We start from the raw sequence: 72,089 nt of genomic DNA on the forward strand, positions 1-72,089 counted from the left end.
ATTTAGTTTAGAGCAGTAAAGCTTTGCATTGTGCAGGTTTTGGAGTGTTAGTGCTTTTGAACGATTTTCCTACAATGGCTATGTGAGGAATAAGAGGGGTTCCATGGTGCAATGGCTACCAAGCTGATCAAGGAGTGCCAATCTGAAGGAGTGAAGCACATTTGTCATGTTTTAGTTATGTAAGTCTATAGGGAGCTAAACCTTTTGTAAGGAAAAATGGACCCAAGGCCCATTTACTTTGGATTTTGGTGTTTGATGACCAACACAACCAAGTTGGACTAATGAATTTGCAAGTGATTGTTTTGTAGTTCAATAGGGTGCAAGACGTGACTTGGACGAAGGTGATGTGATGATTCGATGATCTACACCATAAGGAAGTCCTTAGAACCATAAGAGAAGACCCAAGATATCAAGCAAAGTCCAAGCACAAAGATAGGAACCAAGCCAGATGCAAGATCATGAAGAAATGAGCTCACAAAGGTGACCGAACGCTGGACCAGACGCTGGCTTATAGCGACTAGACGCTCTGATCAAAAGGCTCGACAACAAAAGGCATCAGCAGCAGTGACCGAACGCTGGCGGCAAATCAACTAGATGCAGAACAGCAGCGTCTGATCGAGTATAGAAAGGTTCTAGAGCGGCAAAATTGCAACCGGACATGTCTGGTGGCATGTGACCGGATGCTGGCAGCGTCCGATCAGTTGATCATGGCTCTAATGGTTGGGATGACCGGACACATCCGGTTAGAACATGATCAATGTCTGGTCAGTAGCAGAAAAGTAGGATTTCGTCCCCAACTGCTACTTTCTCAGTGGGGCTTATAAATAGACCCCTCAACCGGCCAAATGAAGTGAGTGGAGCTAAGGAAACATATCAAGGGTGTTGATACACCATTTTAGTGATCTCCACTTGCATAGTGCTTAGTGATTCATTAGGTGATTAGCGTAGGTGCTTCGCGTAGTGCTTAGGTTGATTAGACCACCGCTTATGCACTTGCTTTAGGTTTAGGCCTAGTGTTTAGTGAGGTTTGCATACCTCTTACCACTCGGTGCTTGCACGCACCATTGTTGTACATCAGAGGGGCTTGTAGTCTTGCAAGATCATACCAATCGAGTTTGTGGTGTGGCCGCCACCGTGTACCAGAGGGAACAAGGCCTGCAGTGTTTTGGCCAGAAGCTTGATAGTGAAGACGGCGAGGAGCATCCGGGAGAGGCTTAACGGAAGGCACGTCACAGACCCACTTGCGCGTGGGGGAAGGTCTGAGGCTATCCACGGAGTTATCCGACCAGGAGCTTGGCCCTTGCGAGGGATTCCTTGCGAGGGGCTCCAATAAGGACTATGGGGAAGCTTGCGTGCTTCTCGATACCTCGGTAAAAATATTAGAGTCGTCGATGGGATTTTCATATCTCTACCTTGCTCTTTAAGTTTCTACATTTATATTGATTGTGTTACTCTTTTTGCGGTAGAGATAGCAACACACTAGCAAAACCATAGGTGCACATTTAGATAGTTTATCTTTTGCATAAGTTTTGCTAAGGTTAGTAAAAGAGGCCATAATTTAGGATTAGATTTTTAAGTTGCCTAATTCATCCCACCTCTTAGGCGTCATGATCCCCTTCAAGTGGTATCGGAGCCAGGTTGGCTCAATTTGGACCTTTGGCTTAACCGCCGTTGAGCCGACGCTATTTAGAGTGGTTGGGATTGATACCTCTAGGCCTCTGCACTTTGAGAGCACTAACTTCCCTTACTATAAAGATAGAATGGCTTGTCACCTTAAAGTGGTTGATTTGGGTGTTTGGAGAGTCACTCGTGATGGGATGAAACCCATTAAGAATCCCGATAAATCCACAAAGAGTGAAGAAAATAAATGCATTTCAATGCTAGAGCTAAAAATTGCTTGTTTGAATCTTTTAGCATGGATGTGTTTAACCAAATTATTCACTTTAAATACGGCACATGAAATTTGATTAAAACTTCAAGAGCTCCATGATGGCACATCTAATGTTCGTGAGCAAAAACATTATCTAGCTAAACAAAATTATGATTCCTTTATAATTAATGATGATGAGCTTGTTCATGATATGTATTCTCGTTTGAATCTAATTATCAATGAGCTCCATTCAATAGGATTAACAAAGCTAGATGATGCGGACATCGTGAGGAAGATCATCTCCGTGCTTCCACAAAAGAAATATGCAAGCATCATCACCATCCTTCACAATATGGAGGACTTGAGCACCATGATCCCAACCATAGTCATTAGCAAGATAGTGGCATTTGAAATGTCACATAAGATGGGTCAAGAAGAAGCCTCTTTATCAAGCAAAGGCAAAGCTCTCGCATGCAGCGAGAAAAAAAAGATGAAGGGCAAGCAAGTTGAGACAAGCTCAAGCTCAAGCTCCTCTAGTGAAGATGAAGAAGAAGATGATGATGATGATGATGATGATGATGATGATTCAAGTGGTGATGATCAATCTTCATCCACATATGTTTTACTCCTTTTGCTGTAGAGATAGCAACACACTAGCAAAACCATAGGTGCACATTTAGATAGTTTATCTTTTGCATATGTTCTGCTAAGGTTAGTAAAAGAGGCCATAATTTAGAAGTAGATTTTTAAGTTGCCTAATTCACCCCCCCTCCTCTTAGGCATCACGGTCCCCTTCAAGTGGTATCGGAGCCAGGTTGGCTCAGTTTGGACCTTTGGCTTACCCGCCGTTGAGCTGACTCTATTTAGAGTGGTTAGGATTGATACCTCTAGGCCTCTGTACTTTGATGGCACTAACTTCCCTTACTATAAAGCTAGAATGGCTTGTCACCTTGAGGTGTTTAATTTGGGTGTTTGGAGAGTCACTCGTGATGGGATGAAACCCATTAAGAATCCCGATAAACCCAAAAAGAGTGAAGAAAAAGAAATGCATTTCAATGCTAGAGCTAAAAATTGCGTGTTTGAATCTTTTAGCATGGATGTGTTTAACCAAGTATTCACTTTAAATATAGCACATGAAATTTGGTTAAAATTTCAAGGGCTCCATGATGGCACATCTAATGTTCATGAGCAAAAACATTGTCAGCAAAAACATTGTCTAGCTAAACAAAATTATGATTTCTTTATAATTAATGATGATGAGCTTGTTCGCGATATGTATTCTTGTTTAAATCTAATTATCAATGAGCTCCATTCAATAGGATTAACAAAGCTAGATGATGCGTACATCGTGAGAAAGATCATCTCTGTGCTTCCACAAAAGAAATATGCAAGCGTCATCACCATCCTTCACAACATGGAGGACTTGAGCACCATGACCCCGGCCATAGTCATTGGCAAGATAGTGGCATTTGAAATGTCACACAAGATGGGTCAAGAAGAAGCCTCTTCATCAAGCAAAGGCAAAGCTCTTGCATGCAGTGAGAAAAAGAAGATGAAGGGCAAGCAAGTTGAGACAAGCTCAAGCTCAAGCTCCTCAAGTGAAGATGAAGAAGAAGAAGAAGAAGAAGATGATGATGATGATGATGAAGATTCAAGTGATGATGATCAATCTTCATCCTCCACCTCCGACCTTGATTAAGAATCAATCAAGCTTATCAATAAGGTGGAGAAGATGATCCAAAGGCTCAATGTCAAGGGTGTGCCCATCCAAATTTAAGATATCATCTTCACCAATCAAAGAAATGAGCAAAGAAAGAGAGGATGCTATAGATGCGATGAGTTGGAGCACTTTGTGGAAGTTTGTCCAAACAAGCCCACATCCAAGACAAAGAAGAAGGCATGCAAGAACCAAGCCCTCACATCAATAAGATTATGGGATGATTCTTCAAGTGAAGAAGAAGAAGATCATCACAAGAGGCGAGGGCACAAGCACTCATCATCAAGATCTTCTCGTGTGTGCCTTATGGCACGAGGTAACGAAAGCTCATCCTCTAGTGAGAGTGATAGTGATGATGAAATGCCTTCTTATGATGAAATTATGCAACAAAATCTTAATTATGCTAAAGTTTGCACTAGTCAACAAAAGAAGCTCGAAAAATTAAAAGAAAGGTAGATAGTTCACAAGAAGCATACAAAACTTTACTTGAACAATATGAGAACTTTGCTAATCTCAATGTTGAATTATCTACTAAAATTGAACAACTTGAGGCTAGTGCAACAACAAATGCATGCACAATCAATGATGAGCAACTTGTAAAGAAAAATGAAAAATTAAAAGAAAAGTTAGTTAGAGCACAAGATGCTTATAAAAATTTGCTTGCTAAAATGGAAACCATGTGTAAACATTGTGATGATCTAACTATTAAAGTTGCTAATCTTGAAGCCATTAGTACAACCCCCACCAAGGCATCTAAAAAGAAAAGTTCTATCTTTAACATGCCTAAAAAGGATGCTTCTACTTCTTGTAATGATTTATGTTTTGACTCACCCTTGTGCAACCAAGTTTGTGTTAAGAAAGTTGTTGTAGATGCATGCACACAAGAGGTTGCAAAGGAGAATAAGCAACTCAAGCAAGAAGTAGCTTGCCTCACCAAGGACCTGACTCAAGTGAAAGGCAAGGTGAAGTAAGCTCATCTTCATCAAGATAACACCATCAAGGGAGTGAAGAAGCTTGATGAAGGACAAACCATGGTTTGCTATGTGTGCCACAAGGAAGGTCACAAGTCCTATGAGTGCAAGGTGAAGAATGGGGGAGGAGCAAAGAAGAAAGAGAAAAAGCAAACAAGCAAGCTCTCTGACACCTACACAAATAAGGTGGACAAGAAGGCCTCCACACCATACTTGTTAAAGAAGAAGAAAAATGATAAGGTGGTGGCCATCAAGGTGAACTAGCAAGCCAACAATAGGATCAAATGCTAGCACCAAGAAGGTCTAGATCCCAAAAGGGAAGTGAGAAGTCCAATGATCATCGGGGAATTTGGAGACTTGGCAAAGTATGGGTGCATTATGATGGACAAAATCATTGCCAAGTGGGTTAGTGAATACTATGGACCCAAATTCCCCTTCCCATGTTAGGTAACTGGATTCAATTTGCTTCAAGTGGTACTAGATTTAATCTTCTACAAGTGGCATCTTTAAGCATCTAGTTACTTTTCATGCCTAGGTTTGCATTTGCATGCTTATATCTTTTATCATGCATACACTAGGTATATCTTATGGTAGGCTTGCTCGGTTTCATTCTTATTCCTTGGAGCAATCCTACATGGTTTAAAATTATTTAGGAGCACGACACATAGCTTGTCTTTCAATTGTTCATCTAATATGTGCCAAAGTCTAAATTGTAGATAATCTCTCCTGAATATCACCTTCAAAAATGACTCACACATTCATGTGATGTCATCTCTCAAGTGGTATTTTTTTATTCTAAAATAAATGTGCATGTTCCCTACAAGTATTCCATACTTGTGTGCACAAATTTAGGGGGAGGTTACTCTACAAGTTGGATGCTTTGAGACTAACATCTTTTCAAGCTTATCATGTGTGTAGTAGTTTCATTGCAAGGAAAATGGAGTCCTCGGAATTAAGCATCATACTTCAAATATCCACCACCTATTGCAAGTGGTAGAAATCAAATTGGTTTCCACATGTGGTATTTCTAAACTGATATAATCATGTTGATTTCATTTTGATATTTATATGCTTTCTTCATGCATTATATAGATTAAATTCCCTTGAGCAATAATTTGCCAATGATGCATATGCTTTGCTTTCTACCATATGTATGCATATATTTAGGGGGAGCTTAATCTATATAATGTGAGAGTCAAATTTTGTGACCTATTCCACTATACACACAAAGGATCACAAAGTTTGACCCACCCTTGTGCTACTAATGTCTTCCTTTTTGGTATTTGATTCCAAAGGGGGAGAATTTAGAGGACCAAAAGCAAGTATTAATTGGTAGGAACAAAAGCTAGATCATAATAATTTACAAGTGGTAATGGTCCGAGAAAGGGAGGATAGTGGATTATGGATTAGTCTATGTAATGGGGAGAATTTGTAGAAAGTAAGGCTTAAATCCATAATGCCACATGGGGACATTTGCAAAGGCAAGATAAGTTTTTATGTGGTATCTTTTAGCCTTACAAGTAGTATCTTTTAGCATCATATAACCTTGCCCCTTGCATTGCATCCTAGCAAGTAGGTAGTTTTCAAATTTCAAAATTCTATTATTTGCTTGCTTTGGTCGTGTTGTCATCAATCACCAAAAAGGGGGAGATTGTAAGGAAAATGGACCCAAGACCCATTTACTTTGGATTTTGGTGTTTGATGACCAACACAACCAAGTTGGACTAATGAATTTGCAAGTGATTATTTTGTAGTTCAATAGGGTGCAAGACGCGACTTGGACGAAGGTGATGTGATGATTCAATGATCTACACCATAAGCAAGTCCTTAGAAGCACAAGAGAAGACCCAAGATATCAAGCAAAGTCCAAGCACGAAGATAGGAACCAAGCTAGACGCAAGATCATGAAGAAATGAGCTCACAAAGGTGACTGGACGCTGGCGTATAGCTACCGGATGCTCTGATCAAAAGGCTCGACAATAGAAGGCATCAGCAGTAGTGACCGAACGCTGGTAGCAAATCTTCTAGACATAGAATAGCAGCGTCTAATTGAGTACAGAAAGGTTCCAGAGCGGCGAAATTGTGATTGAACGCGTCTGGTGGCATGTGACCGGATGTTGACAGCATCCGATCAGTTGATCACGGCTCTAACGGTCGGGACAACATAACACGTCCAGTCAGGACGTGATCAGTGTCCGGTCAGTAGCAGAAAAGCGAGATTTCATCTCTAATGGCTACTTTCTCAGTGGGGCTTATAAATAGACCCCTCAACCAGCCAAATGAAGTGAGTGGAGCTGAGGAAACATATGAGTGGAGCTAAGGAAACATATCAAGGGTGTTGATACACCATTTTAGTGATCTCCACTTGTATAGTGCTTAGTGATTCATTAGATGATTAGCGTAGGTGCTTCGTGAAGTGCTTAGGTTGATTAGACCACCGCTTATGCACTTGCTCTAGGTTTAGGCCTAGTGTTTAGTGAGGTTTGCATACCTCTTACCACTCAGTGCTTGCGTGCTCTATTGTTGTACATCGGAGGGCTTGTAGTCATGTGAGATCACACCAACCGCGTTTGTGGTGTGGCCGCTATGTACTGAAGGGAACAAGGCCCACGACGTTTCGGTCGAAAGCTTGATAGTGAAGATGGTGGGGAGCATCTAGGAAAGGCTTGCCAAAAGGCACGTCGGAGACCCACTTGCGCGTGGGGAAGGCCTGAGGCTATCCAAGGAGTTACCCGACCTAGAGCTTGACCCTTGTGTGGGATTCCTTGCGAGGGCTCCAACAAGGACTATGGGGAAGCTTGCGTGCTTCTCGATACCTCAGTAAAAATATCAGAGTCATCAACGGAAGTTTGCATATCTCTACCTTGCTCTTTAAGCTTCCACATTTACATTGATTGTATTACTCCTTTTGCAGTAGAGATAGCAACACACTAGCAAAACCATAGGTGCACATTTAGATAGTTTATCTTTTGCATAGGTTTTGCTAAGGTTAGTAAAAGAGGCCATAATTTAGGATTAGATTTTTAAGTTGCCTAATTCATCCCCCCTCTTAGGCGTCAAGATCCCCTTCAAGTGGTATCGGAGCCAGGTTGGCTCAATTTGGACCTTTGGCTTAACCGCCGTTGAGCCGACGCTATTTAGAGTGGTTGGGATTGATACCTCTAGGCCTCCGCACTTTGACGGCACTAACTTCCCTTACTATAAAGATAGAATGGCTTGTCACCTTAAGGCAGTTGATTTGGGTGTTTGGAGAGTCACTCATGACGGGATGAAACCCATCAAAAATCCCGATAAATCCACAAAGAGTGAAGAAAAATAAATGCATTTTAATGCTAGAGCTAAAAATTGCTTGTTTGAATCTTTTAGCATGGATGTGTTTAACCAAGTATTCACTTTAAATACGGCACATGAAATTTGATTAAAACTTCAAGAGCTCCATGATGTCACATCTAATGTTCATGAGCAAAAAGATTGTCTAGCTAAACAAAATTATGATTCCTTTACAATTAATGATGATGAGCTTGTTCATCATATGTATTCTCGTTTGAATCTAATTATCAATGAGATCCATTCAATAGGATTAACAAAGCTAGATGATGCGGACATCGTGAGGAAGATCATCTCCATGCTTCCACAAAAGAAATATGCAAGCATCATCATCATCCTTCACAACATGGAGGACTTGAGCACCATGATCCTGACCATAGTCATTGGCAAGATAGTAGCATTTGAAATGTCACATAAGATGGGTCAAGAAGAAGCCTCTTTATCAAGCAAAGGCAAAGCTCTCGCATGCATCAAGAAAAAAAAGATGAAGGGCAAGCAAGTTGAGACAAGCTCAAGCTCAAGCTCCTCTAGTGAAGATGAAGAAGAAGATGAGGATGATGATGATGATGAAGATTCAAGTGATGATGATCAATCTTCATCCGCATATGTTTTACTCCTTTTGCTGTAGAGATAGCAACACACTAGTAAAACCATAGGTGCACATTTAGATAGTTTATCTTTTGCATATGTTTTGCTAATGTTAGTAAAAGAAGCCATAATTTAGAAGTAGATTTTTAAGTTACCTAATTCACCCCCCTTTTAGGCGTCACGATCCCCTTCACCTTTATTATGCTATCTGAGTACCGCTTGTGTTAATTCATCAGTTGACATAGTTGTTATGTTAGTGTTGAGCATTGTTATTATAACAAGTACTCTTTGTTGTGGACATGATTAATGATATGTTATGATTATATCTGTATGGTGTGTGTTTAGTAAGTTATTAAGCCCTAGCTGAATTAGTAAATACATTGTGAAAATTGGATGTAATTCTATCATCGTTGGATGTAAGGGCCATTGGTTGTTTTGTCATCACCGCCGTACCATTCGTCGTTGGTGAAGCAGATAGCCATACCATCGCTATTCGTCTGATGCGGCATGGGTCAATAGTGTATCACCACTGACTAAAGGATCATCACGGGCAGATCATACTGCAACGCAACGGTGACCATGCCCTATGACTAGATGGTTCATACGCTGAAGCGGGGGTGATGTTCGCCTCGACATAGGCGGGTCATACTCCAATGCGATGGAATAAGGATCTAATCACAGACGGATCATAAGCCATGTGGCGGTGTTAGTGCATACCCACATAGGCGGGCTATGCTCCAATGCGATGGAAGTAAGGTTCTTATCACGGATGGATGATAAGCCAATACGGCGGTGTAGTGTACACCCCAGTCGGTCTTAGATACCGATGGTGATGGCTATGACTATCACTGTCGATAGCTTACTGTCGAGGCCAAAATTAGACTGCGATGGGGGCTACGATGCGGCTGTGAAAGGTCTGAGTGTAGTAGCGGTGGTTGCCGCCACCTAGATGGCTTGGTGTAGCGAGGATCATTGAGCGGAGGGTGGTGCTTGTCTTCGACTTCGATCGTGGTGATTGTGAGGGGTTCTGGAGCCTTCTCCATGGAAGGTCACGAAAGGCATCTTTAGTGGATTGCCCGTGGCTTGTGGATCTCCATCTTGTGTTGGTTGTGCGGCACCCGATATTGGCTTAGGCGTGTGATGCCTATTAGCGCGTGAACTTCCAAGTGGGTGAATCGCTACAACAGGAACTAGCTTGCCGGCAAGCAAGTGAACCTTGGTAAAAAATCATTGTGTCAATTGGTATTCATTGTGATTGATTTTTCACCTACCTGGCTCGGTATACATCCCTCTACCTCTCTTGTATTTACATTTGTAGAGATATTTTGTGTAGAGGTAGTCTAGCTAATTAGAGTAGTTTGTAACAGAACCAACCAAATCATAAGAACGTAGTACAAAAACAATCACCGAAGTGATCAAATTCCTATACTTAAGCTCTCATAATCCCGGTAGTCCGGAAATCACGAAGGATTTCAACCAACTCTTGACATACAAACCAAGATCATAGTGATTCAACACAACACATCATTCATTACAACATTTCACAAGTAGCATTCGGATTACATCCATCAGAGTTCAAATAAAATATTACAAACCAAGTTCAAATTTGTGGAAGCAACATAGTTTAGTACATAACTTCATAGTTTCAAATACATCGCCAGATCTTAGTCATGTCCCACAAAAGCATCTTCAGATATGAGAACTAGGAGAGACCACGCCCAATGGTCTAGTCTTCATCCCCAGCCAGGAGAAGGCAATACTTGCAGCAACCAAAGTAGAACTGGTCATCTACAATAGGTGGGAGATAAACCCTGAGTACGAGAAGGTACTCAGCTAGACTTACCCGTCAAAACCAAAAATAAAAGACACCAAGGGTCATGCAAGGCTTGTGAGGTGGGCTAGCTTGACACAGTTGCATAAAAGAGCTTATGAATATTGTGCCCAATTTAAACTTAGCATCAAGCTTATCATCATTTACCTGTCCACTAGATTTGCACCTATACTAGAGCACTCACTTATTAGGAGCAATCAATATTAACCATAGCTGGTATAATAAGGCTGTCATCATCATATCATCTTTTCTGAATCATTATGTTATTTAGTGTATCTACTTTGGAGATAAGCCCGTCAAGTTCTCACTAACCGGGAGAGACGGTGACTCGAATCGAATTACAACTCAGCTGAGGGGGTATTCCTAACTCTCACCCTGGCATACTTTGCAAGGGTAGCCGTGGGTCACCTTTGGAACAACTCAGGAACCAAATTTGCGGGTTCGATCAGCGCTAGCACTCTCAGAGATTACCCTTCTGCCAGGACAATCAAGACTTTTAAATCACCTGCCCTTGGACTCATGCCTGTGGCTCCCTTCCGAGGCGCACTTTATACTTATCGACTCCTGGCCTGAGGTGAGCTACTCGGCTTCGTGGTCGGTCTTCAGACACAGCTAACTAAGAGAGAGGCATGCGTTCAACATGAACAGGAAAGGCTCCAAGATTCAGTCCTTAAGCGACATAGACGGAGTCACTGCAAACCGGCAAGCCTCCGCCCGGTCTTCATTTCAAGTTAAGACAGGTTCTTTTCCACGATAGCAAATATAGCCAACCGTGCCATATGTATGTCCCCTATATCTCGCAGGTGACAGGAAATCACCTGACTTCTACCGTGTTTAAGCAGGGCTAAGCACTACATGAGCCTGAGCTACATAGGATTCAGGGTATCAATATCTGGACAAGGATTGGATAACCAATGCAGCAAGTGTTTGCATCCAACACCTAAACTTAATGCAACAATATATATATGTAACAATAATACTTTAACTGCATTTCAGAAATTAGGAGGCTTAATATGCTCTGGGGCTTGCCTTTCACAAAGTTGCACGGACGGTGATCCGGGCACTCAACGGCGACCTCGTCTAGCACTTCTTCTGAGGGCTGCACCTCCTGAACCTCCGGTGTTGGTTGCTGCTGCTCGCCCAGTTCCTCGAATTCCAGCAGTGTCACACCTTCCGGTACACCTATTGCATGCCGATGCATAAGATAAATATCATGGATGCATAAGGAATGACATGATGCTCATGATGAATGGATCACAGTAAGTGTTTAACGAAACGTCACTGGACACTCGTTTACCGATTAAGAATAGCTCTATTCAAATCACTTTAAAACATGTATCTAACTTAACTTGAAGAACAAGACCAACTTACCTAACTTGCATAACCTAAGATAAAGATGCTCATCTTCAATTAAAGGCCTAACACCTAGGAACATTACCACAAACTTAGAAATAGTAAAGGCATACTTAAATCAACGGTTAAGGTTTTACATGCAATGAGTAGTTCCTTAATTCAATCATAACCAGAGTTCTATAAATTCAAATGACTTGCATGAGGACATTCTGGAAAGCTTATGAAATTCTCTACAATTCATTTGTAAACATCAAAGCATGATTCTTACGTTAACCAAGTCGAATTAAGGTAAACATAGAATCTGTCCAGAAATGACAGGTTTACTAAATTAATTATTTAATGATGATGCAAAATCATAATTGGACCAAACCAAGTTTACCAACTTATTGCACATACCAGAGGAACATCAGAAAGTATAGTGCCAACTTCTAAATAAATTATTTAATGCCATTTTCTAATTTATTTAATTAATTAGGTTATTAAAGCAATATATAGTAAAACTATTCAGAAAAATCTACAAACATTGCAGTAGCTATCTCATGCTTCACATAGACTACCATAAAAATTTCAAAGCCATTGGGCAAGCATAACTTGCTGTATCAAAAATAACAGATGGCAGGGCTATTTCTAGCATAATTAGGAAATCCTAATGAAAAGTGTCAAGCAACAGATTTCACATTTTTTCTAGCATCATTCTAGCATAAGAATAGCACTCACCAAATTTAACCCTTACTGGATCTATAGAAAAATTATGAAAATTCACACAAGATCCATCCATGCAAACAAGAGAATTTTCTATCTCCTACATACAGTGTCCAAAATATATGAAAATTTAACTACAAGCTATTCATGATATGAGCAGTACACCATAAAAATTTCATGCCATTTGGAGCTACATAGAAAAAGATATAATTACTCCTATTTCCCTCAGGATTAAAAGAGATAATTAGCAACTCCATTTTTCATAACAGAACATGGCATAAATTATATTTTTAATATAAACTAGACATTATCATGAACCCAACAAAATTGGAACCACATCATTTGAATCTGCCAACTAGGAGATACATATTTTTGAAAATGTACACAAATCTATAAAAAAGAATAAACAAAACAAATTCGAAACCCTAACCATACTGTTGGGTCGGCCCGAAAGCACACGGTGGCCCGCAACGCGTGCGCCAGCAAACGCCAGCGCGGCCCAGAACTCAGCGCGGCCCACGCTGGCTCCCGCCTGAGTTCGACGAATGACGCGTGGGTCCCGCACAACAGAGAGACAGACAGGGGAGGAAGAAAAGACGGCGGCGTAGCTCGTCGCCGGTGGTAGCTCCGGCGAGGCCATCGGTGCTATGGTGTTCGCCTCAACAATGCGCATCTAGGGACACCCTCAATTGTAGCTATTACCGTGGCTAAAGGAAACGACGACGGCCATGGCGGCGCACGGCCACGGGTTGGCCGGCTCCGGTGAGGCGATGGCGTCACAGCCCTAGTGGGTGACCCTACGAGCATCAACATCACACCCAAGACCCATAGCAAGGAAAAGATGAGACAACAAGGGGCTCGAGCGGCACAACCATGTGCGAGCTCTACCGGCGGCGATCATGGCGACCCAGTGGAGCCGCGCTCATGGTGAGCTCTACCTGAGGCAAAAACGCGATGACGGTGTGGTCGCAGACGTGGAGGAACTCACAGTGGTGCTGTGGCTCTAATGAATCGGACCAAGGCGCTCGGTTGAGGTGGATTTTGGCTCGGCGGCTACCACGGCGTCCCGGTCACCGTGCTCGCGGAGGAAGGAGATGGCAGAGAGTGAACTAGCGAGTTGAAGAGCGAGTGGCGAGGCGCTGGCTTTCATCTAGAGCTCGGACACGCGATGTGGAGACGTTGGCAGAGCATGCGTGCCACGTGGTGTTCAGCTCCTGAGCTGGTTGGCCACGGTGGGCTCTGTCGGTTTTCTGAAATGGACTGAATCGACGCCTAATGACACGACTGACAGCATGAATTCGACGATCCGTAACTCCCAAACGGTGGTGATCTGGTTCATGGTATAGTTAACAAAATTGAAGACCTAAGTGAGTACTACAACTTCGTTAATTGGAGCTTGAGTTGGTTTGGCCTGGTTAGGGAGATACAAGGCTCCAAACATCGATACACGAAACTAAAAATCGTCTTAAGGACTTGGAAAAATTCTAAGTGTAGAATTCCACCCCAATTCTGACTTGTGGGCCATGTTTGAGGCTGTTCCACACATTTTCATGAGTTGATCATAAAACAACTTTTGTTCCTTAATAAATTGGCTACAACTTTGGTAAAGGGTGCACAGCCATGCAAGGTTTCTAGGTTTGTCTTTTGAATCAGTCAAACTATGGCACTCTATAGGTCACCCTAAGTCAAACCTTCACCTAGAGGGCAATTTAGTCATTTTGATCCACATGAACAGTGTCCCATCAATTACCCTAAGTGTAGTTAAGGTGTATTAGACCATAATTAACCACTCTACACAAGGGCTACACCAACTTCTAAGTATCACATGTGATGAAGCAACAAAACACTAAATTTTACTTTAATGTTGTAATTCTATGTTTCACATGTTTCATGACTTTGTTGTAATTTTTAAACTTGTCATATTACTACCATGTTGCCATGTTTCAAGGTATGAGAAACTCATGTTGCATTCACATGTGGCACTACTACCATTCACAAGCAATCAAGTATGAAACAAACATAATTGAGAATGTTGCATATACATGTTTTAGTACAATGGCATGATGAGGTAGATGATGCACATGTTTATGAAATGAAATGTAATTTTGTGGAAGCCAAACACCTAAGGTGTTACAGCCCTCCCCCTTAGAAAAATCTCATCCTGAGATTTAGAAAGTGTACCATTTAATATAGAAAGCCGGATAATTTTCCTTTAGATAATCTTCCCGCTCCCAGGTTGCATCCCGATCACTATGATTACTCCAAACTACCTTGTATAACTTAACTACTCATCTACGAGTCACTCTTTCTTGAGTATCCAGAACCTGCATGGGCTTCTCCTCATAAGAAAGATCAGATTTCAATTCGATTCTCCTCGTTGCTATTCTTTCCTCAGGAATACGGAGACACTTCTTCAGCTAAGACACATGGAATACTAGGAATATAGCTCCCATTTCACGTGGTAGATCGAGTTTATAGGCTACTCTTCCACTTTTCTCGATAATGCAGTAAGGTCCAACATATCAAGGCTCAAGCTTCCTTTTAATTCCAAAACATTTTACTCTTTTTATAGGGGATACCTTTAGATAAACATGGTCACCTACTTCAAACTCAATAGATTTTCTTCTCTTATCAGCATAGCTCTTTTGTCTAGCCTGCGCGGTAGTCATATTCTTCTGTATAGTTTGGACTTGCTCTTTGGCATCTTTTACAAAATCAATACCATAGAATCTTCTTTCCCCGGGTTCTACCCAGTTTAAAGGAGTCCTACACTTGCGGCCTTAAAGAGCTTCAAAAGGAGCCATTTTGATACTCTCTTGATAACTGTTGTTATAAGAGAATTCAGCGAGATGCAACCATTCCTCCCAAGAGCCTTTGCAAGAGATAAGACAAGCCCTAAGCATGTCTTCAAGAATTTGATTAACACGCTCAGTCTGTCCTGATATTTGCGGATGATAGGCAGAACTGTGGATTAGATGAGTGCCAAGGTTCTGATGTAATCACTCCCAAAAGTGAGCCATGAATTGCGGTCCTCTATCTAAAACAATGGATTTGGGTACACCATGGAGACATGCCACTTGTTAAAAATAAATCTCAGCATAATTGTGAGGGTGATATGTAGACTTGATCGGAATAAAGTGAGCGGATTTAGTTAGACGATCTACGATAACCCAGATGGAATCACAACCCTTTTTGGTAGTGGGTAACCCAACAATGAAATCCATAACAATTTCTTCCCACTTCCAGCCAGGAATAGAGAGTGGCTGCAATAATCCGAGCCTCATGTGAATAGCCTTGACTCTGCAATAGTTATTGCACCTTGCCACGTAGGCTGCGATTTCTTTCTTCATCTTGGTCCACCAATAATACAGCTTGAGATCTTGATACATTTTACTGCTACCAGGATGGATGGACAATCTAGAAGAATGGGTTTCAGCCATAATTTGATTTCTAAGTTCTTTATCTTTGGGTACTACAAGCCTATCATTAAACCAGAGAATTCCTTTGTCATCGACCCTAAAGTGCTTGGTCTCCTGATCTTTCATCTTACGCTTGATGTGAAACACACCCACATCAGTCTTCTGGAGTTCGATAATTCGACTTCTAAGAGAGCAATCCACAGTGATATTGTGGAGTACTACAGGATGAAGGAGGTGTGCCAGATGAAAGTCTTCACTAACTAAGGAATTGCAATGGGCCTTTCTGCTTAAGGCATCAGCAACCACATTTGCCTTACCAGGATGGTAGTACACTTGAAGGTTGTAGTCTTTGATTAATTCTAACCATCGTCGTTGACGCATGTTCAGCTCGGGTTGAGTAAAGATGTACTTGAGACTTTTATGGTCAATATAGATGTTGCACACATTACCTAGCAAGTAATGTCTCCAAATCTTCAGGGCATGAACAACCGCGGCTAGCTCTAAGTCATGGGTAGGATAATTGACTTCATGTTTTCAAAGCTGGCGCGAAGCATAAGCAATGACTTGGCCCTCCTGCATAAGAACACACCCCAAACCGGTGCCACATGCATCACAATAGACATCAAAGGGCTTCTCGATCTCAGGTTGTGCCAATACAGGAGCAGAAGTTAGTAAGGTTCGCAAAGTGTGGAAAGCCTCTTCACACTTCGGAGTCCACACAAACTTCTCATCCTTTTGAAGTAGTCGAGTCATGGGCTTGGCGATTTTTGAGAAATCTGGGATAAAGCGATGATAGTAGCCAGCCAAACCCAGGAAACTTCGGACTTCTATGACCGTAGTAGGTGCCTTCCACTCTAGGACTTCTTGCACCTTAGTAGGGTCAACCGAAATTCCATCTCCAGATAACATATGACCTAGAAAAGGTATCTTGTTCAACCAGAATTCGCACTTGCTGAACTTAGCATAGAGCTGGTTGTCACGTAATCGAGTTAAAACAATTCTCAGATGTTCAGCATGTTCTTCTTCATTCTGAGAATATACAAGGATATCATCAATGAACACGACTACAAACTTGTCTAATTCCGGCATGAATACTGAATTCATTAGGTACATAAAGTGTGCTGGAGCATTTGTCAACCCAAAGGACATGACAAGGTATTCGAACAAGCCATAACGAGTAGAGAAAGCTATCTTAGGTATATCTTTAGGACGGATTTTGATCTGATGGTAGCCAGACCTCAAATCGATCTTGGAGAATACCTTAGCTTTGGAGAGCTGATCAAACAGAATATCGATGTGAGGAAGAGGGTATTTGTTCTTGATAGTAACAGCATTAAGGGGGCAATAATCCACGCACATGCGCAGAGACTCGTCCTTCTTCTTCACAAAAATAGCCGAACAACCACAAGGAGAAGAACTAGGCCGAATCAAACCTTTCTTTAATAGCTCATTCAACTGAATCTTCAGCTCAGCCAACTCATTGGGCGGCATTCTATAGGGCCTTCGAGAAATAGGAGCCGTACCTAGAATGAGTTCTATCTTGAATTCTACATCACGGTCCGGAGGTAATCTAGGCAAGTCATCAAGGAAGACCTCTGGAAACTCACAAACAACCGGTATATCTTCAATGGCTTTGGCTAGGGTAGCATTAGCTGTATTGTGGATAGCGATATCACAAGGTAACTGCACTAGAAAACCCTTCTTATCCATAGGATCTCTCAACATTACCACACGGGTTGATGTATCGATCAACACTCCATTCCCGCTCATCCACTTTATCCCTAGGATTACATCGATTCCTACCCCCGGTAGAACTACAAGATCCATAAGGAACTCTCGATCCCCAATCTCAATCTTTACATCTTTAACTACTTGGTTAGTCATGATATTATTTCCAGTAGCACTAATACAATAACCACCCTTGACAATTGTAATCACATTCATCTTATGCTTAGATGCAAAAGTAGAACTCACAAAGGAATGCGAAGCACCCGAATCAAAGAGCACAACTGTAGGGTGATCATTAACAAGGAACTTACCAGCAGTGACCACTTCACCAGTAGGAATTTCCTCTATAGTAGTGTAGTGAACACGCCCCTGATGGACATTTCCTTGAGCATTCTTGGGAGGATAGGGACACATACTAGCCCAGTGACCAGGCTTGTTATAGTTCTAGCATGGCCTGTTTACTGGCGGGACATTGGAGCTGCCCTACCTAGAGATATTCTTTGGCAAGGAAATTGTGTACCCCTTGCGGAAACCAATTTTAGCTTGATTCTTCTTCTGAGGTGGGCGGTACCGGACATTAGCATTGGGTGGATGAGATTGGGTTTTGGATACCACTAGTGCCTTAGATTGAGAAGCACCTGCCTCAAAGTTTCTTTTATGGTTCTTAGAAGCAGCATATACCTTATCATTATTCTCCTGAGTCAGGGTGTCACTGATAAACTCATTGAAGGTGACACACTTGTAGTTGCCCATAGACCTCATCAGTTTAGGGGAAAGTCCCCTCTTGAAACTAGCTATCCTTTTGGTGTCAGTATCAACAAACTCGGGAGCATACCTCACCAGGTTGTTAAATGCCTGGAGATATTCAGTAAGACTCTTGTTGCCTTGAGTTAGCTTCATGAACTCGGTATGCTTAATGGCCATGAGACCAGAAGGGATAAAATGTCCCCTGAAAGCTTCCTAGAACTAGCCCCAAACCACCTCAATGTTTGCAGGGAAGGTGGTCCTATGATGGATCTACCAGATGCCTGTAGGGCCTTGGAGCTGGTGTCCTGCATACAAGGCCTTTATACCTTCTGTCAAATGGAGTAATCCAAACCTTTGCTCTATCGTACTCAACCATTCATCAGCTTGTAATGGTTCTTCTGCCTCTCTAAAGATAGGAGGCTTTGTGTCCATGAAGTCCTTAAAGCTATTGTACTGGTTTGACTTGGGTCCCTGGCGGACATGTCGATCCTCGTGGTTAGCCATTTGGCGCATAGCCTCAGCTAGCATGCGCTGACTTTCGACAATTGTCTGCATTAACTCAGCTGGTGTGGGCGGTGGAGGAGGTGGTTGTTCCTCATCTCCCATGCTACGACCGCGACGAAGGTTATAAGCCATCTGCAAAATGTATAGCCAATGAGCACTGACGATGTGGAAATTTTTGTAGATGAATTGTATAATTATGCCAAACTGATTCCATTAGAGAGAATGAATTTATATAATCAACAGAGGAACAATCATTCATCACAATCACACAACTCATCAAGTGCATCAATTGACACATTAATGCGATGAACTTAACCAACAACGAGATCTATAGACCGCAAAGACGGAATTTATCAAAGGCTCACATACGTGGAGCATAACATGTTTGATAGGTTACATCCAAGCCATAGAGGTTCCAAACTTACATCCAAGATAACATAGGGTTCAATATTACATCCCAACGATTAACTTATTACAAAGCTACTCATTCATGCATGAGGATCAACAAAAGACTAATTCTAGCGCATTAGCTAAGTAGTAAGCTAAACTACGCATCATCCTCGAAGTCAGTGTCGAAGATCTCTCCTCCATCTTCATCACTAGCAGGCTCTAACTCCTCATCTTCCTCCTCTTCAGGTGGAACGTCCTCAGGTCCATTGACCTCAATGTCATCATCACCTTCAGCCATGATGACACCAGAGCCCATCTCATCCTCATCATCAGGGGGCAGGAGAGGGTGAAGTTGATTGTGTAACAGGTGAACCTCCTCATGGAGATGGTCATTGTACTCTTCGGCAACTGCCAACTGCTGCTCCAGCTCTACTTGTCGTGCTCTCAACACATTCTCTTCATGCTAGGCTTCATTCCGCTGGTTCAGCACGTGAATCAACATATGTTCATAGTTGCGGTGAGCAACTGTCAACCTCTGAACCTCTAGGGTCTCTTGGTCCCGTTCCTGCGTTACTTGCTCCAAACGGTGCTGAGCCGCACTCCTCTCAGCAGTCATTTGGGCCAGCTCTGCCCTCAGCCTTTCCGCCTTAGTAGGCTCCAGACGGGGCCCACGAGGAGCTAACTGGTGATGAGGCACCCTGCCTCCGGCGGACTTGCGAGCAGTGCATTTCGTGCGCGCCATCTGTAGCAAAAAGTTGCAATGTAAGGGGAGAATCATTTAAGGGATACGAAATTTAATTAGTTGGGACCATCATATTTTAAAGGAGGGAGTAATGCAAGAAATGCCATGTATGCTTGAACATGATGCATGCATGATCCGTACGTCCTCACAAACCTAGAAAAATTTAAAGGCTAGCGAAATATATAGTGGCATACATACGTTCTCTCGTATACAGTAGCTAGTCGATCTACAACGATACGTTGTTAGTGTACTTGCAGAAAATTTCATTTCAGCCCAATAATTTCCCAAAATGCATGTAAAGTAAGCAGTAAACTAAATACTTTCATACATACATCCCCCGATGTATATATTCTAGTATCACAGCTACCCGACAGAGATACTCATATTTAAGTACTCTCATAGATACATGATCGAACATGTAAGTATGCGAGCAACCACAACTACTCTCCCCTAGACCGACGGTTGGATGGTCATGCTCTCACAACTCCCACTTACCAGAGCATAGAGGTATTTTGATCCATACATTACCACCCAAGCGGATGGCATCCATACAATAGCACGCCGTATGAACAACGAAACAGAAACAAGTAGGAACCCCCAAGTTAGTACTTTAATAAGCCACCTAAGAGTCCTTATTTGGGCATAAAGGATATGGCCACTGGCAATACTTAGTATTTAATTTAGAATTTTCACAAATACTTTTGTTTTAAATACACAAATGACATGTTTAGTGTCGAATCTTGCTCCGATGCCAACTGTAACAGAACCGATCAAATCATAAGAACGTAAGTACAAAAACAATCACCGAAGTGATCAAATTCCTGTACTTAAGCTCCCATAATCCCGGTAGTCCGAAAATCACAAAGGATTTCAACCAACTCTCGACATACAAACCAAGATCGTAGTGATTCAACACAACACATCATTCGTTACAACATTTCACAAGTAGCATTCGGATTACATCCATCAGAGTTCAAATAAAATATTACAAACCAAGTTCAAATTTGCGGAAGCAACATAGTTTAGTACATAACTTCATAGTTTCAAATACATCGCCAGATCTTAGTCATGTCCCACAAAAGCATCTTCAGATATGAGAACTAGGAGAGACCACGCCCAATAGTCTAGTCTTCATCCCCAGCCAGGAGAAGGCAATACTTGCAGCAACCAAAGTAGAACTGGTCATCTACAATAGGTGGGAGATAAACCCTGAGTACGAGAAGGTACTCAGCTAGACTTACCCGTCAAAACAAAAAATAAAAGACACCAAGGGTCATGCAAGGCTTGTGAGGTGGGCTAGCTTGACACAGTTGCATAAAAGAGCTTATGAATATTGTGCCCAATTTAAACTTAGCATCAAGCTTATCATCATTTACCTGTCCACTAGATTTGCACCTATACTAGAGCACTTACTTATTAGGAGCAATCAATATTAACCATAGCTGGTATAATAAGGCTGTCATCATCATATCATCTTTTCTAAACCATTATGTTATTTAGTGTATCTACTTTGGTGATGATGCAAAAGTAGAGACATGTTCTTTTCCTCGATAGCAAATATAGCCAACCATGCTATATGTATGTCCCTATATCTCGCAGGTGACAGGAAATCACCTGACTTCTACCGCGTTTAAGTAGGGCTAAGCACTATATGAGCCTAAGCTACATAGGATTCAGGGTATCAATATCTGGACAAGGATTGGATAACCAATGCAGCAAGTGTTTGCATCCAACACCTAAACTTAATGCAACAATATATATATGTAACAATAATACTTTAACTGTATTTCAGAAATTAGGAGGCTTAATATGCTCTAGGGCTTGCCTTTCACAAAGTTGCACGGACGGTGATCCGGGCACTCAACGGCGACCTCGTCTGGCACTTCTTCTGAGGGCTGCACCTCCTGAACCTCCGGTGTTTGCTGCTGCTGCTCGCCCGGTTCCTCGAATTCCAGCAGTGTCACACCTTCCGGTACACCTATTGCATGCCGATGCATAAGATAAATATCATGGATGCATAAGGAATGACATGATGCTCATGATGAATGGATCATAGTAAGTGTTTAACGAAACATCACTGGACACTCGTTTACCGATTAAGAATAGCTCTATTCAAATCACTTTAAAATATGTATCTAACTTAACTTGAAGAACAAGACCAACTTACCTAACTTACATAACCTAAGATAAAGATGCTCGTCTTCAATTAAAGGCCTAACACCTAGGAACATTACCACAAACTTAGAAATAGTAAAGGCATACTTAAATCAACAGTTAAGGTTTTATATGCAACGAGTAGTTCCTTAATTCAATCATAACCAGAGTTCTATAAATTCAAATGACTTGCATGAGGACATTCTGGAAAGCTTATGAAATTCTCTACAATTCATTTGTAAACATCAAAGCATGATTCTTAAGTTAACCAAGTTGAATTAAGGTAAACATAGAATCTGTCCAGAAATAACAGGTTTACTAAATTAATTATTTAGTGATGATGCAAAAGCATAATTGGACCAAACCAAGTTTACCAACTTGTTTCACATACCAGAGGAACATCAGAAAGTATAGTGCCAACTTCTAAATAAATTATTTAATGCCCTTTACTAATTTATTTAATTAATTAGGTGATTAAAGCAATATATAGTAAAACTGTTCAGAAAAATCTACAAAAATTACAGTAGCTATCTCATGCTTCACATAGACTATCATAAAAATTTTAAAGCCATTGAGCAAGCATAACTTGCTGTATCAAAAATAACAGATGGCAGGGCTATTTCTAGCATAATTAGGAAATCCTAATGAAAAGTGTCAAGCAATAGATTTCACATTTTTTTCTTAACATCATTCTAGCATAAGAATAGCACTCACCAAATTTTACCCTTACTGGATCTATAGAAAAATTATGAAAATTCACACAAGATCCATTCATGCAAACAAGAGAATTTTCTATCTCCTACATACAGTGTCCAAAATATATGAAAATTTAACTACAAGCTATTCATGATATGAGAAGTACACCATAAAAATTTCATGCCATTTGGAGCTACATAGAAAAAGATATAATTACTCCTATTTCTCTCAGGATTAAAAGAGATAATTAGCAACTCCATTTTTCATAACAGAACATGGCATAAATTATATTTTTAATATAAACTAGACATTATCATAAACCCAACAAAATTAGAACCACATCATTTGAATCTGCCAACTAGGAGATACATATTTTTGAAAATGTACACAAATCTGTGAAAAAGAATAAACAAAACAAATTTGAAACCCTAACCCTACTGCTGGGCCGGCCTGAAAGCACACGGCGGCCCGCAACGCGTGCGCCAGCAAACACCAGCGCGGCCCAGAACTCGGCGCAGCCCACGCTGGCTCCCGCCTGAGTTCGACGACTAACGCGCGGGTCCCGCACGATAGAGAGACAGACAGGGGAGGAAGAAAAGACGGCGGCGTAGCTCATCGCCGGTGGCAGCTCCGGCGAGGCCATCGGTGCTACGGTGTTCGCCTCACCCATGCGCATCTAGGGACACCCTCAATTGTAGCTATTATCGTGACTAAAGGAAACGACGACGGCCATGGCGGTGCACGACCATGGGTTGGCCGGCTCCAGCGAGGCGACGGCGTCACTGCCCTAGTGGGTGACCCTACGAGCATCAGCATCACACCCAGGACCCATAGCAAGGAAAAGATGAGACAGCAAGGGGCTCGAGCGACACAACCGCATGCGAGCTCTGCCGGCGGCGATCATGGCGACCCGGTGGAGCCACGCTCACGGTGAGCTCTACCTGAGGCAAAAACGCGATGACGGTGTGGTCGTGGATGTGGAGGAACTCACAGTGCTGCTGTGGCTCTAATGAATCGGACCAAGGCGCTCGGTTGAGGTGGATTTTGGCTCGGCGGCTGCCACAGCGTCCCGGTCTCCGTGCTCGCGGAGGAAGGAGATGGCAGAGAGTGAACTGGCGAGCTGAAGAGCGAGTGGCGAGGCGCTGGCTTTCATCTGGAGCTCGGACACGTGACGTGGAGACGTTGGCAGAGCATGCACGCCATGCGGTGTTCAGCTTATGAGCCGGTCGACCATGGCGGGCTCTGTCAGTTTTCTGAAACGGACTGAATCGACGCCTGATGACACGACTGACAACGTGAATTCGACGATCCGTAACTCCCAAATGGTGGCGATTTGGTTCATGGTATAGTTAACAAAATTGAAGACCTAAGTGAGTACTACAACTTCGTTAATTGGAGCTCGAGTTGGTTCGGCCTGGTTAGGGAGATACAAGGCTCCAAACATTGATACACGAAATTGAAAATCGTCTTAAGGACTTAGAAAAATTCTAAGTGTAGAATTCCACCCCAATTCTGACTTGTGGGTCATGTTTGAGGCTGTTCCACACATTTTCATGAGTTGATCATAAAACAACTTTTGTTCCTTGATCAATTGGCTACAACTTTGGTAAAGGGTGCACAGCCATGCAAGATTTCTAGGTTAGTCTTTTGAATCAGTCAAACTGTGGCACTCTATAGGTCACCCTAAGTCAAACCTTCACCTAGAGGGCAATTTAGTCATTTTGATCCACATGAACAATGTCCCATCAATTACCCTAAGTGTAGTTAAGGTGTATTAGACCATAATTAACCACTCTACACAAGGGCTACACTAACTTCTAAGTATCACATGTGATGAAGCAACAAAACACTAAATTTTACTTTAATGTTGTAATTCCATGTTTCACATATTTCATGACTTTGTTGTAATTTTTAAACTTGTCATATTACTACCATGTTGCCATGTTTCAAGGTATGAGAAACTCATGTTGCATTCACATATGGCACTACTACCATTCACAAGCAATCAAGTATGAAACAAACATAATTGAGAATGTTGCATATACATGTTTCAGTACAATGGCATGATGAGGTAGATGATGCACATGTTTATGAAATGAAATGCAATTTTGTGGAAGCCAAACACCTAAGGTGTTACATAGTTCTCTATTGTAGTATAGAAGTAATTAGTTGAATTGCTTGCTTAGTTAGCCCACTAGTGTAAAGTAGTGACATAGCCATTAATTGATACATAGAGATCATAATATACTAGACGTGTAGATAGGTGGCTTGCAACTCTTGTAATGCTAGCGCAACATTCGCTTCACCATTTAATTATTTAATCATTTATCTTAGTATTGTTCTAAAAAATTTTATAGACTATTCACTCTCCCTAGCCATTTATGATCTTTTTAGCCACCACGTGGGGAAAGAGGGAGAGGGAGAGGGAGAGGGAGTGAGAGAGAGAGAGAGAGAGGGGAAGGGGAGGCAGGAGCTGGGCGAACAACGTAGGCGGAGTTAGAGGGGTGGAGCCGTGGAAGTAGAGTTGGCGATGTTTTTTTGCTGAGGCTCGTGCAACGAAATGACAGAAAAGATATTTGTGGAGTCTTCGCAGAAGAATGAGAGACTCCGCAGACGATGTGAACCCGAACTCGATGAGCTTGCCCACGAGGGCACAGGTTGAAGAGCACTCGCTGGGAATGCATGCACATGGTCAATTAGTAAGAACAACAACGAATAGAAGAGTAACAGAATTGAGCAATATGAAAAGAAAGGAGTGTGACGAACACCGCGTACCAAGCCTGATGATGTACGAACGATGACGTTCTTGGAGTAGCTGAAGACTCCCAAGATGTTGTACGGCCTATTCGTTTCGACTAAAATGATCGTGGATTATTACTGCTGGCTGGTTTGGTGTAAAGAAAAATACTGTTCTGACTTATAATCCACGATTGTTTACGACCAAATGAACAAGCTGCTAATAAATGGGTACTAGAACTTTTGGTGTGATTAATTTTTATTTTTCTATCAATGGGCCCACATAGCCTCATCTACGTTAGGGCATTGTATGGACCCACGGTATAGGCATTTGTTGTTTTATATACGCTCATAGAAAGTTGAAGTTGATAATTTTTTTTGTAAATTGTAGATGAGAATGTCGATGTTCCTTTTTTTTTTTGGCAAAATTTATGTTTTTTTTTAATTTATGCCCATTTGCTTTTCTAACCCTATCGGCCTCCTACTCTTTCCGTAGTAGACGGCAAACCCCCATTGTTCCGCACCACGGAAGACGAAGCACACCAGCGCACGCCCCGAAAAAGGCAGAAGAAACGCGGTGCCTCGAGCCATCAGATGCCCCACCCCACCGTGTTAAGCTAGGAGTCGGACGGCGCTGGGAGTCGCCGAGTCGGGCATGGCATCCATAGCCATACATCTATCTCCTCGCGGAGCCTGGGGCGGGGCGGTCACCACCATGCCCAATCCTATCGCACCAAGGACGACTCCGCCTCGTGCTCCTCCTAGTCTTCCTACCCACCCCTCCACGCTCCCCTTTTCTTCCACGGTCCCCAATCCCTAGCGCTCCCCCTCTCCTCCGCTGCCGCCCGCCGGCTCTCTGCCCCCGCCGCGTCCGGAGATGCAGGTCGCCCGCCGCCGTTACCGCTGGGTGAAGGAGTGGTGAGTTGACCACTTGCCCGTCCGATGGCTCTGACAGTCCCCCTCCTCCCCTCGTTAGTCCCGCTCTTCGATTTCCATCTGACCTGTTGTCTCGTCAGGGTCCCGCAAGATCTGGTCGTCGCCGGAGGCCCCTGCACGCTCTACAAGTGGGTGCGAGGTACGCTGCGCCCGCTGATTGCTTGCTGCTGCTGCTGCTGTTGTCAAAACGCAGCCTTTTATTCTGTGACTGTACTGTCATGTCATAGTCATGTTTTGCACTGAGAACTGCCCTCTCTGGTGCTTTTCACCAGCGATTCATCCATATCCATGCGAATTCCCAATTACTTGAGAGGCCTGTACAAGACCGGTGGATCAAGCCAAGTCTTTTCATGTTTCTTGTACTGATTGCATCACATATTTCTAAATTGTAATACTTCTGCAGCGCACGGAAGGATGATTGTTTAGTTCCACTCAAAAAAATTGAGATTTCAGTAGAGGCAATACATATATATGCTTGATTGCTTGTTAGTCTCCAAGTAAGAGTGGTAAGTTCAGTTGAAACTAGAGGAAAACTTAGTACATTCTGTCACCAGCATACCAATGTGTTTTTTTTGGATTGCTGACTCCTAACTGGTTTGGACAATGTAACCCAACTTACTCTCCCCATTCTAAATTATAAGACGTTTTGGCTTTTATAGACAATGTTTTCTGATCGGCTTATCGTTCCTAATCGGTCTGGTACCGATTAGGACGATCAGGACGATTAATCGACCTCTGATCGGTCTAATCGTCCATATAATCGTCCAACATATAGCAGGAGTGCAGGACTATATAAGTATATATCATATATGATGGTATATATATAATATACCATATACTATATATTTATATAGTAGACATCGAGCATATTTCTAGTTAGTTGGTTACTTACCTATGAGATCTGACTCCATATTCTTGTCCTAGCCTCCATATGTTTGCTGATTTTCTGCAGGAATAATAGATAACTTGAGTAAGTAGATGCAAAAGAATAGTGTGATAGACTGACAGTATTACAGCAGCACATACTCAATCCAGATCCAGAAAAGTAGGAATTACGAAAACTAGCATAGTCCACAGCTTACTTAATATAGTACGAGTACTGAGTACATACTACAAACTAAATAATTAAACACTGCAAACAACATTCAGAGTTTTTAAGATAACACTAGCTGCCATTCAATCAGCATTCAGCAGCCATCTAAATCTAAATAAGCAAATCATCATCCAAATTGAAGCCTTCTCCTCCATCTCCACCCGAGTCTCCATCCACCTCCATTCCTACTTCAGCATTAGATGCATCTGGCTGAACTTGTGCTTCATGGTCATCATCTTCATCATCAATGCTATCTGGAGCTGCAGCTACAGCTGCAGCAGTCCTTGGACGCTTCGTGGTATACATCTGGCTGACAGAGGCTTGCTGCACGAGCAGCAGCAGCCCTAGGCAAGTTGCGGCCCTGTAGATTCTCAGATGCACCAATAGCTTCATCAACAACAGCCCAAGTCGATTCCTCACAATCCTCATCCACCCATTCATTATTCCACTGAAATTCATCTAGCGCTGAGAGGGTTGCTCTTCTGTCCTTTGCAACCAAGCTCTCTGATTTTTTGAAACCTGTTTGACATCTTTTTGTTGTAACTGACATAGACCAATTTATTTAACCTCTTGTGCTCTAATCTGTTCCTCTTTTTGGTGTGGAACTGCATAAAAAATAATGAACAACACATTGGTTTGCAAGCAATATCGCAAATACATAATTGATTTTACTTCGAACTAGTAGTGGTACTTGCATGGAAAAAACACTCCAATTACGCTCACAACCTGATGCAGAGCAGCAAAGACTAATAATTTTCTTTGCTTAGACTTTGGAGCTCAAATGAGTAGCCACCATAGGAATTCCACCAGCGAACTGAAACACAATTACCTAATAATCAGGTCATAACAAAACAAATATTGAGAAGGATTGAAGGTTTTAAAATATCCAAAACTTACTAGGGTTCTTTTTGTCTCTGTCCCTTATTGCTAATGGCATTGAGAAGCCTTCACCTTCAGACTGTTCATAATCATCAGCTTGACGAGAAATCTTGGATTGTTCACTGTCATCCGCCACCATTTTGTATAAAATTTCATTGAACATGATCCTTAGCCTTGCAGCTTTTCTCGTGTCTTTCTCTCTTAAGGCAAAGAACTTGCCTGGATTCAAGAATAGGGCTGCCCCATACAACTTCTGCTGCATTTGGTTTTCCCACCTATTATCATAGCGCTTCATTACTTCTTTAAGCAAGTCGGTTTTAGCTTTTAAAGAATCTTTGATGGTGGTCTTTGCATGATCCATGGCTGCCATGATCTTAGGAGCTGCTGGTGTCTCATCCCCATCTGCAATCCTTAGAGCGACGAGAAGGGGCTGTGAAGCTCTCAAGCAACACTCTACTCTATTCCAAAAAGGCATGGAAAGGACAATATCCTCAACTTGTTTGCCTTCACTACTGTTAGACAGACTGTTAGCCTGCCATTCTTCACTAACAACTAAAGCTCTCAAGCCATTCTTGTGCTTGTACATACTTGCCAATGTTAGGTAAGAAGTAGCAAATAGAGTCACAGCTGGTCTCACAAGATCTCCACCTATCTTCTGTCTCATTAGATCAAGTATCCTCCCATGCTTGTATAGAAATCTGCACACTTTCTTGCCCCAATTGATGGCATTGTTGAATTCCTTTATCTCACCAATGTCTTGCAAGCAACAAATTCAGACAATGGGCAGCACAAGGTGTCCAAAACAAATCTGGGATCCTCTCCATTAGAATCCTTTCCGCTGCCTTAAAGTTGGCCCCATTGTCTGTGACAACCTGCACCACATATTCCTTCCCAATCTTGTCAACTTGCTGCTCCAACAAATCAGCTAGCATTTGTGCATTTGCTATCTCACTTGAAGCATCCACTGAACCTAGGAAGAAGGTCCCTGCTGGACTGTTGGCAAGAAAATTGATTATATGGCGGTGGCTTGTATCCGTCCAACCATCGGACATGAGAGTGCAGCCATATTCTTTCCAGCTCTCCTCATGCTTCTTTCTTAGTTCTGCTGTCCTGTTGACAGCCCTTTCAAGCAATGATTCCCTAATGTCATGCATAGGTTGGTGAGCGGTACCCATGTCCATACTGCCCAATGGACTCAAGCATTATCTCCCAACTTCTCGAATTAATGACATTGAATGGTATACCATTTTCATAGAAGAAATCAGCAACATGATCATCAACAATTTGTTTAGCCTCTTTATCTTTCTTTGTGCACTGCTCTATAGTGGGCTGAGAAGTCTTGGATTTATGCCTTTCTGTAACTACTTCTGGTGTCCTGCGAAGCATGGCACTAACTGACTTGGTGTTGGTGTTCTTTTGAGTTGCTGCTTTAGTATGACCCGCAACCACAAAGGAAGTAATGGCAGCTTGAGCTATTTTCTTCTTTGCTTCTGATTGTGCTCGCTTGAGTCTTGTCCCAGAACTTGGTACTTTCGCTGGTTCAACTTCAGTAACTTCATCCTCTTCATTTGCTTCTTGTTCTTGTTCACCATCTCCAGGAAGTGCCACAATTGTAGTCCTTGTATTCTTCTTCAAGTAAACAGTCATCTCTCGCTGGACTATTGGAGGTGGTTTTGGGCACTTCACTGCATCCCCATAACCCCCAGCAAGGTGCATCTTGAACCGACCGATTCCTGCAGGCACTACCTTCTTACAGAAAATGCACTGAATAAATTCCTTCTTCGTAGGATCTGGCCACCACCCATACTTCCATCCTGGGTCTTGAGATCGAGCCTTCCTCTTGGGATCTTTAGCCTGCTGAGCAAGTTCTGGAAGCAGTGCTGCTATAGCCTTTTCTACAAGGGCTGAAACATCTGGAGCAGCTGAGGATACTGAACCAGCACCACCTGATGCAACTGATGAGCTTGCACCAGCACCTCCTTCAGGATTAGGCCCAGGCATGATGACTTCCACTGCAAGCTGCCGCCTTCGATTTTCATCTACGCAAGTTCAGCAAAGAGCCAAAGAAACAAAGCATCAAGATTTGAGCATAGTGCAGAGGAAAGGAGATGACAGAAATGACAGAACAAAGCCGATTTAATGACTCACCTTTAGAGGAGGAGCTCATCTTCGTGCTCCCTGGACCTGCAGCCTGCAGGTGGGGAAGAGAATAGGTGACCCTGCAGCAGAAGGGAGGAGGAAGCAGCAAGCAGCGGGGAAGATCCACGGATGGGCTGCTTGGATTGGAACTGGAAGGGAGGGAGGAGGGAGTGAGATGCACGCAGCAGGGAAGAGATGGAGCTCAGCTGCACGCAGCGGGAGTGAGGAGTACTGAGGACTGAGGAGAGAAAGAGTGGGGGTGAGGTATATAAGAGAAACCCTAATGGGCCTGGCCCAAATAAATATAGCCCAGTAAACTGAAGTAGCCCATCTGCCTATTTAGTGCTGATCGGCAAAGAGACCTAATCGGACGATTAATCGCGAGTAATCGACGATTAATCGGACGATCAGGTTTCTGATCGCTCTGATCGAATCGGAGGGCCTAATCAAGTGCTAAGTACCGATAAGGACGATTAATCGGACGATCAGAAAACATTGTTTATAGATACATTGCTTTTACTATGTATCTAGATATAATGTATAGCTAAATGCATAACAAAGGTTATGTATCTAGAAAAGATAAAACGTCTTAAAATTTAGAACGGATGGAGCATTTATGAAGAGTATAAAGTTCTCACTCAATTTGCCGACAAATACACACAAGAAGGCGGAATTCTTTGTTGGATATTCCGATTGTTTTATTACTGTTAATAACTATGAAGTAGTTGAATTCTTTCTTGTTCCTTCAGCTTAATCTTTTCATTCTTTTGTTAATATTATTACTGTATTTATTTATAGAGGATAGACTGGCCGCTTTGAAGGCTAAGGACAAGGAGCAGGGGGCAGAGTCGGCAACGCCTGAACTGAACTCTGAGGTTCTCTTTCTATGCAGCTACGAAGGATGTGGGAAAACATTTTTTGATGCAGGGGCTCTTAGGAAGCATGCTCATGTTCATGGGGAGAGGCAATATATCTGTCACTATGAGAACTGTGGCAAGGTACTGTTTATCATTCCTGCTCACATCCCAGACTCCCAGAGAGTAATCTTCAGTCTGCAAAGGCATGGTTCTATTTCAGTTGCTTGACTAATTTTTTTTTCTGCTAAATCTGATTTTGCAGAAATTCTTAGATAGCTCTAAGTTGAAAAGGCATTTTCTCATCCATACAGGAGAAAAGAATTTTGTGTGCCCACATGAAGGTTGTGGAAAGGTAATCACACTGGCCCTCCATTGTGCTTGTTATTAATTTCCTGACTGTAGTTTCTTCTAATCATAGGCAATTTGTACTTTTCTCTTTTCTAGCATGTTACTAGAAATACTTAGTTATGAAGTAGAAATTTGTACTGTACATAGAGATGTTTGATGCTTGATTTCTTTTTCGGTGTATCCATGTTTTGTTATAAAGGTTTGATCTTTTAATTTTGTTCCATTTGTTGCGTTAAGATTCAGTTATGGTCCCCTTTTCATACTCCACAAAGTTTTTGATATACATACTAAAGAGAAAGTTAATGTTTAGACAATGGTTGTGCTCATAATAGTTGTTTTGCAACTACCGTGGAGTAGATATGTAGTGTTGTCCTTGTGCAAAACAGCCTAAAATACTTGAAAATGCTCTGTTGTTGTCGGGGTAAGGAAAAATCTCAAGCAGAGTGGTGCCGACAAGACTCTTTGTTGGTGGTATGGTATCTTTGCATGGCTCGTTAGAAGCTTTCTAGAATGCATGTGATATGCCATATTTCTAATTGGTGAAATAAATGCAGCTTTTGGCATTTGTTATTATTAGTTTTTATCTGCCAATATGTGTTATTAATATCATGTGCCTTGATTATTGCAGGCTTTTTCGTTGGATTTTAATTTAAAGGCACACATGAAAACACATTCTGCGGATAACTATCATGTGTGCCAGTACCCAGAATGTGGCCGAAGATTTACACAAGAATCAAAATTAAGAGCTCATATCAGGCAACAACATGAGAAAGTAAGATCTCTTACCAGTTACTGTGTGTGCATTTCTGCTTGTGAAATAATTTTGTAATGAGACAAATATAGGCTGTTGGCCTGCAGAATCCAGGTGCGTCCACAATGAACCACAGTGCAATTGGAGATCCACACCAGCCCCCTAAGCCAGCAAAGGTCTCAGCAACGCCTCCAGCTCCCTCAGCTGAGCGCCCTTACGTCTGCCCCTACGATGGTTGCGACAAGGCATACATCCACGAGTACAAGCTGAACCTCCATTTGAAAAAAGAACACCCCAACCACTACCAGGATGGTGGCCCACAAGGCGCTGCCTCTTCAAAGCGCAGCATCTCAAAGAGTTCCCACAGGAGCAAGCCAGACATCACCACTAGGATGCCACCGGCCAAGATCCCCAAGCACAAAGGAGGGTACGCAGCGCCGTCGCCAGCTGTGAACCTCCCTGAGGAGCAGCAGTGGCCGAGGAAAGTGATGTATGAGGATGACAGCGAGGAGACCGAGGAAGAGGCAGGCAACAATGTCGAGGATAGATGGAACTACAACAGAGCTGCTAGCAGCGACGACGAGGAAACCGAAGACGAAGAATGAGCTGCTAGCAGGCATTCTTTGTCTGTATTTGTGCAATGTGCATATACCATAATTTTTAAACTTTGGGGGGTTATAGCTTTTGCATACATGTACAATTTTAAAATAAGGCTGGCTTAGTAGGCAACAGAGGTTGTAGCTGGCCTGCCCCTTAAGTAGACATGACATGAGTTGAGAAAAGATAATGGATCATTGTTCCGGTTCGCTTGTGTTTGTGTCTGCCTTTTTGGTTTGTTATCACAAATGAGTTATCAGTTATCGTAGCCCTGATTGGTGGTTGGCAATCAATCTTGTCAGCCTTACATTTGTAATATGAGCATGCCATGTTTGCTTTGAGAATGTAATGTATCCACGGGTTTCAGAGTAAGGAAGTGTGCGACAGTGTGTTCATGGATTTCAGAGTGAGCATGGATGCTGAACTTGTGAATAAGCAGAACGCGCCCCCGAGCTCTTTCATGAGTTGAGCGAGATCAGCGCCACACAATCTTGGTGACCATGGGCTCCCTGGTCCTATTGGTGCAGTAACTCCATGCCACCCAAGTTATACCTTGGGTCAGTGGAATAAGAGCATCGTGTGAAGACAAACAACGAGAGATTACCTATTCCATGTGATCAAACAAAGAAACAAAACTACTTACAAAAAAAAGTTTAAGTAAAAAAAAAAATCAAAATATTATTATGATAAAAAAGCTAGCTATATGCGCTATTGCATAATTTGACCATCGGTATCTAGTATTTTTATATAGATTGATACATACGATTAACATTACGAAATTCATTACAAATCTAAGTGGAGTTATATTTTGTGACCCAGAAAGTAAGAGAAAAGATGTCACTAGGCGTCACCGATGATTGGCGCCTGGTGGTGCCCAACCTCGGACAAATCCGCCAGATCAGGTTCACGTGGCCAAGAGATCATCCTGAGATCGAAAGAATCGGAACCTCTCCGAGGCAGCTGCAGCACGAGATCATAAGGACAACGTTGCCTGCCACCGATGTTTTGCGCAGGGTCCATCCTCCTAGCACTAGAATGGAAGTTGCGTAGGCAGCCACCTGCCCTACTTGATTATGTGTCTAGCTATACACAAGTCTTACGGTCGTCTTTGGCATGTTGATTGACCACTGTTTAAGGTAGTTCACCTGATTTCCTGCTTATACCTTCTATGTGTTATCTTTAGTGGTGAACTTATTCCTTAAAACTGCTTAAAACTAATCCAAATGTTTAAACATCACACTTTGTATCATAAAATCAGTTTGAGCATTTGCTAGCACACGGATCTATTGCTTTACTCATAGGACATCACCACTTAGAGCATCTTTTATTCTGGTTGCTATACCCCTGAAGCTCCTGTATTTTCTGCATCCCTTGCATACATAACATATTTTGAGGGGGAGTTGTAGTTTTGGGAGGCTCGCTGCTGAGTGCGTGTATCAACAAGGGGAAGAATTAGATATACACAGAATCCACCTTAAGGGGGAGAGCACCCTAGGAGGAAAACTTGTTGAGAGTGCATTCATTTGTGAGAGTTTGCATTTGTCCAGGGAGAGTTGCATATTTGAGCTGCTTTTGCTAGTTGTGTTGAGCCTTTGCCTCTTCTGGAGGGGCTAGCAGTGTTTCAGGAGTTTTCGAAGTTGCTCTGATTTCTTGCTAGTGGTGTTGAGCCCTTTCTGCCTCTTGTTGAGGACTAGGTATTTTTGCTTGGTTGCGTCGAGTCATTGCCCATGTCTTTGGGGATCAAGCTTTGCTCATTTCAAATAACCTCATTTTGGCTTTTCACTGGCTTTTGGTCATTTGAGCGAGTTCTCTATTTTTATTTTTTTTTTGTGTTTGGTGTTGACAATGGACTCATCAGGGGGAGATTGTAAACACATGGTTGATATGTGCCTATGTGGCTCGAGTTGTGATGAGTGATTGTCAATTAGAGTAGCGTCTTGGGTTGAGTTGTTGAACTAACTGAGGCATGAGTTGGGTTGTGAAAACATGTCTCTTGGCTTGTGGTGTGCAGGTGTGGAGCTCAGAGGCGATGGTTGACAGCGAAGGTGAAGGTCATGCGGGTTCATGGCGATGGACTGGAGCGGTGAAGAACGGACGTCGGGCTTGGACCGAGGGACCAGAGAACCTGGAGGACCGATCATGGTGGTTGACACCTGAGGCACCAATGAGCACAAGTGTACATGGAGGAGTGGACCGTATTGACCGGGTCAAGATGGCGGTTGAGCTAGTCAAGCGGAGGCACTGGAGGACTTGGCGATCAGGCGGTCGAGGACGACGGTGACACGTGTTGAGATCATGGGGCGAGCATATCCGCGAGCGGTTTGGTGGTTTGGGCCTCAAAACCACTGGTAGGACAGTTTCCGAGTTTTGGCCTCAAAACCCGAGTGCGGTTCCGGCAGGAATTGGGGGTGACACGTGGCATCATCGTGAAGGTTACGAAGCAAATATGTGAAGTGAGCATTGTTGGGGGGGGAGTGTTCCCATCTGCCTGACAAGCACAGGTGTCGTCCTCTTGACCAACCTATACCGGTCCCGACCGACACGAAGCCCCTAGCAGAGTGCCAGGCGCACCTCCTCTCCACGATATTTTTAATGGTTGAGTGACATATAACAATCCAATTATCAAACAATCACGTGAATTCATTTATCGTACACAAAAGTTACATTTAATTTCAAAACCGTCGTAATCATTATGATTCGAACACAGAGTTAATGAAGTTACAACTTATTAAATTAACTCATTCTATGGTTGATCTCTTCTAAGCACTCATGCACAAACATTAGAGTTAACTTACAGCTCACATTGGAATCGCCCATTCCAGAGTCTACTATTCTTCGGCTTATTGAGCTCGGCTCAATTGTCATCGAGCCGAAGTACCTGCAAATAACTTAACGACAGCACCATGAGTACATTTCGTACTCACATGAGACTTAATTCCAACATATAAATACTTGGTGGATGCAAGAGAGAATTATCAGGCATTTATACATTTACAGAAAAGCATGGCGTTTATTAAAGAATGACATGCTCATGACTCAAAATTAAATTAGGTAGCAATTACAAGTTCTTGACAAGGAGTAATGAGTAACCTAATTAAGGTGATTAGCATTATAAATCATCGCATAACAAGTATCATCGGCGAACACTACAATGGGTCTAGAAGTAAGAACAATCGAAGGTTCCATCCCGAGGGACATCAAGCTTTCAAATAAACTCTGTAGAGGTGTACAACTATATCCACACGGAGAACAGGATGAACCACCATACTCGTGCTCGAGTAAGAGTTGCCTCATGTCTCCAACCTTCCCTAATCTGACCAAGACTATCCATGAAAGGGTGTTGATAGCTTCCCAGGTAACGGCTCATTCCATCTACCCAGCGCCACCTTCATGCCAGTTTCACGGATAGACCAGTCACAATTAGTTACTTGGCTTGTCACCCCCATATGCGACATGTGATCTGTACGGGTGGTTACTCGGACTCACTATCCCAATGAATGGCCCTTAATTATTCCATGAGCTATATCACTTGAGATCCAACACTCACAGTGACCTTACCCCTCGTATGAGTAGAGATTACCAAAATTGATCATAAAATTAAGATATTAAGTTGGAGTGGGTCCTTAGTCAAATTGAGCAAATAGGTAAGTTGTCACCCTAGCAAGTTTTGATAATTAAATTAGCCTGGTGAAGCCTCCTACATGCGCGAGAGTGAGTTTCCTTCTCACACTCGACTTCTAACGAATATAAGGAACTAAGCATTAAATGAATCCCAACCCATTGGTTAAGTGAAGGCTAGGGTTACTTAGGTGAGTACATCTAATTTAGTAGAACAATTTTAATTATTGATCATTTTCAAATGAAATGCATAACTCTTAATGAGACAAGTAGTAAGTAACCAAAATAGGGTTCATAGTAGTGGGGTGCCTGCCTAATATGTCATCCCGATGACTAAGGATGACGATGATGACTTATACATGGTCCTCATAAGCTAACTAAACCTGAAAGAGAGGATACAAGGATTGGAGATAGCCACATGATCCGATAAAGAGATAAAGGTAGAGATTGTGATTTGGAACTTGGGAAGAGACATCTAACTAGACCATACTATTGCACTAATTGTTACCTAGTGTGGTTAAGGTTTGTTGACCTCATGAGTATTGTTCTAAACAACACAACATCTTTTGTCATTTGGTGGACACTCCGTTATAAGTGGCGGACACTCCGCTGAATTGATTCCCGAGACTAACTGGCTCTATTTTAGCTTTGGAAAGGTTGACGGACTTTCTGTCACAGATGATAGACACTTCATGATTTGCGGATTGTTCCGTGGAACACTGTTGGTTCGGGACTTGGTTTTTCCTGGTGAACAGTTCTTGACAGAAACTCTATGCCAGTTGATGGACTCTCTGATAAGAACTGGGAGCTCTCGGGTTCTTTGGAAATCTATTCTTATAAATTGGCGGACTCTCCGTGAGTTACCACGGACACTTCGCTGGAAACTGGTTGCTACGGGTTTTTAAGGAACTAATTTTATAATTTGGCGGATTCTCCGCTATGCTCTCCGAACACTCTGCCACTTTACTCTGAGAGGGTGTAAAGGTTCTGACTGTAGGATTTGGTTAAGTTTTGGGATTACCGGACTCTCCGTGGGTTTGATGGACACTCCATCAAACTGTCAATAGAACCTAAGTTCCATGACTCTTCGAGTGAGGTTTGGTGATTTGAACCTAGATGTAGGAATAGGTGTTTCATGCATGTGCAAGATATTCCTAGGATGGTTTAGGTAGCTTGCTAGCTCAAGATAGCTAGGGTTTGAGCTATGGTTAGCAAGTGCAACTAGTGATTCAAGGATTAATCTTGAAATCCATAAAAGAGAGATTGAGATTGGGCATGACAACTTTAGCTTGGGATTTTGGTGAGTTCCTTGTCACCAAGATTGAAGATTGAGCACTTGGCATCCTTTCTTCCAAGCTAAAGAGATGGATTCCAAGATTTCTTGCAAAAATTCCATAAATTCATATGAGAGAGAAACTAGGGAAAACTTGAGAGGTTTGAGTTGTAGCAACTCTTGATCTTACTCTTTGGATGATGAAGCACCTTGCAATCCTCATGATCCATCCATGCAAGGAGAGAAACTTGAGTTAGGGTTTGAGGATTGAGCTCAAGATAACAAGAATAGGGAGTTCTTGAGTTAACCATGAGATATGGATATGGTGAAGCTCAAGTTCTTGATCTAGGGCTGATCTTGCTGCCCTTTTCATGCTTGATCTCTCTTCCCTTCTTCTCCTTTTTCCACTTTCTCACTCTAGTTCATCCTTTCCTTTCTCTTGTTCTTCATTCTAGAGAGAGAGAGAGGGAGTGAGTGAAATGAGAGGGGAGAAGCGTGGAGCTGAGGTTCAGCTATTGGGAAATACCTCCAATTCGTGCTGACATGTGGGCCACACCACATGAGTGGAAATCAGCTCACTCTCCACTCAATTTGTTGTCTCTGTGTTTTTGGCGGACTGTCCGCTGAAATGGTCGAACACTTCGTCAATTCACTATCTTGGAAAAATTAAGCTAGGGATTAGGCAACTTGGCATTGGGGCCAATCTTGTGATCCAATAGACAATATGTTACTCCGAGAAGGATAAGGAATCTTGATTACATCTTTTGAGAGTGGACTTCTCGGTATAAGTTCCTAGTTGACTGCCATTGACCATGAGTTGACTTGATGAGCTTAGCTAGATTGAGTCATGAATTGAAGCACTAATTCTGATAGATGAATCCATAAACCGATGAAACACCACTCAAGGTCCTTGGGGAATTAAATTAGGAATTTCTCAGAGGGTCGTTGTTCAAGAGCTGAAATTGGAACGACTTGGGTCGTTACAAGCGTGGCCATCAGATCGATAGAGAAAGAGTTAGACCATAATGCCCCTAGGGGTTGGATTGTTCACTCAAAATATCTATGGGCATTTTAGGGATGTGTAGTAGGTCCTATAAATAAGAGGATGGCTGCCCCTAAACAGCTTATCACTCCGGTTGTCATTTCTCCTAGAGTTTCCCACTCTCTAGTTTTGCTATAGTGATCCGTAGATGTTCTAGACTCAATCATTCATCTGAATTTGTGTATGATGATACCAAAATCTATCCGTGCAAGGAACAACAACCATGGCGCCCAAAACCATATAATCAACATCAATATCTACAACAATATATATGGCATGTTAATTAGAGCAAAACATATATAGATTTGAGCAAATGACTAAATACATGGTAGTAGGCAAGAATAAACATGAATTGTGCAATAAATAAATTGGGTTAGCTTTTCATAATGATATTGGTGCTATGTTAGGTTCAATTTATATGAGTAATTGCAGTTAGCGATAGCAATCATATATATACTTACGTGTCAGTTCTTCATAGTCTGAGTAAGTATAGGGTCTCCGCCCTGCTTTCGGGTCACATATGTGTAGAGCCCAATCAGAAGAATCATCGAGCCACATACTTCAGCGACGATCAAATCCAACTCATCTAGGAAATTATCACAACCAAATAGATAGAATGCCACTTGGAAAAAAGGATGACACCACGTCGAACCAAATTGAGGTGTGGTGAAAAGCATCATAAAACCTATTGGTGGTAGAGTGGTATGCCATCCTACAATTATATGAGCATGGACACATCATTAGTAAAAGTTAAACAAAATTGCACTGGAGCTTTCAAACACATCAATCAAGCATAGGAAATTGCAATCCCTGGAGTATTTCGAAGTAGTAAACCACGACTAGGCCATGGCGTTGTCTGCAGCGCTAGTTTGATCAGCCTCAGCGCCGGCTAGCAGTAGCAGCAAACAACACCTTCGCCTTCTCCTACCGTTGGATGCCTAACCATCGGCCCAGCCATGGCACCACGCCGCACCACCCCTGGCCAGTCATGAGCTCCAAGAGCATGATGATCTGTTTCGTCGCATCGATGAAGCAACCAAACCAAGGTTGCCCTGCCCCCACATGCGCTGCATGTCCTCTGACGAAAATGAATGAGCCTGCTGGGCCAGGCGGAGCAGCTCGCGCATGTTGGTGTCCCGCATCCCCAATCCGAAAGTGACATGGCGCTAGCGGTAGCTCGCAAAGCTGCAAACACCTCGCAGGCCTATGGCCGCGGCCACCGGCCTCGCCGACACGTTTTCCACACCCACATGGGTTGTGGGGTTCGAGCAGCGTGGAACCAAACGAAGCAAAAAGTTTAACACTCTACCCTACCGAGTCCTAGAAGATCAAAGAAAAGGAACAACAAATTTACATCAAGCTGCTAGATCTTTGAGCTAGAAGAAACCACTCCGTAGTTGATGAGTTGCAAGTACATGGCTGGTGAGTTGCTCTTGGTTTGTTCCTCTCCTTGGATCAGCTTGGATCTACCCGTGAGCAGCTGCATCCTCTTCCACTTTAGATAACGTTGTCGACTAGATCGAGCCTACATGACACTCCATCGTAGTCCTCGTTGTTCTTGGGCATCTTTCTATAGGCAATTGGGGCCATCAATAGGAGCGTCCACGAACAAAAGCGAGAAGGCAAGAGAAAAAAGAAGAAGGTGCATTGCGGCGGCCATGGTGATATGGCAACGAAGGAAAGGAGGAGGAGGCGACAGACTCAGTGGACGGGGATTGAAGCCAGTGGGATGCCGTAGGGAGGGGCGGGGTGCATTGGCGGCACCGAGGGAACAATGGATATGGCAACGAAGGAAAGGAGGAGGTGGCAGGCTTAGAGGAGGGGGTCGAAGCCAGTGGGATGCTGTATGGAGGGGCGGCGTGCATCGGCGGCACTGAGGGAACGGCAGCAAGGTAGCTAACCTACACACATGGTGTTCAGGGGAGTGGTGGAAGTGTCAGATGGGATGGGGTGATATGAAGTGTGAGATGGGATGTTGTGATAGAATGCAGCATTCGTTTTGTTGTACTACTCGAGTATCTCTACCAGCTTTTTCAGTGTGATAGTAGCAGTGTAGATGGTCTGCAAGAAGATACGTTTGATATGCACACAATAGACTAAAAGGCCGTTGTTCACCTACTAATATAAGGGGAGGTTGGATTTGATCTCCATTACCTGCGAAAATTTAAATTTCAAATTTAGTTTTGAAGTTTGTTTTACGGGGGATATTTGCTTTACATCGTATATATATAAAGTTTTATCTACATTATTTTTTAGCGGTTGATAAGTCACCACAACTTATAATCAACTGTAGGCGAAATGATAATGTTGTTTATTGGCTTTGGGCACAAGAAGTCCGCGGAGAAGACAGAGAGTTGAGCTCGTTGGTGAAGGTACCACGAGATCATAGGCACATGAACATTCTTGGTTATCTTTGTCCTCAACCTATTGGGATTTGTCCTTCCAAGTTGTTATATACCGGCTTCTACAGCAGAATTTGAAGTTCAAGGTCTGCTATATTTGGACGAAGAAAGTAGAGTCTAACAACTTTGTGTTTCTGCACTCAAAAGACACAAAAGAGAGCATAAAATATGACATGGGTTTCTATCCACCACTATTGTTCATCATGCGGACCAAATAGTTGCACAATAATTTGAAAAAAAATGACAACGTAGACTAGTTACAATAATATAAGTCAATACACAGATTAGCACAACCAAATTTGATGTATACCTGGAGAAAAAATACTAGTACTTCGTATACTAACAAAGTTCGCTGCAATGAGAGGACTACCTTCATTTTTGTTGCACTCGAATGTCTCACCTACAGCTACCTTTTCACTTGTGTCTCATTGGATTGGTAAGTGTGGCAGTAGAACTGGAGTCTACGTGGCTTGTCGGATATATGGGCCAGGGGTACCCACACCGCTCGTATATTCAACCACGTCCAACTTTCGGGCCAGTGGCCATGGCGAAGGAGGCCCATGAGGACCAGACGGATCGACCGACTTGAAGATCAAGGCATACCAAGAATATCTAGCTAGAACCGTCGTATCTAGACGATAGCATAAATCTGTTAGCCGATCATATATAAGGGGGAGTAGGGGCCTCGCGATCGGGATCCAACTCATTCTCTTTCATCCCATCTACTACGTAGCTAGGAGCAACAACCCCTGTAACCGAGCAAACGAATACAAGAAGAGCAGCATCACCCCCGACTGGACTAGGGCAGTATAAATCTTGTCTCATGTCCTACCATCTGATTTACCTTACGCGATTAGTTGCTAGATATTGCCGAAGCTAAATCTTCCGAGCATGTCAGGTAGGGGCCTTTTGCATACAGATTCATATTGTGTTTCAGATGGATATTGTCTTTAACTTTGGCGATGATGCGGAGAAGATGCAGCCAGGCGAAAAGATCTCCTTTGGCAAGCTCGACATCATCGCCCATCAGCTTGGCATCTTGCACCTACAGGAACCTGAGACGCTCGAGCAAAAGGAGGAACAGTCCCCTCCGGTCTATGCTTACGCCGCTAGAATGGAGGAGGCTGTGGATGCAAGGTCGCTTGCCCTTGCCCGCCATCTGACCCTCCATGCCTATGTGTTCACTGAAGTCGGTCGAGAGCATGAGCTTGACATTTCTTTCTAGATCTAGATGGATGAGGATCCTACCCCTAAAATAGATCCGACATCGCTACCTGATCGCGCTCCCTCTCAATTTCCAATTGGGTTAAGGAACACGACGATGATCTACTCGACTCAGCTTCCTCTAGCTACGGTGGTACTCACTGAACCTCGCACCGAGGGACCTGGAGGTCACAATTCAGATCAATCTCATTGGGAGTGCAACAACGATGACTTCGACCCACATTTTGTCGGGGTTGTCATCCACAACCTCAGCCAGGGAGGTACCGTCTAGGAGGAGTCAGACGTCTCTGATCGTAGCGCCAACTGGCGTGGCACGGATACCTCTGGACTCACCACCCTATAGGGCTTCTTCAGTTCCTCGACACCTGTGACCTACTTCTCGAGAACATCGACTCGGTTGGTTGTGGGGAACTGATGATGATGGTTCCCGATCATCTCAATGGTTGTGGGGAAAATGGGTGGCGCACCCCCGATCAGTCCCCTCGCAACCACTTTGACTTCGACCACGAGGTACCCTACGAGACCCGCTAGGGTGCTTAGGATCTCGTACTCAACCACAAAGACATGTTGGTGGAATAAAATAGGCGGCTCCAGCACCAACTCAAGGAGCAGATCGCGACATGAGGCCACCAGGGTTTACAATGATATCTTGCGGGCAGCCCTGCCGCCGTCGAGAGCCAAGCCAAACCTAGCCGAGGCTCTATGGGAGGTGGCAGAGATGCCGCAACCATCAACCGAAGAAGGACACCAAGCACTCCGAAGAATTCAAGAGCTGATGGTGGCTACAGTAGATCGGATCCCAGCACCGAGTCATGCGTCCGTCTAGCTTAGCCAAGCACCACGACGCTCGGAGGCTCGACAGCTACCCCAAACTATTCGATCCGTATGTCAACCTCCTAAAACTACTAGAAATATCCACTTCTATGATAAATCCGAAACCGTCATAAAAATTGCTTTTTATCACAAAAATTTCGGTTTTTGTCATAGATCATCGGTGACGAACCTCAAACCCTCCTTATCTATGACAAATTGGGTATCGCCACAAAAAAACATCACAGAACAGCACAACATTTTGTCACAGATCACTCGCATGACTGTTCCTGCTCATCTATGACGATCTTATTCAAAATTGTGACGAATAGGGCTTCATCATTGAACTAATTACTGATCTGTGATGAACAATATTCGATCTGTAACGATGGTGCTTTGTCATAGATCTCTACATTGTACCTTCTCCATCCGATATGTACATGTGGGACCTATAGTTACTCATCCGTGATGCTTGTAATTTGTCATAAAAGTTTCTGCTTGATCCTTTCTCCATGCGACGTGTACCTGTGGGACCCTTCTCCATCCAACCTGTGGGACCTGAACCTGTGGGACCTTTCCCCATCTTAATCCGACATGTGGGACCTGATGGCTTGCATGTCACTTGTGCTTGTGGACCCTTCTCCATTTGACTTGTGGGACCCAACGACACCTTTCTCCATCTCCATCCGACCTATGGGACCCGACGATGCCTTTCTCCATCCCCATACGACCTATGGGACCCGACGGTTTACATGTCATGTGTACCTATGGGACCATCTGACCTTTGGAACCCGACGGCTTATGTGTCACTTGTACCTATGGGACCTTTCTCCATCTCCATTCAACCTGTGGGACCCGATAGCTTGCGTGTCACTTGTTGCCGCTGGGGTTTAATAAATTTAAACTCAAAAAAACCATGAGACCTGAGAGTCAAACCCAGGACCCAGAACAAGGAATAGACCGTCTTCACCATTGCGCTAGATGCCTGGTTGTGTTGACATGTCTTTGGAGTAGTATGTGTTCTCTGTGTGGACAGGTTGACTTATATATTGGATATATCCCCTGCAAGTGGAAATAAATATGTGCCCGTTGGACTTGTGATGGTGACGGCGGCGGCGACAATGGAGGATCCTAGGTATGCTGTGGTGGTCAGGCGTCCTTTTGGAGGCTAGGCGGTGGGTCTTCCCTATGGAGCGCTGTGGCATTGGCGGCCGTGTCCGTTGTGTGCCACGGTAGAGGCGACAAATCCGATTCATAGGTCTCCTTTCTCGCCTTTTCATGTTCGCTTCACTATTTTGGTCCTTGCTTGAACATGAGGTATACAAGAAACATTGTTGCATTTTAGATCTGGTTAGGCCAATGATGATGAAAAGAACTAGGAGGTGGCACTGGTTGGTTTTCTACCGGCATGTGTCACTTGTAGATCTGTCTAGGCAAACAAACAGACCCTTCACTTCTACCTTAAACTTTTTTTTTCTGTCTAGTGCTTGCTTGATTCTACATTTTTGTTTCATATGCTCCAGTGCCACCAGTGAGTCCTTATGGTATTTTGAACTTGTAACATATCTGAGGCCACATTTCTATGCCAATGATGTCTACATGGCTATTGGATGTATTAGGATGCAACTCATATGTTTGCTTTCTATTTCTTCTCCTTATTGACAACTAAGTTATCCATTTGGTTCCAAACAAGATGAAGGAATTGAAAGCAAATTAATGCTTTGTATCCATCAATCACATGACTGAGGCCACTAATTAATGTCTAAGCTGCACATGTTGCTACTGATGCCAATGATGATCACTACCACTTGTTCACTAACATTCTAGTTGTAAAAACTAAGGCAGCCTATTTGGGTTGTGCAGATTTGAGATGAGTCATCCCTGCTATGTTGTGTTCAATGGCCATGAGCCAAGAGTTTACTACAACAGGCCTGACTGCCATAGAAAAGTTCATAGGTTTCGTGGTGCTTGTTATAAAAAGTACAACTCCTATGAAGAAGGAATTGCTGCTTTCAAGTCAAGAACCAACTCAAATCCAACCTTAGCTCATGATGATGACTTCTATCTTCAAAACCCAACAACTGCTCAACCCTCTTTGTCCTTCCAAACTATTGTAATTGTAGTCCTCTTAATCATTGTCTATCTCCTATGAAGAAGCTCTGAGCTCGTGTACTGATTGTAAGTGTGATGCTTAGACTTGATTTAGCTAGAATTGTAATGGTTACAACTCCATTAACTGCTACTCTAGTTTGAGTTATATATCTATGTGGTGCTACTCTAAATTTAGATGAGGTCGTACCATGAAAATTGTTAATGGTTGTTAAAGTTGCACTTTGGTATGAGTTGTGGACTTCACTGATGGATCTTTATTGGATTATTTTCCTCCTCAGTGATCTCATTACTGAGCAAGCTCTCATCCTACTGCATGCACACTAACAAAATGGAGGAAGCCCCCAACAAGAGGAACACACTGGCCAACCTCATGGATGATGTCTTTGCCAAGATCCTCCGCCGCCTCCCCGCCTGCTCCTTGTTCAGCTGCAAATATGTCTGTCACTCCTAGAAATGCCTCATCTCAGACAACCATAAGTTGATGCCCCAGACTATGGCTGGCTTCTTCTATGGTGGAATCTACGACCAAAGAAACTTCACTAGCATCACCGATGTTTACCTCTTCTTATCATTCTTGCCCTTCACCATGAACAATGTAGCTGTCTCAGATTGCTGCAATGGCCTCATCCTATGCTGGTGCCTTGGTGCTAATGGATACTGCTATGTCATCTGTAATCCACCAACCCAAGAGTTGAAGGTACTGCCGCCTAGAATCCATTTTGTTGGTGAGGCTCAATTGGGGTTCGATCCAACAGCCTCCTCGCACTTCCATGTGTTTGAATATATGGATGTAAGGAAAATGGACCCTAGGCCCATTTACTTTGGTTTTTGGTGTTTGATGACCAACACAACCAAATTGGACTGATGAATTTGCAAGTAAGTGTTTTGTAGTTCAATAGGTGCAAGACATGACTTGGATGAAGGTGACATGATGATCCCATGATCAACACCATAAGCAAGACCCTAGAAGCACAAAAGAAGACCCAATATATTAAGCAAAGTCCAAGCACAAAGATGGGAACCAAGCCAGATGCAAGATCGCGAAGAAACAAGCTCAGACGAGGTGACCGGACGCGGCCCTATGAGGACCAGACATGTCCGATCAGTTGCTTGGCAACAGCAGGCATCAGTAGCAGTGATCGGATGCTGAGCAAGACAGTGGCCGGATGCACTGACTTCACTGTTTATCGTCACGGCAACAACTCAGTGAGGACCGAACGTAGCGGCACTAGATGACCGGATGCACAAAGTGCAGCGTCCGATCATGTTTAGAGAGGTTCCAAAGTGGCGCAAATGCGACCGGACGCGTTCGGTCGATGATGACCAGACTCAGCGGTGCATCCGATCACTATGCATGCGCTCAACGGTTGAGATGACCGGACGTGTCCAGTCAGGACGACAGCAGCGTCCGGTCAGTAGTAGAAAGCTAGGTTTCACCCCCAACAACTACTTTCTCTATGTAGCTTATAAATAGACCCCCTAACCGGCCATTTGAGATGTGGAGAGTTGAGGATACATACCAAGGGTGTGGATACACCACTTTAGTGATCTCCACTTGTATAGTGCTTAATGATACATTCGGTGATTAGCGTAGGTGCTTTGCGAAGTGCTTAGGTTAGTTAGAACATCGCTTATGCGCTTGCTCTAGGTTTAGGTCTAGTATTTAGTGAGGTTTGCACACCTCTTACCACTCGGTGCTTGCGTGCACTATTGTTATACATCGGAGGGCTTGTAGTCTTGTGAGATCACACCAACCGCGTTTGTGGTGTGGCCGCCACCATGTACCAAAGGAACAAGGTCTGCGGCGGTTCAGCCGGAAGCTTGATAGTGAAGACGGCGGGGAGCGGTCCGGGAGAGGCTTGCCGGAAGGCACACCGGAGACCCACTTGTGCGTGGGGAAGGCCTAGGGCTATCCATGGAGTTACCCGACCGGGAGCTTGGCTCTTGCGAGGGGCTCCAACACGGACTAGGGGAAGCTTGCGCGCTTCTTGATACCTTGGTAAAAATATCGGAGTCGTCGATGGGAGTTTGCATATCTCTACCTTACTCTTTAGCTTCCACATTTACATTGCAATCTTGGTTTGTGCTTTACTTACCTAGCTTAGTGATAGACTAGTTGATAGGTTTGGAACCTATGTTGCATAACTCCTTTTTGCGGTAGAGATAGCAACACACTAGCAAAACCGTAGTTGCACATTTAGATAGTTTATCTTTTGCATAGGTTTTTGCTAAGGATAGACAAAGAGGCCATAGTTTAGAGTTAGAGTTTTAAGTTGCCTAATTCATCCCCCCTCTTAGGCATCACGGTCCCTTACAAGTGGTATCAGAACCGATTGGCTCAATTTGGACCTTTGGCTTCACCGCCGTTGAGCCGATGCTATTTAGAGTGGTTGTGATGGATACCTCTAGGCCTCCGCACTTTGACGGCACTAACTTCCCCTACTATAAAGCTAGAATGGCATGTCACCTTGAGGCGGTAAATTTGGGTGTTTGGAAAGTCACTCGATGGGATAAACCCCATTAAGAATCCTAATAAACCCACAAAGATTGAAGAAAAAGAAATTCATTGCAATGCTAGAGCTAAAAATTGCTTGTTTGAATCTTTTAGCATCGATGTGTTTAACCAAGTGTTCACTTTAAATATGGCACATGAAATTTGGTTCAAACTCCAAGAGCTCCATGACGGCACAACTAATGTCCCTAAGCAAAAACATTATCTAGCTAAACAAAATTATGATTCCTTTAAAATGAATGATGATGAGCTTGCTCGTGATATGTATTTTCATTTGAATCTAATTATCAATGAGCTCCATTCAATAGGATTAATGAAGCTAGATGATGCAGACATCGTGAGGAAGATCATCTCTGTGCTACCCTAAAAGAAATATGCAAGCATCATCACCATCCTTCACAACATGGAGGACTTGAGCACCATGACCCCGGCTATAGTCATTGGCAAGATAGTGGCATTTGAAATGTCATGGAAGATGGGTCAAGAAGAAGCCTCATCATCAAGCAAAGGCAAAGCTCTTGCATGTAGTGAGAAAAACAAGATGAAGGGCAAGCAAGTTGAGACAAACTCAAGCTCCTTAAGTGAAGATGAAGAAGAAGATGAGGATGATAATGATGATGATGATGATGATGACGACGACGATGATGATGATGATGATTCAAGTGATAATGATCAATCTTCCTCCTCCACCTCAGACCTTGATGAAGAATCAATCAAACTTATCAACAAGGTAGATAAGATGATCCAAAGGCTCAATGTCAAGGGTGTGCCCATCCAAATTAAAGATTTCATCTTCACCAATTAAAGAAATGAGCAACGAAAGAAAGGATGCAATGGATGCGGTGAGTTGGGGCACTTTGTGGAAGTTTGTCCAAACATGCCCACACCCAAGAGAAAGAAGAAGGTGTGCAAGGACAAAGCCCTCACATCAATAAGGTCATGGGATGATTCTTCAAGTGAAGAAGAAGACCATCATAAGAGGCGAGGCCACAAGCACTCATCATCAAGCTCTTCTCGTGTGTGCCTTATGGCACGAGGTAACGAAAGTTCATCCTCTAGTGAGAGTGATAGTGATGATGAAATGTCTTCTTTTAATGAACTTGTGCAAGAAATCTTAAATATGCTAAGGCTTGCACTAGCCAACAAAAGAAGCTAAAAATGTTGCAAGAAAAAGCTAGATAGTTCACAAGAAGAATTTAAAACCTTGCTTGAACAATATGAGACATTTGCTAATCCCAATATTGAACTATCTACTAAAATTGAGCAACTTGAGGCTAGTGCAACAACAAATGCATGCACAATCAATAATGAGCAACTTGTAAAGAAAAATAAAAAATTAAAAGAAAAGTTAGCTAGCTCACAAGATGCTTATAAAAGTTTGCTTGCTAAAATGGAAACCATGTGCAAAATTGTGATGAGCTAACTAATAAAGTTACAAATCTTTAAGCCGTCGGTACAACCCCTATCGAGGCACCTAAAAAGAAAGGTTCAATTTTTGACATGCCTAAAAAGGTTGCCTCTCTTCTTGTAATGATTTATGTTTAGACTCACCCTTGTGCAACCAAGTTTGTGTTGAGAAAGTTGTTGTAGAAACATGCACACAAGAGGTCACAATGGAGAATGAGCAACTCAAGCAAGAAGTGGCTCGCCTCACCAAGGACTTGACTCAAGTGAAAGGCAAGATGGAGCAAGCCCAACTTCATCAAGATAACACTGTCAAGGGAGTGAAGAAGCTTTATGAAGGATAAACCATGGTTTGCTATGTATGCCACAAGGAAGGCCACAAGTCCTATGAGTGCAAGGTAAAGAATGGGGGAGGAGAAAAAAAGAAAGAAAAAAACAAAAAGCAAACAAGCAAGCTCACCAACACCTACACCAACAAGGTGGACAAAAAGGCCTTTGCACCTTATCTCTTGAAGAAGAACAAAAATGACAAGGTGGTGGCCATCTAGGTGAACAAGCAAGCCAACAATGGGGCCAAATGCATTTGGGTGCCAAAGGAGATCATTTCCAACATGAAGAGCACCAAAAAGGTCTAGATCCCAAAAGGAAAGTGAGAAGTCTGATGGACTTCAGGGAATTTGGAGACTTGGCAAAGTATGGGTGCATTTCATGGGGTGCATCATTATGGAAAAGGTAATTACCAAGTGGGTTAGTGAATATGGACCCAAATTCCCCTTCCCATGTTATGTAACTACATTTAATTTCTTTCAATTTCAATTAGCATCTAATTCCTTTTCACGCCTAGGTTTGCATTTGCATGTTTAATCTTTTGTCTTGCATACACTAGGTATATCTTATGGTAGGCTTGCTCGGTTTCACTCTTAACCCTTGGAGCAAACCTACATGGTTTAAATTGTTTAGGAGCACGGCACATAGCTTGTTTTACAATTGTTCATCTAATATGTTCCAAAGTCCAAATTGTAGATAATTTCTCCCGAATATCACTTTCGAAAATGATTCTCACATTCATGTGATGTCATCTTTCAAGTGGTATTTTTTATTCTAAAATCAATGTGCATGTCTCCTACAAGTATTCCATACTTGTGTGCACAAATTTAGGGGGAGGTTACTCTACAAGTTGGATGCTTTCAGACTAAGACCTTTTCAAGCTTATCATGTGTGTAGTAGTCTCATTGCAAGGAAAATGGAGTCTCCAGAGTTAATCATCATACTTCAAATATCCACCACCTATTGCAAGTGGTATAAATCAAATTGGTTTCCACATGTGGTATTTCTAAACTGATATCATCATGTTGATTTCACTTTGGTATTTATATGCTTTCTCCATGCATTATATAGATTAAACTCCCTGAAGGGTCGAGATGGCGACTAGAGGGGGGGTGAATAGTCTTTTCTAAAACTTAATCGCGTCGGCTAACCGAAACAAATGCAGAATTATAACTATCGATCTAGCCAAGACTACACCCCTCTATTTATGTTCACAAGCACCTTTCAATGATACTAATTAAGCAACAAAGGTGCCGGGCTAGCAAGAGCTCACCTAACCAAATCTAGGAGCAAGGTCACACAAACATATGCCACTAGTACTTTAAGCAACAAGGGAGCTCCTACACATGCTAGTAAGCAAAAGCACAAAGCCAACTAAGCTCACTAGCAATGCTCAATAACAAGGCAACCAATGCCAAATTAGAGAGCACAATTACTTAGCTACACAAACTAAGTAATGTGACTAACAAGGTTACACAAACCAAATTAGCCACGCAAGGGAGCTACTTCTATGCTACATAAGCAAGAAGGTAACTAGTAAGCTACACAAGCTAACTAATTACAAAAGCAACAACACAAGCTAAATGTATATGAAAGTAATCGCAAGCTTATGTAATGGGGATGCAAACCAACGGGAAGAACAAGGTTGACACGATGATTTTTCTCCTGAGGTTCATGTGTTTGCCAACACGCTAGTCCCCATTGTGTCGACCGCTCACTTGGTGGTTCGGCGGCTAATTGGCATCACCCGCCAAGCCTGCACATCGGACGCCGCAAGAACCTACCCCTTGAGTGAGGGTAGCTCAATGACACGCTTTACTAAAGTTGCTCTTCACGACTCCCGCGGGGCGAGCATAATGCCCCTCACAAGCTCTTCTCCGGAGCGCCGCACAAGCTTCTTGCGGGCTTCGATGGAGACCACCACCAAGTTGTCTAGGAGGTGGCAACCTCCAAGAGTAACAAGCACCACCGGCTTGCAACTCGATCACCTAGTGCCACTCGATGCAACCTCATGATGCAATCGCACTAGAATCGCTCACTCACACAATCGGATGATCACTATCAAGTATGTGTGAGATGGAGGGCTCCTAAGCACTCTCAAGCATGGACACAAAGTCCCCCGAAGTGCTCCACACTAGCCATGGCCGAAGGCCACTTCTATTTATAGCCCCAAGGGCTAAACTAGCTGTTACCCCTTTTACTGGGCAACTGTCGGGTCGACCGGATGCTCCGGTCGTGTTGACTGGATGCTGGTCCTCAGCGTCCGGTCGCCCAATGATAGCCATGTGTCACCTGCATTCAACGGCATTCTTTTGATCTCAACCAATCATCTTTGACCGGACACAGCAGCTTCAAACTGACCGGACGCTAGGACCTCAGCGTCCGGTCGCACGTGATCGGATGCAGCCCAGCGTCCGATCACACTCCAGCTCCTGCGTCACCATACATCAGCCTGACGGACGTGCCCTGCTAGCGTCCGGTCACTTCCAGTGCCAGCATCCGATGCACTCTGTGAGACCCTGTCTTTTCTGTGTAGGGCGCCGGTGGAGTTTTTTCACCAAGTTGATCCACATCAACTCCAACTCCATCTCCTTTGTAAATGTGCCAACACCACCAAGTGTACATCACCATGTGTATGTGTGTTAGCTTTTCATAAACATTTCCTAAAGGATGTTAGCCACTCAACTTGCCACACCACTCGATCCTAGCGACGATGCAAAGTTAGATCACTCGAGTGGCACTAGATGACAGATATGCAAATAAGTTTGCTCCTCTTGATAGTACGGCCATCTATCCTAAACCCGGTCATAAACTTCTCTACACACCTATGACCGGTGAAATGAAATGCCCTAGGTTATACCTTTTCCTTGCGCATTCCATTCCATCTCCTCCAATGTTGATGCAACACATGCACCAACATGATCAACAATGATATGATCCACTTCATATCATCACGTGATCATATTGGTTCATCTATCTTGACTTTACTTGCTCTTCACCGTTGCCATCGTCCATCGGTGCCAAGTCTTGCTCAAGCTTCACCGCCACGTGGTTCATCACTCCAAAGCCTTCGACTTGCCCTTCACGCTTGCAACCGGTCCATCAAGCCAAGTCTTGTCTTGATCTTCTCCACCTTGATCACATGACTCAATGTCATGTCTCATGTGCATTTAAGCTCCTTCATCATCACATGTGTGAGCTTTGCAACATCTCCAAGCCATTTTCACCTTCATGGCATATGTTGCTCACACACATGTACCTATGGACTAATCACCTGTGTATCTCATATAAACATAATTAGTCCACCTAGGTTGTCACTCAATTACCAAAACCACACAAGGACATTTCAATCTCCCCCTTTTTGGTAATTGATGACAACTCTACAAAGATATGGAAATTAAGCTCTTTTGGATTCATGTTGCTTGCCCAAGCAATTTTACCATGTGAAAATGATTTTGGACAAGTACCACAAACCCGAAATAGTAGTATTAGCTCCCCCTACATATGTGCTAGAGTGTTTGATTTGAAGCTCGCACATATGCATAGATTAAAATGTGGGAGAGTAAATACTACAAAATTGATGCTAAGGTGTATAGAATAAACCTTTGAAGCGTGTATCAATCAGAGTTGCACCTTTAAGTTCATCCTTAGCACCATGGTTAGCTAGACATCACTTGGCAATAAAAGCACTAGATACCTTGTGAGATCAACATTAAAAGTAAGGTACTAGCATTACTTGAAAACATACCAAGTGTCTAGCTATCATCCTATGCATGCTAGTTATCAAATCATCATTCAAGTTCTACAACTAGCATACACCACACAAGCATGCATATTGAATTTGAAAGCTTATGCAATGCAAGCAAGCACATGAATATGCACATATCAAATGCAATCAATCAAAGTTCATGAGCTTGCTCCCCCTACTTGTGTGCTTCTCTTGTCCAAAAATTTTGATCCATCTCTTTTCTCCAATGTTGCTCCCTCTTTGTCCATGTCCAACCTCTATTTTTATATCTCATCTCTCCCATTGTACAATCTCTCCCCCATTCAATCAAGCTTTCATATCTTTGTACAATCTCTCCCCCTTTGTCATCAATTTCCATAAAAGGTGTGCTTCTCATTGATGCAAAGGTATGCATTTGGGGTAGATGGTTGAGGCTTGAATCTTGCATTTTTGATGGACATCACTTGATTGTTGGAATGACACCACTTGTAGATACCACTTGTAACTCATACCACTTGTATTTTGTGTAAGGCTTCTTGAGATACCACACATAGGATCTTTGATCTTGATACCAATTTGTGTGACACCTCCCTCTATGTGATAGCATGAGTCATCCATTTTATACACTTGAGCTCTTATAGGTGAGGGATGCATTCTTCATTTGATGATCACTTAAAGTTGAGGATCACTTGTGGGAACCATCATCTTGCATGATTGATACTATGTATAGATACCACTTGTAGGAAGTGAATAGCCATTTGAAAGAATCTTCTAGTATGGAACCACTTGTTTGATTAATCAATAAAGACCATTTCTTGAACATTTGCTATCTTCATGAGTACCACTTATAGGATATCACTTGTGAGTTGATCTAGACATCACTTATGAAATTCTTGATGAAATACTTGAGTCTAGATACCACTTGAAACATACAAACTAGATATCCATTTGCATTGTTGTCTTGTGCTTGTACTCTTATCACTATCATGAGCTTCTATGATTGACTTGAACTAAATTGATTTGCCTAAGCTTCCAAGTCTGGTTTGAACCAATGACAAGCTTCTTCACACCTCTTGCAAGGGTTATCTTGCCAATGTTGTACTTGTCACTTGTTAGCAATCCAAATTGAGTCAAGTACTTGGGTTACTAGCTCATGAACAAATTCATATACTAACCACTAGATCAAGTAATCATTCAAACAATAGTGGTAGGCTATGAATTTAAACATTTCATTTGTTATGCATGATCCTATGAAGCATGTACTATATGCACTAACCGCATACTAGTAAGGGATGAAATGATCATGCACATTACAATGATACCTTTGCTATGTTGGAGTAGAGGATAGTCACATAGATTCCTAATTCATTACTCCAATAGCAATGTGAAGTCCAATTATAAGCTTGGTGAAGACCAATAGATACCATGTTGAATTTCATTCTTCACCCATATGAAATGAATACCACTTATGATCAAGTGCACTTTCTTGTTGTGGTTGACTTGCTTTATCTTTTGATCTTTGCTTGCATGAGAGTATCAATTTGAGAATACCACTTGAAATATCATGATTAAGCTCTCTTTTGGGTGTTGCTTGCTTTTATTGATCAACCCTTTTGATTGCTTCAACTAAGCATCTCAAATGTTCCTTGGATCACCACTTCCATGTTAGCCTTCCAAGTACCACACTTGGTTTACCTACACATAGGCGGCAAGCCCCTACACTAGGGAGAAGTGACCTCTCTCCAAGAACCATTCTTGACACTCACTTGAAATAACTTGATTGATTGATCCAAGTGATGGACTTAACTTGATGAGTAACCTTGATTCCTTCTTTAAGTCCTTTTCTTTCTACCAAATGATTTCCAATAGTCACTAGAACTTAACCTTCAACTTCATCTTGAGTTTGATCTTGATCTTTCAATTTGAGTACCAAATATATGCAAAGTACACTCCACAATCAAATGGCCTTGTACTCTTTTCTTGTCATGCTTTTAGATCATCTCAAAACCAAACTTAGGTACCTCAAACACTTGTAAACATGTTTCCAACTTGAGGACCTTTCAATCAAAGTGACTCTAGATCAATCCAACATTTGTCACTTTTCTAACAGATTTTGTACCCTTCAAAGAAATAAGCATATCTCCCAAAGTACAAATCCAAATACCACTAAATTTGGTGGAGGTGTTCTTTACTAAGTTATCTAGCAGCTGTAAAAATTTGAGCTTCATTTGACTTCTAGATTGCTGCCATATATCAATTCTTCCACCACTGCTACATGCTGAAAACAGCTGCACTATAGCTGACAAGATCTACTCCAAAACCGAAGCATTTCTTATCCAATTCTCATGAAAATTGTACAGCATCTTATACCATAAGTCTAGAGCATGTACACCAATTTTTATGCCAATCCAATAAGTTTTGATCACTCAAACATGGCTAAGTTCACAGCTAGCTCAGATTTTGCAATATAGGACAGATTTCAACACTTGAGCTATACTTCATCAAATATGAATCAAACTTGAAGCTAACTTGTTTGAATACTTCCATAAGACATATATCCATTCAAATCACTTACTAAATGTCATCTCATGAATTTATCCAACACAAATCAATCCAAACTTGACTTACTAAGCAATTATCCATTCAATCATCTTATAGCAAGCAACATTGCATATTTATCCAATTCAATCAACTCATATGCACCCAAATGAAATGATCAACAAGAGATATACCTTGGTTAGCTCATGATCATCCAACTAGCAAGCTTCAACTCAATTATTTGCAAGTCCATCAAATATATCCAATAATCACCACAACTTGAATATAGACACTTGTATGTTGATAGCACATTTGGACTTCACTTCAATTTGTCATGGCATTGGGATAATGATGTGCACTAAGCTTCATAACTTGATTCAACATATGATGAACAATGTGAGATCAATTGAATCAAGTCTCCAATGCCGATGGTACCTACAATCAATCATCCACTTTTTGATGGTACCCAAACAAGTTTGGGTCCTCTCAAGTTAGGAGCAACATACTTAGGCATAGCCTTAGTATGAATAGCGGGATGTTTTGCAATTGCAACCAATGAGGTACCATTGCCATCCTTCCTAAGCATATTATTATCAACAATTGAAATAGGCTTAGAAATATCACCTAGGGGACATGAATGTGCCATGTGTCCCCTTTCCCGGCATGAGTAGCACTTTCTCTTTGATTGAGCCTTCTCTTCTTTGCTCATGTGGTGCTTCTCATTGCCTTGCCTCTCATGGATTGCTTGAGCCTTCTTCTCAAGCTTGGTAGGACACTTAGAGGCAAAGTGTCCCATACTTCCACACTTGAAAGCACTTGATGTGAGCATAATCTTTCTTCTCATCTTCATTCTTGCTCATCATCTTGGCATCTTGAGTTTGCATTGGATGCCTTGCCTTTCCACCCCTTCTTGTTTTCTTCTTCTTTATCATCAAGTCACCACCATCTTCATGGTTGATCTTGATTTGAACTTGGGGTGTCTTCTCTTGCTCAACTTGTGGCTTTGGTTGAGGCTTCACTTGTTGCTTCACCAATTGCTTGGTTGGGCACATTGAGGTAAGATGACCCCAAGTGCGGCACTTGAAGCACTTCACATGCCTTAGCCTCTCTTCTTCTTTCTTCAACTTGAGCTTTTCTTCATTGGGGCAACCATTTGCAAGATGTCCCACTTCATGGCACTTGAAGCACATGAAATGAGAGAGCTTCTCTTGTTCTTGCTTCTTCATCTCTCTTTCATATCTTCTCTTGCCCCATCTTTTGCCCTTGATCTTGCTCTTGTTGAAGCCAATGCCACTTATGTCATTGCGGCTTTCTTGATGATTGACTTTGCTAGTCTTGAAGCCTGACTCCACTCTTGTCACCAAAGTTTCTTTGAGTCTTCAACATATGCTCAAAGGTGACTTGAGAGTTGTAGCACCTCTCTAACTTGTTGCTCAATTTCTTCACTTCACTTTTGAGCTCAATGTTCTCCTTCAAAATGTTAGTCTCACAAGACATAGAAGTAGAACAAGCATCTATATGTGAAGAGCATGGCATATCTAATAAATCATCACAAGAGGTGGATACATGCTTCTTGCCTACATCACAAGGGTTAGCCATAATATGTGATTGATCAATTGATCCCATGTGATGAGCTCTCATTATTTTTAAGTTTCTTTGTAAACTACTTTAATGAGAGAAGCATGTTGTTCTAATAATTCATCATGAGATGCAAGTAGTGTCTCATGATTCAATTTTAGCTCATCAAGTGAAGATTTATAAGCATCAAGTAATTTCTTATGTTCTTCACAAGAGTTCTTTAGAAATGAGTTTTCATTTTCTAATTTCAATGTTTTAGCTTTCTCATTTTCTAAAGACATGGTCATGCTAGCAAGTCTACTAACAAGCTCATCATATGAATCAATATGATCAACCACATTATCATTTGATACCTTGGTGTCACCTTGTGACATGAAGCAATGTGGTGATGTAGTTGGAGAGCTTGTAGTAGCATCTTCATCATGGCTTGAGCATGAACCATCATTACCATCAAGTGTGCATGGGGTAGCATCATCACTTGCAACACTTGTGGCATCATCATCAACCTTGTCAAGTGAACTTGTAGTGGATCGATCATCATCATCACTTGACCATGAGGTGGAGCAATCTTCCACAATCACCAAATTGTGGTTATGCTCAACACACTCATGCACCTCCTTCTTGGGCTCATCCTCCTTCTTGAATTTGCCATCATCCCATGTGGAGGAATCACCGAAGGTTTCCTTGATGGACTCCCATATCTCACGAGCGGTCCCCTTGTAGTTTACTTGCTTCATCAAATCAAAATGTAAAGCATCCAATAGAAAACAACAAGCATGTGCATCAAATTCATAGAGGACTCTTTGAGCTTTGGTTAGAGTTCTATGATCCAAGACATGGGTGAGACCACTAGTGACAACCCACCAAAATTTAGGTCCCTTTGCACGAAAATGATCAAGCATGTGATTTTTCCAAAGTGCAAAGTTTGTGCCATAAAAAATGTGTGTCCTCACAAACATCTAGCCCATTAGACGCCATCCTCTCGGGTCGGTGAAGACCACAAATGAGAGACCGGGCTCTGATACCACTTGAAGGGTCGAGATGGCGACTAGAGGGGGGGTGAATAGTCTTTTCTAAAACTTAATCGCGTCGGCTAACCGAAACAAGTGCGGAATTAAGACTATCGGTCTAGCCAAGACTACACCCCTCTATTTATGTTCACTAGCACCTTTCAAAGATACTAATCAAGCAACAAAGGTGCCGGGCTAGCTAGAGCTCACCTAACCAATTCTAGGAGCAAGGTCACACAAACCTATGCCACTAGTACTTTAAGCAACAAGGGAGCTCCTACACATGCTAGTAAGCAAAAGCACAAAGCCAACTAAGCTCACTAGCAATGCTCAATAACAAGGCAACCAATGCCAAATTAGAGAGCGCAATTACTTAGCTACACAAACTAAGTAATGTGACTAACAAGGTTACACAAACCAAATTAGCCACGCAAGGGAGCTACTTCTATGCTACACAAGCAAGAAGGTAACTAGTAAGCTACACAAGCTAACTAATTACAAGAGCAACAACACAAGCTTAAATGTATATGAAAGTAATCGCAAGCTTGTGTAACGGGGATGCAAACCAACAGGAAGAACGAGGTTGACATGATGATTTTTCTCTCGAGGTTCACGTGTTTGCCAACACGCTAGTCCCCGTTGTGTCGACCACTCACTTGGTGGTTCGGTGGCTAATTGGCATCACCCGCCAAGCCCGCACGTCGAGCGCCGCAAGAACCTACCCCTTGAGTGAGGGTAGCTCAATGACACGCTTTACTAAAGTTGCTCTTCACGACTCCCGCGGGGCGAGCACAATGCCCCTCACAAGCTCTTCTCTGGAGCGCCGCACAAGCTTCTTGCGGGCTTCGACAGGAGACCACCACCAAGCTATCTAGGAGGTGGCAACCTCCAAGAGTAACAAGCACCACCGGCTTGCAACTCGATCACCTAGTGCCACTCGATGCAACCTCATGATGCAATCGCACTAGAATCGCTCACTCACACAATCAGATGATCACTATCAAGTATGTGTGAGATGGAGGGCTCCTAAGCACTCTCAAGCATGGACACAAAGTCCCCCGGAAGTGCTCCGCACCAGCCATGGCCGAAGGCCACTTCTATTTATAGCTCCAAGGGCTAAACTAGCCGTTACCCCCTTTTACTGGGCAACTATCGGGTCAACCGGACGCTCCGGTCGTGTTGACCGGACGCTGGTCCTCAGCGTCCGGTCACCCGATGACAGCCACGTGTCACCTGCGTTCAATGGCATTCTTCCAATCTCAACGGTCATCTTCTGACTAGACGTAGCAGCTTCAACTGACCGGACGCTGGACCTCAGCATCTAGTCATTTATAGTAAGGTACCGACCTTGAGCGAACGTGTCCAATCGCACGTGATCGGACGTAGCCCAGCGTCTGGTCACACTCCAGCTCCTATGTCACCATACGTCAGCCTGACCGGACATGCCCTGCCAGCATCCGGTCATTTCCAGTGCCAGCGTCCGATGCACTCTGTGAGACCCTATCTTTTCTGTGTAGGGCGCCGGTGGAGTTTTTTCACCAAGTTGATCCACATCAACTCCAACTCCATCTCCTTTGTAAATGTGCCAACACCACCAAGTGTACACCACCATGTGTATGTGTGTTAGCTTTTCATAAACATTTCCCAAAGGATGTTAGCCACTCAACTTGCCACGCCACTCGATCCTAGCGATGATGCAAAGTTAGATCACTCGAGTGGCACTAGATGACCGATATGCAAACAAGTTTGCTCCTCTTGATAGTACGGCCATCTATCCTAAACCCGGTCATAAACTTCTCTACACACCTATGACCGGTGAAATGAAATGCCCTAGGTTATACCTTTGCCTTGCACATTCCATTCCATCTCCTCCAATGTTGATGCAACACATGCACCAACACTGATCAACAATGATATGATCCACTTCATATCATCACGTGATCATATTGGTTCATCGATCTTGACTTTACTTGCTCTTCACCGTTGCCATCGTCCATCGGCGCCAAGTCTTGCTCAAGCTTCACCGCCACGTGGTCCATCACTCCAAAGCCTTCGACTTGCCCTTCACGCTTGCAACCGGTCCATCAAGCCAAGTCTTGTCTTGATCTTCTCCACCTTGATCACATGACTCAATGTCATGTCTCATGTGCATTTAAGCTCCTTCATCATCACATGTGTGAGCTTTGCAACATCTCCAAGCCATTTTCACCTTCATGGCATATGTTGCTCACACACATGTACCTGTGGACTAATCACCTATGTATCTCATATAAACACAATTAGTCCACCTAGGTTGTCACTCAATTACCAAAACCACACAAGGACCTTTCAATCTCTCCCTTTTTGGTAATTGATGACAACTCTACAAAGATATGGAAATTAAGCTCTTTTGGATTCATGTTGCTTGCCCAAGCAATTTTACCATGTGAAATTGATTTTGGACAAGTACCACAAACCTGAAATAGTAGTATTAGCTCCCCCTACATATGTGCTAGAGTGTTTGATTCGAAGCTCGCACATATGCATAGATTAAAAATGTGGGAGAGTAAATACTACAAAATTGATGCTAAGGTGTATAGAATAAACCTTTGAAGCATGTACCAATTGGAGTTGCACCTTTAAGTTCATCCTTAGCACCATGGTTAGCTAGACATCACTTGGTAAATAGTTTTTAAATTCCAAAATTTTATTATTTGCTTGCTTTGGTCGTGTTGTCATCAATCACCAAAAAGGAGGAGATTGTAAGGAAAATGGACCCTAGGCCCATTTACTTTGGTTTTTGGTGTTTGATGACCAACACAACCAAATTGGACTAATGAATTTGCAAGTAAGTATTTTGTAGTTCAATAGGGTGCAAGACGTGACTTGGACAAAGGCGACATGATGATCCCACGATCAACACCATAAGCAAGACCCTAGAAGCACAAGAGAAGACCTAAGATATCAAGCAAAGTCCAAGCACGAAGATGGGAACCAAGTCAGACGCAAGATCATGAAGAAACGAGCTCGGTAGAGGTGACCGGACATGGCCCTATGAGGACCAAACATGTCTGATCAGTTGTTCAGCAGCAGTGATCGGATGCTGAGCAAGGTAGTGACCGGATGCACAGACTTCACTGTTCATCATCGCAGCAACAACTCAGTGAGGACTGGATGCAACGACACTAGATGACCAGACGCACAAAGTGCAGCGTCCGATCATGTCCAGAGAGGTTCCAAAGCGGCGCAAATGCGACCGGACAAGTCCGGTCGATGATGGCCGGACTCAGTTGTGCGTCCGATCACTATGCACGCGCTCAATGGTCGAGATGACTAGACGCATCCGGTCAGGATGACAGTAGTGTCCGGTCAGTAGCAGAAAGCTGGGTTTCGCCCCCAACGGCTACTTTCTCTATGTGGCTTATAAATAGACCCCCAACCGGCCATTTGAGATGTGGAGAGTTGAGGAAACATACCAAGGGTGTTGATACACCACTTTAGTGATATCCACTTGCATAGTGCTTAGCGACACATTTGGTGATTAGCGTAGGTGCTTTGTGAAGTGCTTAGGTTAGTTAGACCATCGCTTATGCACTTGCTTTAGGTTTAGGCCTAGTGTTTAGTGATGTTTGCACACCTCTTACCACTCGGTGCTTGCATGAACCATTGTTGTACATCAGAGGGGCTTGTAGTCTTGCGAGATCATACCAACCACGTTTGTGGTGTGGCCACCACCGTGTACCGAAGGGAACAAGGCCCATGGCAGTCTGGGCGGAAGCTTGATAGTGAAGACGATGGGGAGTGGTCCAGGAGAGGCTTGTCGGAAGGAACACTAGAGACCCACTTGATCGTGGGGAAGGCCCAGGGCTATCCACAGAGTTACACAACCAGGAGCTTGGCCCTTGCGAGGGGCTTCAATGAGGACTAGGGGAAAGCTTGCGCGCTTCTTGATACCTTGGTAAAAATCCCAGAGTCATCAACGGGAGTTTGCATATCTCTACCTTACTCTTTAGCTTCTGCATTTACATTGCAATCTTTGTTTGTGCTTTACTTTCCTAGCTTAGTTATAGGCTAGTTAATAGGTTTAGAACCTAGGTTGCATAACTCCTTTTTGCGGTAGAGATAGCAACACACTAGCAAAACCATAGTTGCACATTTAGATAGTTTATCTTTTGCATAGGTTTTTGCTAAGGATAGACAAAGAGGCCATAGTTTAGAGTTAGAGTTTTAAGTTGCCTAATTCACCCCCCCTCTTAGGCGTCATAGTCCCCTACAATGGAGGAGGATGGTCAGTGCATGGGTATGGACATCTACTCATCTAAAACTGCAACATGGACCTTTAAGGAATCTAAATGGGGCGAGGAGGATGAGTGGACATTTTCAAAATTAGCAAATGTGTTTCTTAATGATTGTCTGCACTATATTGGGTTCTACAAGGGTTACCATCGTATACTTGCTGTGGATACAGAGGGAAAGGCATGGAGGAAAATTCCTAATGGGCCATGGTTTTTCACACTCCATCCATCAAGCTCAGGGTCACTTGTGTCAATGTATTATTTGTGGTCGCAATATATCCAAGCTTTCAATCTGGATCCTTGAAGACTATGGCACTAATAATAAATGGACATTGAAGCATACTATCAGCCTGCATAAGTTGTTTGGAAAGACTAAGAAACAAATGGGTTACTTTGATTTTGAGTTGTGCTACACAGCGGTTATAGTTCACCCAGAATGGAATTTGGTTTTCTTTATTGGGGTTAGGGTGGAAAGAGCCATCATCGCACATAACATGGACAACATAAAAGTTCATGTCATCCCTACACATTACATTCTATATGGTAGATGTGACATCCTGCCAGAAATCATCGACATGCCTTACTATCTTCCCTATGTTCCCTTGTTCTCGGAGTTGGAGTCATTAGCAAAGTAGTAAATAAAGTTGCATTTGATGTATCTCTCTGTCATGACATGTTTAAATGGATCAATGTTGTTTGATTGTATACGGACATGTTAATTTCCTATTGGATGGATGTTGTCATTATTTTGCAGCAACTTTAACTTGTTGGTAATGTAAGCTAAGGTCTGTGCAGTGTGTTAGACGTGTTCAAACCTACAGAGGTTGGACTTTCTTGCGTGTTGAAAGGTCCTAATGGCTAGAGGGTGGGGTGAATAGCCTATTAAAAATTTCTACAACAACACTTAACAAACTGGTTAGACAATTATGAGACGAAGCAAGTGTTGTGCTAGCCTACTAAAATAGCAAGCCACCTACCACAATTCTAGTTTATATAGTTTCTATCCACACAATAGTTATGACACTACACTAAGTTAGTGTGCTCTCAAAAGCTAACTAAAGAGCCACACTAACCAAACTAACAAGCTCTCACAACTAGCTACACTAAAGAGCTTGACAACTAGTTTGCGGTAAAGTAAAGAGAGTAAGCAATTTGTTTATACCGCCGTGTCGAGGAAGGAGCCAATCAATCACAAGAATGAATACCAATGAAGACCAATCACCTCGGAATCAAATGATGAACACAATGATTTTTTACCGAGGTTCACTTGCTTGCTGGCAAGCTACTCCTCAGTGTGGCGATTCACTCACTTGGAGGTTCACATGCTAATTGGCATCACATGCCAAACCCTCGATAGGGTGCCGCACAACCAACACAAGACGAGGATCATACAAGCCATGAGCAATCCACTAGAGTACCTTTTGGCTCTCCGTCGGGGAAAGGTCAAGAACCCCTCACAATCACCACGATCGGAGCCGGAGACAATCACCACTCTCCACTCAACGATCCTCGCTGCTCCAAGCCATCTAGGTGGCAGCAACCACCAAGAGTAACAAGTGAATCCCGCAGTGAAACACGAACACCAAGTGCCTCTAGATGCAAACACTCAAGCAATGCACTTGGATTCACTCCCAATCTCACAAAGATGATGAATCAATGATGGAGATGAGTGGGAGGGCTTTGGCTAAGCTCACAAGGTTGCTATGTCAATGCAAATGGCCAAGAGAATGAGCTTGAGCCGGCCATGGGGCTTAAATAGAAGCCCCCATGAAATAGAGCCATTGTACCCCTTCACTGGGCACAACACGGGGTGACCGGATGCTCCGGTCATATTGACCGGACACTGGACCTCAGCGTCCGGTCACGCGATGCATGCCACGTGTCCCTTCTCTTCAAATATTGAGTGCTCGATCTCAACGCTCATGTGATGACTGGACGTAGCAGCTCAAAATGACCGGACGCTGAACCCCAGTGTTCGGTCGTTTCCAGTAAGCATCCAGAGATGACTTTTCATGATCAGATGTGTCCGGTCATGCTCGACCGGACTCACCCAGCGTCCGGTCACTTGGCATTTCCCCTGTGCATGACCATGTCAGTGTGACCAGACGTAGCCAGCCAGCGTCCGGTCATTTCAGCGCCAGCATTCGGTCGATGACCGATGCTGCGCTTCTTCTACTGCTACTGACCGGATGCGCTGGTCCTTTAGAGACCAGCGTCTGGTCACTTACAGTGACCATGTTCACCTTAGTTTAGGGCACCGGTGGCACCATCGGACACTCCGCCGGTGAAGTTTCTAACCCTTGCTCAAATGTGCCAACCACCAAGTGTATTGCCTTGTGCACATGTGTTAGCATATTTTCACAAACATTTCAAGGGTGTTAGCACTCCACTAGATCCTAAATGCATATGTAATGAGTTAGAGCATTTAGTGGCACTTTGATAACCGCATTCCGATACGAGTTTCACCCCTCTTAATAGTATGGCTATTGATCCTAAATGTGATCACACTCACTAAGTGTCTCGATCACCAAAACAAAATGGCTCCTACAATTTATACCTTTGCCTTGAGCCTTTTATTTTTCTCTTTCTTCTTTTCAAGTCCAAGCGCTTGATCATCACCATGGCATCACCATCATCATGTCATGATCTTCATTTGCTTCACCACTTGGAAATGTGCTACCTATCTCATAATTACTTTGATAAACTAGGTTAGCACTTAGGGTTTCATCAATTCACCAAAACCAAACTAGAGCTTTCAATCTCCCCCTTTTTGGTAATTGATGACAACCCTTTCACAAAGATATGAATTGAAATTTAATTGAATCCATGTTACTTGCCCAAGCATATTTACCATATGTAAAAGGATATGGGCAAGTTTCATGAACCCCAAATGGTAGCAATTGCTCCCTCTACATATGTGCTAAGAGTTTAGATTGAAGCTTGCACATATGCTTAAATAGGAAATATAGGAGACATTGTCTACCAAATGATGCTAAGGTATAAAAGATGGACCTTTGAAGCATGATACCAATCAGAGTGCACCATTATACCATCCTTAGCACCATGGTTAGCTCGATACCACTTGGAAACACTTGGAAATGAAATCACTAGATAACCTATGCATGCTAGATTTTCATTTCATCATTCAAACCTACAACTAGCATACACCACACAAGCATGAATATTGAAATTTAAAACTTGTGCCATGCAAGCAAACATATGAAATGCACCATACAAGCTCATGAGCTTGCTCCCCCTACTTGTGTGCTCAAAATTTTAATTGATCATTTTCCTTTGTCATATCTCTCCCCCTATGTCAAGTTCTCCCCCTTTATTGTCTTTTCATAAACTTAGTACACTACTAACTTTGTTTTTCTCCCCATGTACTAATATCTTTGTTTTTCTCCCCCTTTGTCATCAATGACCACAAAGGTTCAAAATGTAGATAGGTTGAGATTATCAATGTCAATCAATGGGGTGAGGATCATTTTCCCAAATTTGGTTCAATCTAGAATACTTGCCAAAGACATTTAACTCAGTTTGATCCAAGGACAATCTTCTTCACACCTCCAAATAAGGGTTATCTTGTACCATGTTGAGTTAAACACTTAGAGCTCATTTTCTAGATCAAACACTAGGTTTACAAGCCCACAAACATGTCATATGCTACCACTAGATCAAAATAAGCATAGAAGCAATAGTGGTACCATACAATCATCAAATTCATTTGATTTTCATGAATGAGCCTATTAAATGTGAAAGATGTCTAGATGCACTAAACAAGTCCTTAGCAAGAATGTATGCTATGCCAATCAACTTTTACCTTGGATTGCTTGAAGGAGAGGCATGTCATATGAGTGGGGGGGGTGCATCAACACATATTTGAGAAATCCAATATGTTCAACTCATTCCTTAGCTTGCAAAACCTTTTCTCATCCAATGCCTTGGTGAAGATATCGGCAAGTTGATCTTCGATGCCTACACTCTCAATGCAAATGTCCCCTTTTTGTTGGTGATCTCTTATGAAATGGTGGCAGACATCAATGTGCTTTGTTCTTGCATGTTGAACCAGATTGTTAGTCATCTTGATTGCACTCTCATTGTCACATAGCAATGGCACTTTCTTGAACTTGATTCCAAAATCACTCAAAGTGGCTTTCATCCAAAGTACTTATGCACAACAACTACCAGCAGATATGTATTCGGCTTCAGCGGTTGATAATGCCACACTATTTTGCTTCTTTGATGACCATGAAACAAGTGATCTTCCCAACAATTGACATGTGCCCAAGGTGCTCTTCCTTTCAACCTTGCATCCCGCATAATCCGAGTTGGAGTAACCAACTAGCTTAAACTTTGCTCCTTTGGGATACCACAAACCAACATTTTGTGTATGCTTCAAGTACCTCAATATTCTCTTGGTAGCCTTCAAATAACTTTCTCTTGGTGAGGCTTGAAATCTTGCACACATGCATACACTAAACATGACATCCGGCATTGATGCAGTCACATAGAGTAGGCTTCCAATCATAGACCGATACACTTTTTGATCCACCATATTACCACTTGCATCACTATCCAAGTTTCCATTTGTTCCCATTGGTGTGCTAATGGCTTTATTATCATTCATGCCAAACTTCTTGATCATGTCCTTGATATACTTGCCTTGACTCACAAATGTACCATTCTTCAATTGCTTGATTTGAAGACCAAGGAAGTAACTTAACTCTCCAATCATGGACATCTCAAACTCATTAGCCATCATCTTTCCAAACTCATCACAAAAGTCTTGATAGGTTGATCCAAATATGATGTCATCAATATAGATTTGCAACACAAATAAATCTCTTCCAATCTTCTTGATGAAAAGAGTGGTGTCAACCTTGCCCATCATGAACCCTTTAGAGAGTAGGAAGTCCCTCAATCTCTCATACCATGCTCTCGGTGCTTGTTTCAAGCCATACAATGCCTTCTTCAACTTGTACACATGGTCGGGCTTTTTGTCATCTTCAGGAGGTTGCTCAACATATACTTCTTCATTAATGTAACCATTGAGAAATGCACTCTTAACATCCATTTGATAGAGCTTGATGTTATGGGCACAAGCATAGGCTAGCAAGATTCTAATTGCTTCCAATCTAGCAACTGGGGCATATGTTTCTCCAAAGTCAAGATCTTCAATTTGTGTATATCCTTGTGCTACCAATCTTGCTTTGTTCCTTACTACTATCCCATCTTGATCTTACTTATTTCTAAAGACCCATTTGGTTCCAATCACATTGTGTCCTTTTGGTCTCTCTACTAATTCCCATACTTGATTTCTTGTGAAGTTATTCAATTCTTCATGCATAGCATTCACCCAATCAACATCCTTCAATGATTCATCTATCTTCTTTAGTTCAATGATGACACAAATGAGAAATGCTCACAAAATGAAGCCAATCTTGATCTAGTTTGCATACCTCTAGAAATATCACCAATGATAGTGTCCAATGGATGATCCCTTGCAACAATGGTTGGTTGGAGGATTGGAACTTGATTGCTTGCACTTGCTTGATCATTAGGTTGAGATGATGTACTAGCCACTCGATCTTGTTCATTATCATATGAGCCACTTGTACTAACTTGATTTGTATCATCTTGTACATTTGAGTTAGAGAGCACTTGTACTTGATCATCTTCATCATCATTCACTTGCCTAGGCCTCAATTCACCAATATCCATGTTCTTCATGGCATTTGAAAGTTGAATGCCTCTAACATCTTCCAAGTTCTCATTCTCTATTTGTGAACCCTTGGTTTCATCAAATTCAACATCATGAACTTCCTCAAGAGTACCACTATCCAAATTCCAAACTATATATGCTTTGCTTGTAGTGGAATAACCAAGTAAGAATCCTTCATCACATTTCTTGTCAAACTTGCCCAATCAAGATATAGCATTTGCAACCAAAGACCCATAAATATGCAATGTTGGGCTTTCTACCATTCAAGAGCTCATATGGTGTCTTCTCTTTCAATGGGTGACAATAGAGGCGGTTGCTACAATAGCAAGCCGTGTTGATAGCTTCAGCCCAAAAAGATTGACTCACATTGTACTCACTAAGCATAGACCTTGCCATATCAATGAGTGTCCTATTCTTCCTCTCAACAAGGCCATTTGATTGTGGAGTGTACTTGGCCAAGAATTGATGTCTAATTCCAAATTCATCACATAACTCATCAATTCTAGTGTTCTTGAACTCACTACCATTGTCACTTCTAACTCTCTTGATGGTTGTTTCAAACTCATTGTGAATACCCTTGACAAATGATTTGAATGTTGCAAACACATCACTTTTGTCCACTAGAAAGAATACCCAAGTGTATCTAGTATAATCATCCACTATCACAAAGCCATATTTGTTACCACCGATGCTAGTGTATTGAGTTGGCCCAAACAAATCCATGTGCAATAACTCAAATGCTTTACTAGTGCTCATCATGCTTTTCTTAGGATGGATGTTTCCAACTTGTTTGCTAGCTTGACAAGAGCTACAAAGCTTATCCTTTTCAAACACAACATCTTTCAAGCCTCTAACCAAGTCATGCTTAACCAATCTATTCAATTGTTTCATTCCAACATGACCAAGCCTTCTATGCCATAACCAACCCATGCTAGACTTAGTAAACAAGCATGTAGATAATTTAGCTTCACTAGCATTGAAATCAACCAAGTATAGATTCTCATATCTAAAGCCTTTGAAGATCAAGTTAGAGCTATCTACACTTATGATCTCTACATCATCTACCCCAAATATGCATTTGAATCCAAGATCACACAATTGAGCCACAGATAGCAAATTGAAGTTCAACCTCTCTACTAGCAACACATTGGATATGCTCATGTCATTGGATATTGCAATCTTACTAAGCCCTTTGACCTTGCCTTTGCCATTATCACCAAATGTAATACTATCATAACCATCATTGTCATTGGTATTGATTGAGTTGAACATTCTTGCATCACCGGTCATGTGTTGAGTACACCCACTATCAAGAACCCAATGTCTTCCTCCGGCTTTGTAATTGACCCACAAAAGAAGATCAATTCTTTTTAGGTACCCAAACTTGCTTGGGTCCTTGAAGGTTAGTTACTAAGCTCTTTGGTACCCAAATGGCTTTCTTCTTTGAGCCCATCCATGGTTTACCAATGAACTTAGCCTTTACACCATTTGCACCCTTAGTAAGCACATAGAAAGAATTAATCTTAATAGAGGATCATTAGCATTTTTACTCTTGTTCTTGCACTCATGCTCTTTATGACCAACTTGCTTGCAACTAGTGCAAAACCGATCATTGTTCTTCACAAAACTAGTCTTGTGAGGAGCAAAGGCCGCTTTGCCTTTCTTGGGGATATAGCCCAATTCCTCTTTGTAGAGAGAAGCTCTTTGGCTACCTAAGCACATAAGCAAGTGGTCCTCACCACCATAGGCCTTAGCTAAGGTGCTTATTGACATCCTTCTTGAGGTTCTCATTCTCAACCATTAGTGAGGCATCACAAGTGAAACCATCACTACTAGATGAGGTGGAAGTAGAAGTACTACAAGAAGGATTAGTGGGAGCAACAATGATAGGCATAGATAATGATTCATCAATTATATCACAAGTTAAGCCTACATTGCAAGTTTCAAGATGCTTCTTTTTATTTTGCTCATTAAGCAAAGAGGAATGAGTTTTTTCAAGCTTCTTGTGAGCCTCGCCAAGCTTCTCATGGGCTTCCTATAGCCTCTCATGAGTTTCTTTGAGCTCATCAAGGGCTTGCTTAAGGGCTTTTACCTCCTCATTCAAGCTCTTACATTCCCTTCTCTTAATGTCAAAGTATTCTTTAGCATCTTCTAGCATGTCATATAATTCATCTTTAGTAGGTTCATCATCATCACTATCACTATCATTTTCATTATCATGTTCATCATCACTTTCATCATCACAAGTTTGTACCTTAGTGGCCTTAGCCATGAAGCATGATGGAGTGTCGAAGAGAGAAGGCTTCTCATCGATTGCAATGCTTGCAAGTGCCTTCTTCTTAGTGGTCTTGCCATCATTACTATCATCATCATCATCACTTGAGGAAGCATCACTATCCCAAGTGACCACATATGAACCACCCTTCTTCTTCTTGAAGGTCATCTTGTCCTTCTTCTATTTCTTTTCCTTCTTGTCCTTCTTCTTGTTCTTCTTGTTGTCATCATCATTGTCGCTATTATATGGACATTGAGCAACAAGATGATCTTTGCTTCCACATTTGAAGCATCTTCTTGACTCTTCCTTGTTCTTGGATGAAGATTTCTTTCTTCTAGCATGGTACCCTTTCTTCATCATGAACTTGCCAAATTTCTTGACAAAGAGAGCCATCTTCTCATCATCATCATCATCATCATCATCCCATGAGCCATCATCTTCACTTGATGTTTCTTGCTTAGCCTTGCCCTTGGATGATGCGGCCTTGAATGCCACACTCTTCTTCTTTTCATCTTTCTTTTCTTTCTTTTCTTCCTTCTCATTATCATCTCTATATGTATCATCGGTCATTTATCTCCCAACACTTGGTTTGGTGTCATGGTGTCCAAACCGCTCCTCACTAGAATAGTGACCAATGTGCCAAATCTTGAAGGCAAACATCTCAAGAACTTGTGGGAGAAGTCCTTGTCCTTCACCTCTTCTCCAAGTGCTTTGAGATCATTGACAAGCACTTGAAGCCTATGAAACATCTCCAGCACACTCTCATCCTCCTTCATCTTGAAGCTTGCAAACTTCTCTTTGAGAATGTATGCCTTTGCACCCTTCACGGCTTGAGTGCCCTCAAATGATTCTTCCAACTTCTTCCATGCCTCATGAGCTCTCTTAATGTTCTTAATTTGCTCAAATGTTCTCTCATCCAAAGCATCATGGATGGCACTAAGAGCAATATCATTATTTTGAAGTAGTATTTCTTCGGCGGTGATCGGAGCCTCTTCATCTTCAATCTCAATCTTTATTTCTACCACCTTCTAAACCTTCCTATTGATTGACTTGATATAAGTTGTCATCTTAGCTTTCCAATAGGGATAATTCGAGCCATCAAATTGGGGTGGCTTCTTGGTGTTGTTGATTTGAGCCATTTTTACACTAAAGGTTGTTAAGCC

The 72,089-nt window shown here is 42.6% G+C and overlaps 1 protein-coding gene across 2 annotated transcripts; it reads left to right on the plus strand.

The window, feature by feature from the left end:
* Positions 1-25,984: 25,984 nt before the first annotated feature.
* On the plus strand, positions 25,985-33,343 carry LOC136477504 (zinc finger transcription factor YY1-like). Of its 2 annotated transcripts, none has more exons than XM_066475687.1 (6): positions 25,985-26,393; positions 26,492-26,550; positions 31,321-31,520; positions 31,642-31,731; positions 32,356-32,499; positions 32,571-33,343. In XM_066475687.1, exons 1-6 carry the CDS (start codon positions 26,353-26,355, stop codon positions 33,081-33,083), a joined length of 1,047 nt encoding a protein of 348 aa, XP_066331784.1. In that variant the 5' UTR covers positions 25,985-26,352; the 3' UTR covers positions 33,084-33,343. The 2 variants fall into 2 exon arrangements, with proteins under 2 accessions (XP_066331784.1, XP_066331786.1); XM_066475689.1 differs by having other exon boundaries at positions 32,586-33,343.
* The last annotated feature ends 38,746 nt before the right edge of the window (positions 33,344-72,089 follow it).

This window comes from Miscanthus floridulus, chromosome 8, assembly GCF_019320115.1.
Source record: "Miscanthus floridulus cultivar M001 chromosome 8, ASM1932011v1, whole genome shotgun sequence".
In the NCBI taxonomy this organism is placed as follows: domain Eukaryota; kingdom Viridiplantae; phylum Streptophyta; class Magnoliopsida; order Poales; family Poaceae; genus Miscanthus; species Miscanthus floridulus.

Coding starts and splice junctions, on each gene's coding strand:
- LOC136477504 (XM_066475687.1), top strand. CDS start 26,353: ATGCAGGTCGCCCGCCGCCGTTACCGCTGGGTGAAGGAGTG. Junction 31,521..31,641: donor ACTATGAGAACTGTGGCAAG/GTACTGTTTATC, acceptor CTGATTTTGCAG/AAATTCTTAGATAGCTCTAA. Junction 31,732..32,355: donor CACATGAAGGTTGTGGAAAG/GTAATCACACTG, acceptor TGATTATTGCAG/GCTTTTTCGTTGGATTTTAA.